General features: G+C 37.0%; 4 protein-coding genes across 7 annotated transcripts in view; all 4 read right to left on the bottom strand.

Moving 5' to 3' along the window:
• The window catches only part of LOC134838904 (ribonucleoside-diphosphate reductase large subunit-like), a 3892-nt gene extending 1956 nt beyond the window's left edge, over positions 1 to 1936 (bottom strand). Inside the window, exons 1-3 of the mRNA XM_063854215.1 lie at positions 1144 to 1936; positions 710 to 847; positions 1 to 466 (exon numbers count right to left, since the gene is read on the bottom strand). The exon at positions 1 to 466 is cut by the window's left edge and continues 1956 nt beyond it. Of these exons, the coding sequence (XP_063710285.1) occupies positions 1 to 466; positions 710 to 847; positions 1144 to 1347 (808 nt within the window). The 5' untranslated portion in view covers positions 1348 to 1936. The remainder of the gene's footprint in view (positions 467 to 709; positions 848 to 1143) is intronic.
• A 310-nt stretch (positions 1937 to 2246) lies between these two features.
• Positions 2247 to 3598, bottom strand: LOC134838905 (malignant T-cell-amplified sequence 2-like). The gene is made up of 3 exons (XM_063854216.1): positions 3335 to 3598; positions 2911 to 3054; positions 2247 to 2586 (listed from the first exon to the last, which is right to left on the bottom strand). Exons 1-3 carry the CDS (start codon positions 3540 to 3542, stop codon positions 2333 to 2335), a joined length of 606 nt encoding a protein of 201 aa, XP_063710286.1. The 5' UTR covers positions 3543 to 3598; the 3' UTR covers positions 2247 to 2332.
• Positions 3599 to 11254: 7656 nt separating this feature from the next.
• On the bottom strand, positions 11255 to 69298 carry LOC134840560 (DNA-directed primase/polymerase protein-like). Of its 2 annotated transcripts, none has more exons than XM_063856465.1 (4): positions 69198 to 69298; positions 55441 to 55581; positions 12839 to 12988; positions 11255 to 12566 (listed from the first exon to the last, which is right to left on the bottom strand). In XM_063856465.1, exons 2-4 carry the CDS (start codon positions 55528 to 55530, stop codon positions 11385 to 11387), a joined length of 1422 nt encoding a protein of 473 aa, XP_063712535.1. In that variant the 5' UTR covers positions 55531 to 55581; positions 69198 to 69298; the 3' UTR covers positions 11255 to 11384. The 2 variants fall into 2 exon arrangements, with proteins under 2 accessions (XP_063712535.1, XP_063712534.1); XM_063856464.1 differs by having other exon boundaries at positions 69194 to 69292.
• Positions 27510 to 44393, bottom strand: LOC134840559 (sodium-dependent neutral amino acid transporter B(0)AT3-like). 3 transcript variants are annotated; one of them, XM_063856463.1, is made up of 8 exons: positions 44054 to 44393; positions 34302 to 35111; positions 33838 to 34060; positions 32678 to 33404; positions 30596 to 31301; positions 29152 to 29319; positions 28528 to 28943; positions 27510 to 28124 (listed from the first exon to the last, which is right to left on the bottom strand). In XM_063856463.1, exons 2-8 carry the CDS (start codon positions 34607 to 34609, stop codon positions 27793 to 27795), a joined length of 2880 nt encoding a protein of 959 aa, XP_063712533.1. In that variant the 5' UTR covers positions 34610 to 35111; positions 44054 to 44393; the 3' UTR covers positions 27510 to 27792. The 3 variants fall into 3 exon arrangements, with proteins under 3 accessions (XP_063712533.1, XP_063712531.1, XP_063712532.1); XM_063856461.1 differs by lacking the exon at positions 44054 to 44393 and adding an exon at positions 43834 to 43946; XM_063856462.1 differs by lacking the exon at positions 44054 to 44393 and adding an exon at positions 43612 to 43698.
• Positions 69299 to 71885: the final 2587 nt, after the last annotated feature.

Here is a 71885-nt window from a genome sequence, read left to right as displayed (position 1 = left end):
ACTTGGAGATCAGTGCGCACTCTTTCAGGGTGTCATAGATCCCTTCAATCGAATCGTCTTTCATTGTCAACAAGAAACAGCTTGACAACTGAGGTCGAGTAGTTCCCGCATTGAACAACGTTGGCGATGCGTGGGTGAACCATTTCTCTGACATAAGATTGTAAGTCTCAATTGCTGCTGGAATGTTTTCGCCGTGGATTCCGACTGCTACACGCATAAGCATGTGTTGGGGTCTCTCCGCCGTCTTTCCGTTGATCTTCAGGAGGTATGACCTCTCGAGGGTCTTAAATCCGAAATAGTTGTAGTTGTAGTCTCGTTTGTAGACGATTGCCGAATTCAGTTTCTCTTCGTTGTCCTTTATGATGCGGTATGTCTCCTCAGATATCATGGGACTGTGCTGGTTGTTCTTCGGGTTGATGTAGGTTCGCAAATCCGTGACCACTTCAGAAAACGTCTTCTTCGTTTCCTGGAAACAAAAAAAAATCTCACTGAGAACATTCGAGACACATTTGCTATCAGCGCCAAGTAAACAAATTATTAGATCTGAGTACTTGGCAAACAATGAACTTTTTAAAACTACTACAGTCAATTCTTGCATTTGCAAAATTTGTCTTTTATAAACATGAATCGCTTGTTTGTTTATGTGAGCTCTTGTTACATTGCAGTTACAATTTGACAGATATGTCCGGCACCCGGCCAGCGCACTCACCTTGTGTAGATTGGAGACGACTATCCTGGCAGCTAGGACTGCGTAGTCCGGGTGTTGTACAGCCATGGTAGCCGCAGTCTCCGCAGCCAGGTTGTCCAGCTCCACCGTCGTCACACCAGGGTAGATTCCCGCGATTACCTACACAAAACCAACATAAAGTTACTATAATCCGTGCAATTTAATTTTCCTTTTTAATGAATCAAAGTTACTTTAATCCTTGCAATTTAATTTTTCTTTTTAATTAATCCAAGTTGAGTGTGCCAGTGTTTCAAAAAACCAAATTTTTCCAGCAATTTCTTTAGAAACCAAACCCGCGATAACGTCAAGATACTATTACTAAGTTAAAAAATCAGTATTATAAATCGCAGTTGCTTCACTTCGGTATTTCAATGTAAAATAATGATTGCAGAAATGTTGTGTGCGATGTGATGTACCTTCATGGTGATGAAAGATGCGTCCACGAAGTCCATGTTGAGGCCATAGCACAGGTGGTTGACTCTGGAGGTGATCTTGTCGAACATGACTCGCTCCTTCCTCCCATTCCTCTTCAGAACATACATCTTGTTGGGAGTGAGGTGCAGACCAGAACTAGAATTCGAGCTACTCATATTCGAAGCTACTTCTGAAAAGAATGGCATGTTCCGCAAACAATATCCGTACTATACTATCTAATCTAAGCAAAAGCGTTCGGTATAATCGTGGCAACTTGTATTCAGATTCGGGTATCTTTTAGCGCTAATTTAGCAAATCCGACAACGCTTTTGATTCAGATTCAAATTTAGCCCAAACTTTGTCCGGTTCTTCAAATGGATTTCAGAACCTGTCTGTATCTATATTCGAAGCTAAGATTGAATTGTAGAATTACGAAGTTATTTGTAGAGTGAATTTAGAAGTATCTAGAAACAGGAATCTCGGAATTCCAACTATCGTACTGATATGTGAGAGAGCAATAAGTTGAATAAAAATACTTTAGCCAACTTGCCTCTCTACAATATCTACAATTAGGACACAATTTGTGCAATGGCCTCGTATTGAACTAAATATTGATTCGCGTCCTATTATTTCTATTTTATGAATTATTTAACTACTTTTATAGTCCACTCGTGGCAATTTAGATCCAATTATAGACAATTCGAATTTGAAATCCGGCGCGCTTTTCGAATTAAAATGGTTCAATGACTGCGGAATTTATTGGACACCAACTTTGAGTCAACAAGAACCAACAGCATTGCGAGAACATTGTTTCTGACATACTAAACAGTAAAAATTATCGAGTTATCATCTGCTATTTGTTAATTTGAAACATTCCAAAAAGATAAAAGAATCCAATCAACGTAAATTCCGAAAGAAATGCGTTCTGTTAAGAGAATTCGGAATAAACCGCAATTTTTCCAAGATGAAAACAAAAAAGTTCCAGTGATCCCACAAAATCTGCAGTTCCTTCGAACAATGAGCTGCGTCACTTAACAATTTTTTCAGCAAAAGGAATTCAATGTATAAATTATTTGCATATTTGCGTCAAACTGACGAAAGGAACTTGAACGGGTAAATTTTTCAAATTAAACGAGGTAAAATCACATCAAATCAAATGCAAAGCAGCGTAACATCATGATAAACGGAAAATTATGACACCAAGACATCTTGTAGATACCACAAGCCATCACACATCACGTTAAGATTCTTGATGCCATGTCCTTTGTTCTGAGTCCGGATCGTCTCCGAGTCTAGGATCATTTTGCCAACTGCCATTGCGTGTTGTTTACCCTCGGCCGTGATGGCCACCACGTCGTGTATTTGAGCTGGGGAGAGAGAACCCCCCTTAGAGGTTAGACCGGGGCACATGACATCAGCACCAGAAAGCACGAAGGGAATCGCACCTGAAACGACAAATTCTTTTCTCTTCAAAAAAACTTGGTACCGTAAAGCCCCGTAGTACCTTCACCTTCAAAAAATGCCGCATAATCAATTCTCGGGAAGTGTCATCATTGACTTGAAGACAGCAAAGCTTTGAACTTCTTAAGGCTAACTCATGTGCGAAAGTATGAACTTTTAATGGGTACAGAAATACTTCTACATCTACAATACCAAAAGGCTTCGGAACCACTCGCTAACATATCTCTACGAGAGATTGCATTAAAACCGTACTTATTGAAAATCATTTTAAAATTAAATCACCAACACGCCCATTCAACTGCACTGACCTTTGTCGACCTGCTGTAGGTTGAGGATGCAGGGGTACTGGTGGAGTAACTTCAGAGTCGGAATCCACCGTCTGTCCACTTTGAACTCCTGCTGTACCTCCTTCGCCACCTTCTCGTCCTTACTTGTGAAGAACGCCGGCTGTCCTAAAGTCATTTAATAAGTCATCACACTTCTCAAAGTCAAACTGTAATAATTTTTCGAACATGTAACATTTGCCCGAGCTTGGCCCAACTATCCATTTACCACAGTGCTTCAGTCAAATGATCATTTCCTTCATTGTCCAATTTAGAGTTTCCTTAATTATCATTTCACCACTTAATTTGATTTTTTCTTAAAACAGACTAGTGTCACCTAATAACAAAAAAATGCCGCACCAATTTATTATCGCAAAAATGAAGAATGTTAACAAAAAATGGCAACTGCCTTTTATGGCCACAATCTGAGCCTTGGCGTCACTGTTCCTCACAGACACGTAGTGCACACTGTCTTCGTTCTTGGGCCAGATGTCGTTGATGTATGGCACTATTCCAGGATACTGGGCCATGACATAGGCCCGGATCCGCTTCCGGTCGGAGCTGTTCAATTTAGTGTCTAGGATAAAGTCTTCTAACGAGTTTTTTTTGAAAGACATTTTCGCAATAATCAAACAAAGCTAATCTGAAAAAAAAACAAGAGCGTCATAAAAATCAAAATTGACAGGCGCTTCGAATAATTTAGAAGTAGACAAAGAGGTTTGCTAAAAAAAATGGAACAGACAAAATTAATTAACAAGAACAGATGACTCAATTCACATTTTTGCATGCAAAAGCTGGCTTTCAGAGAAAAAGTATTCCTCAAAGTCTCCTCAATCAAATTTTAATTATTATTTCTGTCTGTTCCAAACTTTTGCAACTTAATATGTGCGATCAAAGGTCAAATCGTAAGAACAAAATTTCAATTCGAAATCACAGATTAACTCAAGAATGACCAGCCGCTGACGCAAATTATGTAATTATTAGTACTGAAAATGAAGGGACGCCGAGGCAAGGTCAGCCATCGCAGCACGTCTCCACGAACTCAGCAAGTAACATTCTTTAAGTTAAGAAGTTCACCAGTAAGCACGAAGGCAAACCTCTTCTTGCGCAGAGAGAGCTACATAGAGTTCAAAACTATTAAATTGATTAATAAACTAAATTAGCCAGTAAAAAGGATAAGTGACATATCTTAGTTGATAATATTTTGCAACGCTGACAGTCTTATTACATTATTGATACAACACCCTCGCTTATCGCAAGAGTATAAATTTAGCCATCTTACGCTCGAAAAATTGCGACAAATAATTATCTTGATACAAAGAATTGTTTCATGAATTTTATTCAGGCAATTATTGATTTACTTGCATACATAAGATGGATTCAAAAATTGAAAAAAAAATCTTAGAAGTTTTGACGAAAAAAATTCTCCTTACAGCTCTTTGTTTATGATTGACACTTTGTTAAAATAACCTATTTGAGAAAACCTAATTAATATGTAATTTTCGAGACGTAGCATTGTATTAAGTCAACTTATTCTTTCTATAAAGTATAATTACGTTTCCCATTCTGAAAATTTTAACCAGTGTTTAGTGAACGTGAATGACTAGTCTCTTCATTTAAGCTAGCAACTATTGTTTATGTAAAAAAAATTGATGAGCTGAGATAATATTACAGTTTGGCTGATTCCTTTTTGATTTATGCTAGCGAGAAAATTAATTTCATTTGTCTCCGAACATCTGTGTTCATTTAAGTTTTCAGGCTATAATCTGACTAGTCGATTTCAAAAAACTCCATAAAGTTTTAGAAGTCTCTTTTGGTAGGATTTGCCAAATCTAAGCAGAATTTATGAGCGATGGAAGCCTCGAACCAAACACCTCGGAGCCCCAATAATGTTTTAGGAAACAGCGATAGCCAGTTGCTGTGGTTCCAGTTAAAATGTAGTTTTCAAATATGATAAACATCCAACAAACAGTTGGAAAAGAGTCAAATAGTTGCCCTTACACCCCATTTGAAAACACTGGATTAATAGATATATTTTCGTTCAGCTGGAAAATCTAAAAATTCAAACCCACTTTTGAAAATAGAAGCCGATCACCACGTTTTTCATAATCTTTAGAAACTTGCCTTCCATTTAACAAGGGACACGAAGTAAAGTCAAAAATGAATCAAAAGTCAAACCGCAAAAAAACTTTCCTGAACAAAAAAAAACAAACAAAAAACAACAAGATCTATATCAGAGTCTTCACTACGTTCATCGACTCTTAATAAAACGTGTTATGAATTAATTATTTGGTCTAATGAGAAAGACTTGCACTCTTCTTTTAATTTGTACCATAACAGCAAAAAAAATGCAGCCAAGTTGTTTTTTTTTACCCTGAAACAACTCAGTTGAAATTTTAACCGAAATCGAATCACAAGCAAAAACCTTTATTATGATACCACATGCGCTACTGCGGGCATTTTTGAGGTACTTGATTTAAGTTAAAAAACAAACTAAGCAATAGTTCCACCTCATCCCTGCGGGGGGTGGTTGGGACCAGAACTCAACCATAAAATCTTGCACGAAATTTCTCAATTTAAGGAGTGAAAGAAGTCTTTTTCCATTTTATAATCATATCTAGAAAACCGTTACCAACTTGATATAAAAAAAGTCAATTAAACAGCTCTTAACAGTACTCAAGTAGGGGGTTCCTCGTGGATCAGTTCTAGGTCCAACTATAATTTCTAATTTACATCAATCACTTCCCCGAGATTGCAAACATAACAAAGTTGTTATCTTTGCATATTATACTATACATATAAATACGGCAAAGTTACGAAACCTGGATGGATGGCAGTGAATTAGATTACGATAAACCAGGACAAAATCTAAACAATTGTATTCAGTTCAAAGAAGTCAAAACCATGCAACAATTGTTTAGGGAAAGTTTGACAACAGAAACTGATGTTGGATATTTAGGACTTTAAAAAGAAAGCAAATTGAGTTTCACCGAAATAAGAAAAATAGGCGCGCAAAATTAATTTCATTTCTCTACCAAATTAGAAACACGTTGTCGAATAATTCATACATCTATATTTATCAAAAAGAAGCTATACACAGCCTTATTATCAATATGGAATACTGATTTACGGCTGCACCTCAAAGGCAAACCTAGATACACTGCAGAAACAACAAAAAAAACTGAGAAGAGGCGAAAATATAACGTTTATTCATTCTAAGAACTAAACACAAACGAAGTCTTAAAAAACTTAAAAATATCAGAATATACAAGTCTCTTATCTATAAACGTTAAAAAAATGAGTGAGCGAGTAAAACTTCTATTCAATAAGATTGCCAGACTAGACTATAACTAGTCTTGTTCATAATTTTAGAGACCTATATCTGTGCAATAGCGTTTTCTGTGCAGAAGAGTTTTGGTAAAAAATTAGTTCAATTTTTCTGATGAGTAATTATTTGTTTCTCAATGATAAATCATAAAAAAAACGTCGGCCTTTATCATTCCGATCCACATCCACAAAAACGGTTTATGTGAAACTTTAGGGTTCAATTGGAAAAACGACTTAGATTCTGACCTTCCAACTTGCTCTCAAACGACACCTGCAAAAAAGTTTGTGGCATTACGGTGACAATTTGATTTGGCGCTAAAAAATATTACATAAGTAATATATAATTTCTGTAATGATCTCGATTGGTAAACGTCTTTTTTACAGATGCGAAGCTGAGCTCCGCATTATTTGCGATATAATAACAAGAGGATTAAAATAGCATGACGATCTTGTGGGGATGGTTTTGAGCATTCGAAAATATGGAGCCATAGTCTTATCGACCTTTAAATAAAACCGAAAGCTCGCAGGAAACAAAATATTAAGTAAAAAAACTGTCAGCAAATAAAAAGCCGAAAAATCATTTTTGAAAAAAATATTTTTTTTTCAAACACAAATTTGATAAATTATTATGATTAATTCGCATCTGTTTTTTACGAAGGCCTTAGAGGGATATTTATATGTTCACAAATTTCGCGTTAGAGCTCAGTCGGTATAAAATCAACAAAACTAATAGAAAAAAAACATTTGAAAAACTAGCGCATAACTAAATATCGTTGAGCGTTAAAAATAGCTTCCTAAAACATGTGCTGAAACATCGATATTCTGATGACCCTAATTAAATGCAACCGAGAATAATAACTGGGCTTATATATCAGGAGGTTTCGTTTTCATACAAAACGCCGTATCTCGAAAAACCAAATGATTTGAGCAGGAAAAAAATAGATTAATTACCCTAAATTGTTCCCTGGCAGCATCCCACCATAAGGTTAGGAACTTAAAGTCATACCACTTATTTTTAACCCTACGTTTTTTAGAAGAAATATCGAAAAAATCGAGAGAAACGCCATATCTCGGAAATTAAAAAGATTTGAGCAGTAAAGGTTAAAGGCGCTGACAGTGCCCCTCGTTTGTAAGCTGATAGTTAAAGATAGAGTCCCTGGCAGTACCCCCAATTTGTATCCTGGCAGAAATTCCGGAACGTACTCTGAAAGAACCCTACCATTAAGGTTAAGAATTTCAAGATCGGTTAGTTCTTTGAAACAAAAAAGGAAAAATCATAGAAAAATGTCATATCTCGGAAATCAAAATATATTGGGCAGTCACATTTAGAGAAAAGAATTGCAGTTTCTGAGTGTATACCAACAGCACACCAGCATTGGGTTGAAAAACTCAAGTTTCATATTTTGTTTTATACCTAAGTTTTTTTAAACAAAGAAATCATAAAAAAAACTCCATATCACGAAAACAAAAAGTAATTAAGCAGTCATAGTTGGACGCCAAGTTTGCAACTCCTAAATATAACCTGAAAGCACCCCAATTTAGGGTTGAGAATTTCAAGTTAGGTTACTTTATTTAAAACTCTAATTTTTTTTTGAAAAAAGAGAAAATAAAAGCCCGCCATGTCTCGAAAACCAAAATGACTTGAGCAGTCATATTTGAACGCCAACTTTACAACACCTGAGTAAACCTTGTCAGTACTCCAGTATAGGGTTGAGAATTTCATGTTTGAAAACTTGATTTTATAACCAAGTTTTTTTAGAACAAATTGAAAAAATCATAAGAAAAGTCCATATCTCGGAAGCCAAAAGGAATTTAGCAGCCATATTTGAACAGTCAGAAGAATTAAGCGGTCACAAAATCGATTACTTTATTTTAAATCTCAGTTTCTTTAAATAAAACATTGAAAAAATCATAAAAAAATGGCATATCAAGAAAACCAAAAGAATTCAGCTGTCATATTTGGACGCCAGCTTTGCAACTTCTGAGGGTACCCTGAAAGCACCCCACTATAGGGTCGAGAATTTTAAGTTCGGGTACTTTATCTTATATCTAAATTTTTTTTGAAAAAAATTAGGAAACTAAAAAAACGCCATCTCTGGAAAACTAGACGGACTTGAGCAGCCATATTTGGACGCCAGCTTTTCAACTCTTGGTTGAACCCTGTCAGCACCCCACTATAGGGTTGAGAATTTCAAGTGCGGTTACTGCTATATCTCGGAAACCGAAAGGATTTGATCAGTCATATTTAGAGGGCAGATTTGCAAACCCAATAGGTTACTGACAGCATCCCCCCATAGGGTTGAGAATACGAAGGTCGCTAAGTTTTTTATATCTAAGTTTTAAAAAAATATATATAGCTAAGTTTTATATCATACAAAACGCCGTATCTCGAAAAACCAAATGATTTGAGCAGGAAAAAAATAGATTAATTACCCTAAATTGTTCCCTGGCAGCATCCCACCATAAGGTTAGGAACTTAAAGTCATACCACTTATTTTTAAACCTAAGTTTTTTAGAAATATCGAAAAAATCGAGAGAAACGCCATATCTCGGAAATTAAAAAGATTTGAGCAGTAAAGGTAAAAGGCGCTGACAGTGCCCCTCATTTGTAAGCTGATAGTTAAAGATAGAGTCCCTGGCAGTACCCCCAATTTGTATCCTGGCAGAAATTCCGGAACGTACTCTGACAGAACCCTACCATTAAGGTTAAGAATTTCAAGATCGGTTAGTTCTTTGAAACAAAAAAGGAAAAATCATAGAAAAATGTCATATCTCGGAAATCAAAATATATTGGGCAGTCACATTTAGAGAAAAGAATTGCAGTTTCTGAGTGTATACCAACAGCACACCAACATTGGGTTGAAAAACTCAAGTTTCATATTTTTGTTTTATACCTAAGTTTTTTTAAACAAAGAAATCATAAAAAAAACTCCATATCACGAAAACAAAAAGTAATTAAGCAGTCATAGTTGGACGCCAAGTTTGCAACTCCTGAACATAACTTGAAAGCACCCCAATTTAGGGTTGAGAATTTCAAGTTAGGTTACTTTACTTAAAACTCTAATTTTTTTTTTGAAAAATGGGAAAATAAAAGCCCGCCATGTCTCGAAAACCAAAATGACTTGAGCAGTCATATTTGAACGCCAACTTTACAACACCTGAGTAAACCTTGTCAGTACTCCAGTATAGGGTTGAGAATTTCATGTTTGAAAACTTGATTTTATAACCAAGTTTTTTTAGAACAAATTGAACAAATCATAAGAAAAGTCCATATCTCGGAAGCCAAAAGGAATTTAGCAGCCATATTTGAACAGTCAGAAGAATTAAGCGGTCACAAAATCGATTACTTTATTTTAAATCTCAGTTTCTTTAAATAAAACATTGAAAAAATCATTAAAAAATGGCATATCAAGAAAACCAAAAGAATTCAGCTGTCATATTTGGACGCCAGCTTTGCAACTTCTGAGGGTACCCTGAAAGCACCCCACTATAGGGTCGAGAATTTTAAGTTCGGGTACTTTATCTTGTATCTAAATTTTTTTTGAAAAAAAATTAGGAAACTAAAAAAACGCCATCTCTGGAAAACTAGACGGACTTGAGCAGCCATATTTGGACGCCAGCTTTTCAACTCTTGATTGAACCCTGTCAGCACCCCACTATAGGGTTGAGAATTTCAAGTGCGGTTACTGCTATATCTCGGAAACCGAAAGGATTTGATCAGTCATATTTAGAGGGCAGATTTGCAAACCCAATAGGTTACTGACAGCATCCCCCCATAGGGTTGAGAATATGAAGGTCGCTAAGTTTTTTATATCTAAGTTTTAAAAAAATATATATATAGCTAAGTTTTATATCATAAAAAACGCCGTATCTCGAAAACCAAAAGGATTTGGTGGACAGTCATTATTTAACGCCAATTTGCAACCCCCGAGTGTACTCTGACAGCACGCCACTACAGGGCTGAGAAAATAACATAAAAATCAATCAATGATAATGCAAAAATTTGATAATTTTACGTTGCGAATTAAGAAAAATATAGTTTTGAAAAAAAAATTGAAAAAATCATTATAACAAGCATATCTAGAAAACCTTAGAGATTTGAGCAGTCATTTTTGGACAGCAGATTTGCAACTCCTAAGTGAATTCCGAAAGTACACACTATCAGCTTGAGGAAATAACATATTATTCAATCAATGATAAAGCAAAAATTTGATAGTTTTACGATGCGAATATAGAAAAAATGTAGTTTTGGAAAAAAAAAATAAAAAACACCATATCTCGAAACCAATAGGATTTGAACCGTCATAGTTGGACGCCAGATATGCAACCCCTGAATGCAACCCACTATAAGATCGAGAAAAAAATAAATAATTCAGTCAATGGTGATACAAAAATTTGTCGACTCGAGTAAACATTTCAACCTTTTCAATGCTTTGGCCCTTTAACAGACCAGCATAGCGACATCTTAAACACGTGCCAAATGAAATTTTTTAAGCATTACAATATACGATATAGCTTAAACGTGAAAAAAATATTTTGTTAAACATGCAAAAAATAATACGTTCAAAAAGCTTAAATATGTCAACATAATGACTTCTTAAGGACGTCTACATAGGGACTTCTTCAACATGTTTCACGTGAAACGCCAGTTAATTGATTTATAGATAAGCTGACAGAATTAAAGACGAACGACCTCAGTGCCGAAAATCTCTAAAAATTTTCGATAGTAAAAAAAATAACAGGCAACTACTAACTTAAAAACAAGGCAAATACAATAACCATGCTATTTATTAACCATGCAGTTGTACACTGACTATGCAACAGCTATAAAACAAACTGACTACAATTTGACCTTTCTGTGAACCAAGTTAATTATGGGAAAAATGTCTAGTACCCGATTGAAACGCCCTTGCTTATCGCTAGGGTAAATATTATGATTATTATTAATTTTGAATTTCATAACACTAGCGAATTAAATTAAATAAAATAAAAAACTTTCCCTCAGCAGACTGGAAAAAAAAGAATTTCTGGAAAAGGTAAACAATATCTGCAGATGCTGAGGAATTGTACAATTTTCAAATATCAATTTAAACTACAAATAACAAGTTTCATTCATGTTGCTGGTCAGCTCATCACTCCCAATCATCAAGTAGTTCTTTCTCAAACCCCTTCCACGGAATCATTTCGTGAGGGAATAAAAACTCGTTGCCTCTGAATCCGTCGCAATCAGGGTCAAAACACTTCTGGTAGAACACACTGCGATCTAAGTCCACGCAAATATACACTTTGTTACTCTTGTGGAACCTTCCAATTCTTTCGCAGTACCTATATGTATGACCTAATTCATACATGACAAGGCTACTATCCGGGATCGACTTACAAGTTCTGAAAAATATCTCAGATTCAATAACTTCTTGAATCTCCAATAGTTGCAGTCTTTTGTTTAAAGTTTCAATGATAAATGATTCCAATTCTTTGTATAAAAATATGCCATTTTCTCGGTTTTCGATCAACGGTTTCCGGATAGCTTTTCCTTCACTATAACCATTATGTTTTGAACAATTAGACAATTTAAAAGATGAAGTGTCTTCCTTTAAGACTTCACGCGGATCGAAGTCAATATTCGTAATCAAACTGTCCAAAAACGTCCTGTATAACTCTGGATTAATGTCCAAGCTCTCCGCGTAACTGGGTTTAAGCTGTTTGTCGAATTGCAGATCTGAAGGTCTCAAGTTTATTTCATATTTACAGTGCGGAGAGCGATTTAGAAATGCACTTTTACCCAATTTGGTCGATTTGAACATTCGGAAGTTTCTGTTCTTCGTGTAAACTGCATTATCCACAAATAAATCTTCGTTATTACTGTTTTCGTCAATTCGAACGAGCAGATTTTTGATTTCAGATGCAAAATAAATTTTCCCAAATAATTTCAAACTTTTACCATTAGACTCATCGTTACTTGGAGGGTTTTCAGGCTCTACCGAAAGGTAACTTTCATCATTCTTTGCCCTCTTAGAATTTTTCACCGCGAGCTGAATACTGTCGCATAAATGTTTCACAAACACGCCACAGTGTTCGTTATTTTCGAATACCGTTCGGACGAACACTAAATGACACGAAAACTTATTTGCCGTTGTCGAATCCAGATACAAAATATCTCCTGTTTGAGGTCTCTCTCTATTCGAATATTGTAGGCAAGAGCAGACAAGTTCAACGAATAGTTCAACCAACTCGACTCCATTTTTATTTTTGTTCACGTTTTTATCGAACTCGAGGTCAAAGTAGAGCTTGCATAATTTGTTCTCAGATATCACCTAATAATAACAAGGTTTCCTTGAATAATAAAAAAGGTATTTATCAAAAATTGTACAAATAATTTCTTCAACGCCACTTTACTTCAAAACTTCTATAATTTGGAAAGTCACTGGACCCTCGATGAAACCCTTTTCTTCTAGTCAAACCCTTTCACCTTTTTCTAGTGAAAAAGAACAAAAACGGCAAGTTTCAAAACATCCTTTCAATCATTCTTATTGCGAATATTTAAACAACTATTTAAAGTGAACGATTCTACACATGACCACCGTGCCTCATAATGATTCCTTTGGTTTTGTGGAATCTGGAAGTAGTAGAAGAAGAGTTCGCTGGCTGAGCAGGTCACGAATCTGCGCTGACCATTGTGCCCGAACTGACCTCTCTCGTAGGCCACCACTATCGAGTCCCGCTCCGATTTTTGTACCTGACAACAACCAAAAACAGTTCAATTAATTAAAAAAAAAACGAAAAAGTTATTGCGATTAGCATCAATGAAAACTAGAAAGCCTACTTGAAACCAAGTCAAGGCCCCGTGTCATGGCCACTAGCGTTGATACAACGATCCTCAAGAGAATATTCAATAGTTATAAAAACCTAATTGATCGCCGAATAACAGTCACACACTCGCGCCACTCAAAAATTACGGTCAACGTGGATTCGGCATTATTTTTATATTCTTTAAGCTGATATAAGAACGCACTTTATCATGCGCTACGTAATCTCATCTCCTCGGCACTTCAAAATGGTTTCTAAATAAAACGTTATTGTTTGTTTAAATACCAGTACGTATAAAATGGTTGAAAAACTAATAGCTTAGAAGAAAAAGAACAATTTATTTCACCATAAGTTACAAACAACATCAGCATACAACAAATATACATTTACTAGAAATTGAAAACTTATGCTCACGGACATCGAAATTGGCTGTCATAAAATACCAAGGGACGCTTCATTTAAGATAATACTCATCATCGGATAAATATTTTCAAGGGTAGCCCAGAGAATAGATCAATGAATCATTTATACTTTGTAGGAACAAATTATAAATGGTTCTAAAAAATGACTCAAATAGGACTAATTTTTAGTCTGAGTAGCAAAAATTGCAACTAGTTTTTTCAACAATGATACAATTTTTTTGAGGAATTGCAATCTCAACACAAAGTAGTTCTTTAATATAATCCTACACTGGACAACCCAAGAGCTTTCCCAGAGTTAACTTAAATCGGCCGCAAAAGTGCTACACAACGCCATAGCTCCTTCCATAGTTCCTTCGTGACGCGGTCGGAACAGTCACAGAAGGCTGAAGTTTTACCACATATGCACTAGCGGTCTAATAAAAATAGTCTCGCAAAAAAATCTCCCAGTGCCTGGCGGTCGGAGCGCTTCGAGTCGATAACCACCAGGTCGATAACCACATTCGAGTCGATAACCACATTTGAGTTTTTTATGACAAGCTCGCAACACGTATTTGCTTTCGATATTGAATTCAATATTGAGTTTATTAGCTTTACTTTGAGATTTCGCGATCCTTTTCAATTTTTGGAAACTCTATTTTTATTTGCTGGCATTATGTTTCTGTTATTCGGTCCCTGCGTTATGAGAGATAACCCCTCACAAATTGTATATTTCAAAGAAGTCGCGGAAACAAAAATGCATTCTCAAGTCTCCAAAAACTCTTAACGTGAGTACCCGGCTTGAGTGCCAAAATACTAAACGTCCCGAACCTGTCAATTGGTGCAAGAACTGATAAATTGATACAATTTTAAAAGAAGGATTTTCGTTTTTCAAAATTTGAATGATTGTTTGTAAAAATTTCAAATAATTTTCATCTTATTTGAATAACCTTTTAAGCACGATCAATTGGCGTACGAACAGACTAATTGATACAATGTAAGAGGTTTTTCGATTTTCAAAATTTGAATGACTGTTGGTAAAGAACTCAATTAATTTTTATCTTATTTGAATAACCTTATAAGCACGATCGATTGGCGTACGAACTGACAAATTGATACAAGGTAAGAGAAGGTTTTTCGTTTATCAAAACTTGAATGACTCTGTTGGTACAGATTTCATTTGAATTTCATCTTAACTGAATAAACTTAAGAGAACGATCAATTTGCGTACGAACTGACAAATTGATACTAGTCACCAATTGAACCTTGATGTCCCCCACCTTATTGCAAATACCCCCCTCGCCCCGTCTTATTGCAAATATTCCTGACTGAGGTGAGAATACAATGCTTTCAGTTTTTTCTTTTCTTTTTTTTTGGGGGGGGGGGAGTTAGCTATCTCTGAAACAATCAGATTCAAGGTCAATTTTGTTTGTTGTGCGCTGTTTGCTCTGAGAAAATTTGAAACTGTCAGATTCCTAACAATTTTTTTGACGTGAAACGCTGTCTTTTCTGTATTTTTTTTACGATTGATCTCATTTTAATGCAAAATTCATTTTAACTTGATCTCAGTTTCACGCAAAACTTCATTATAATTTGCAAAAATTCAGCCCAAAACATCGCCAAACTTCATCCAAGAGGCTTTCAAACAAGTCAAATCCTGATTACTTCGATCGTTCGAGGATCTTAGCGCAAAGCGGGAGCTGGGATTATCGAGGGCGCTGATATCGAACAATACGGAATTTCTAACAACGATAATAAACGGTTTCAGAAAACTGGCGATTAAGTTAATTTTCAAGACAGGGTTGTTCCCGATGTATTTTCGGTCTTGAGAAAAATCTTGCCTTGTGGCATAATACAATCACTGATTTTGCTCTTTTAAATACAGACCCTCAAAACCAGCAAATTCATCATTGGTTAGGTCTATCTTTGAGAGACAAAGCTGAAAAAAACGTGCCAATGACTCCTTCTACTTGCCAGACAGCCAATTACCAGGAACAAAAAGATGCTAAAAGAGGCAATGAAACCGATAAAATCAATCCCACTTTCGTAATCGAGGAGCGTAATTTGCGTTTCTTTCAGCAAATTAATTTGAATTGAACTGAAAAAGAAACCAAAAGTAGAATTAGGCGCGATTTTTTTTCGCTCATCGAAAGTCGAGGTCACTTTGTTTGAGAAAACAGGATCAATAGGCAATTACTCCAACAGAAATAAAAAAAAATAAAATACATTTTAGAAGCTTAGCTTACATCTTAGATTTAACTGTAAGTCGTTTTCAATTCTTTAAAAGGCGCCATGTTTAACAGCTTACCACTCATAACGTTCCAGAAATCGAATAACGTTCCAGATGTCGGCTTAACTAACTTTATTTCAATTGTACACTCAAACATCAGAAAGCAAACGCGCGCTGTTACTTTTGTCAGCTTTTGCGCGCAACTATTTTTTTGTCTTTAGTTCGTATATTTTCAGCATATATTATTTCCTTGTGGAAAATTAGAAAATAATGAGTGCATTTATATTTCTTATGTATGACTATTTTCCGGTGTCCTTATTGCAATGACCCCGCTGCCTTAATACAAATACCCCCATAAATTCATATTCACCATATTGGTCTGCTAAAACTCCTAGCACCTTATTACCAATTCTATATGATTTTAACAAGGAAACTACATTCGTTTTCTCCGATATTACTTTTTGAATTAGTCATTATTTGAGGCTGATTTGAAAATGAATATAAATCCGCTAATTGTATGCAAAGTTCCATTGCAAAGGCCGCTGATTCTTTTTTTTTCTGTCAAAATGCACGCCTTGATAAAAGATAAAACAAAAACTTAGAAAATCTGGTGTGGCAACTTATTTTTGCTACGCTTCCTTAATTGGGAATTTAGAGACACTTTTTCTGTTTAAATTGAGAGTTGAAAATTGGATCATATTAACCAATTGGACCTTGATGCCTCATTGCAAATACCCCATCTCTCCCTCCTTTTTGCAAATACCCCTTCCCCCGCCTTATTGCAAACATTTGTGACTCAGGTAAGAGTTCAATTTTGTTAACCACTGTTTGCTCCGAGAAAGTTAGAATCTGGCAGATTCCTAAAATGCACTTAGACTCGAGACGGTGTCTTTTCTGTGTACTTTTAACGATTGATCTAATTAATGCAAAATTCATTTTACCTTGATCCCAGTTCTACGCAAATTTCATCGACGAGGCTTTCGAACAAGTCGAATTCCGATTACTTCGAGCGTTCGAGGATCTTATCGCAAAGCAGGAGCTGGGAAAGTCTAACAGCGGTAACGCCCGGTTTCCAGAAAAATGGCGTTTAAGTGAACTTTCGGGACAGGGTTTTTCCCGATGAATTTTGAGAGTTGAGAAAAATTTTGCCAGGTGGCATAGAACAATGATTGGTTTTGTTCTTCTGTATACAGAACCTCAACCTCCGCAAACTCCCCATTGGTTAGGTCTATCTTTGAGAGACAAAACTGACAAAGACTTGCCGATGACTCCTTCCACTCGTCAGAAAGCCAAATACCAGGGACGAATAGATGCCAAAAGAGGCAATGAAAACCGAAAATGTCAATCCCACTTTCGTAATCGAGGAGCGTAATTTGCGTTTCTTTCAGCAAATTAATTTGAATTGAACTGAAAAAGAAACCAAAAGTAGAATTAGGCGCGATTTTTTTTCGCTCATCGAAAGTCGAGGTCACTTTGTTTGAGAAAACAGGATCAATAGGCAATTACTCCAACGGAAATAAAAAAAAATAAAATACATTTTAGAAGCTTAGCTTACATCTTAGATTTAACTGTAAGTCGTTTTCAATTCTTTAAAAGGCGCCATGTTTAACAGCTTACCACTCATAACGTTCCAGAAATCGATCTGTCGGCTTAACTAACTTTATTTCAATTGTACACTCAAACATCAGAAAGCAAACGCGCGCTGTTACTTTTGTCAGCTTTTGCGCGCAACTATTTTTTTGTCTTTAGTTCGTATATTTTCAGCATATATTATTTCCTTGTGGAAAATTAGAAAATAATGAGTGCATTTATATTTCTTATGTATGACTATTTTCCGGTGTCCTTATTGCAATGACCCCGCTGCCTTAATACAAATACCCCCATAAATTCATATTCACCATATTGGTCTGCTAAAACTCCTAGCACCTTATTACCAATTCTATATGATTTTAACAAGGAAACTACATTCGTTTTCTCCGATATTACTTTTTGAATTAGTCATTATTTGAGGCTGATTTGAAAATGAATATAAATCCGCTAATTGTATGCAAAGTTCCATTGCAAAGGCCGCTGATTCTTTTTTTTTCTGTCAAAATGCACGCCTTGATAAAAGATAAAACAAAAACTTAGAAAATCTGGTGTGGCAACTTATTTTTGCTACGCTTCCTTAATTGGGAATTTAGAGACACTTTTTCTGTTTAAATTGAGAGTTGAAAATTGGATCATATTAACCAATTGGACCTTGATGCCTCATTGCAAATACCCCATCTCTCCCTCCTTTTTGCAAATACCCCTTCCCCCGCCTTATTGCAAACATTTGTGACTCAGGTAAGAGTTCAATTTTGTTAACCACTGTTTGCTCCGAGAAAGTTAGAATCTGGCAGATTCCTAAAATGCACTTAGACTCGAGACGGTGTCTTTTCTGTGTACTTTTAACGATTGATCTAATTAATGCAAAATTCATTTTACCTTGATCCCAGTTCTACGCAAATTTCATCGACGAGGCTTTCGAACAAGTCGAATTCCGATTACTTCGAGCGTTCGAGGATCTTATCGCAAAGCAGGAGCTGGGAAAGTCTAACAGCGGTAACGCCCGGTTTCCAGAAAAATGGCGTTTAAGTGAACTTTCGGGACAGGGTTTTTCCCGATGAATTTTGAGAGTTGAGAAAAATTTTGCCAGGTGGCATAGAACAATGATTGGTTTTGTTCTTCTGTATACAGAACCTCAACCTCCGCAAACTCCCCATTGGTTAGGTCTATCTTTGAGAGACAAAACTGACAAAGACTTGCCGATGACTCCTTCCACTCGTCAGAAAGCCAAATACCAGGGACGAATAGATGCCAAAAGAGGCAATGAAAACCGAAAATGTCAATCCCACTTTCGTAATCGAGGAGCGTAATTTGCGTTTCTTTCAGCAAATTAATTTGAATTGAACTGAAAAAGAAACCAAAAGTAGAATTAGGCGCGATTTTTTTTCGCTCATCGAAAGTCGAGGTCACTTTGTTTGAGAAAACAGGATCAATAGGCAATTACTCCAACGGAAATAAAAAAAAAATAAAATACATTTTAGAAGCTTAGCTTACATCTTAGATTTAACTGTAAGTCGTTTTCAATTCTTTAAAAGGCGCCATGTTTAACAGCTTACCACTCATAACGTTCCAGAAATCGATCTGTCGGCTTAACTAACTTTATTTCAATTGTACACTCAAACATCAGAAAGCAAACGCGCGCTGTTACTTTTGTCAGCTTTTGCGCGCAACTATTTTTTTGTCTTTAGTTCGTATATTTTCAGCATATATTATTTCCTTGTGGAAAATTAGAAAATAATGAGTGCATTTATATTTCTTATGTATGACTATTTTCCGGTGTCCTTATTGCAATGACCCCGCTGCCTTAATACAAATACCCCCATAAATTCATATTCACCATATTGGTCTGCTAAAACTCCTAGCACCTTATTACCAATTCTATATGATTTTAACAAGGAAACTACATTCGTTTTCTCCGATATTACTTTTTGAATTAGTCATTATTTGAGGCTGATTTGAAAATGAATATAAATCCGCTAATTGTATGCAAAGTTCCATTGCAAAGGCCGCTGATTCTTTTTTTTTCTGTCAAAATGCACGCCTTGATAAAAGATAAAACAAAAACTTAGAAAATCTGGTGTGGCAACTTATTTTTGCTACGCTTCCTTAATTGGGAATTTAGAGACACTTTTTCTGTTTAAATTGAGAGTTGAAAATTGGATCATATTAACCAATTGGACCTTGATGCCTCATTGCAAATACCCCATCTCTCCCTCCTTTTTGCAAATACCCCTTCCCCCGCCTTATTGCAAACATTCGTGACTCAGGTAAGAGTTCAATTTTGTTAACCACTGTTTGCTCCGAGAAAGTTAGAATCTGGCAGATTCCTAACATGCACTTAGACTCGAGACGGTGTCTTTTCTGTGTACTTTTAACGATTGATCTGTTTAATGCAAAATTCATATTACCTTGATCTCAGTTCTACGCACATTTCATCGACGAGGCTTTCGAACAAGTCGAATTCCGATTACTTCGAGCGTTCGAGGATCTTATCGCAAAGCAGGAGCTGGGAAAGTCTAACAGCGGTAACGCCCGGTTTCCAGAAAAATGGCGTTTAAGTGAACTTTCGGGACAGGGTTTTTCCCGATGAATTTTGAGAGATGAGAAAAATTTTGCCAGGTGGCATAGAACAATGATTGGTTTTGTTCTTCTGTATACAGAACCTCAACACCCGCAAACTCCCCATTGGTTAGGTCTATCTTTGAGAGACAAAACTGACAAAGACTTGCCAATGACTCCTTCCACTCGTCAGAAAGCCAAATGCCAGGGACGAATAGATGCCAAAAGAGGCAATGAAAACCGAAAATGTCGAGTGACCGAATGGAAAACCCTTCCGAGCTTCTCTCCCACCCTTTAATCCGAATCGCCCTTTACATCTTCTTCCACGCCTTCACGAATAGTGGTTGGTAACCCTTGAAAAAAATTTAATTTTGATTTTGCTTCTCAAAATGACTGAGAGTTTTGTTTTTTAAGATGCGAGTTCAATTCGTCTTTCAATTGTGTTTTTAGATATTCCGCGAAAAGTTTTGGACCGATAAACCCACCCAATACAAAAGAAGGCGCTGAACAAGAAATGAGCCAAAAGATGTTGATCATCCAGAAAAGTCAAGCCGCAGGAGTTGAACGGCATGACATCCGCAAATTTGGAAATTCAGGCCAGGAAAATCAAGATGAAGGTGAACGCCAGGAAAATCTCGTGGAAGGAGTTAACGGTCAGGAATTTCACGATGATCGTGGAAGTCATGAAAAACTGCAAGACAAAAACGTTGATAATTTGACGAATCAGTTGGCGACTGATTCAAAAATAGAACCTACTTGACACCGCTTCAATCCCCAGTTTAACTTAGCTTTTAGTTTTCATGTACAACCGATGTTTTTGTTTATTAGCGTTCCTATTGTTGGCTCGATTTTATGACTGAATTTTTTGAATAAAAATAATCAAAATTGAGAAGTCTGCATCAAAAGTGAATCAACTAGAAGTCTTTTAAGTTTTTTTTTGCGCCGTTTACTTTCGTAATAGAGGAGCGTTTTTTGCGTTTCTTTTAGCAAATTAATTTGGATTTTGCTAAAAAAGAAACCAAAATTGGAACCGCGAAAGATAAAGCTCACCACTCGTAACGTTTAAGAACTCAAGGAGAAGAAACCAAACGCACGTCTTTTGTCAGCTTTTTTTTTGTTTTGTGCGTATATTCTGAGCATATATTTTTTTTGTCTTGAATTAGAAAACAACGGGTGCAAAAATATTTCGTATGTATGGCTCTTTTTTTGCGTGTCCTTGTTGCAAATAAACCCTGCCTAATTGAAAATACTCCTCCATAAATTCATATTCACCACACTGATGTGCTAAAACTCCAAGCACCTGTTTAGCCATTCTTTATGATTTTGAAGAGGTAACTAAATTCGTTTTCTCCGATCTTTCTTTTTGAACTATTCGTTATTTAGGGTTAATTTGAATATGAAAACACATCCGCTATTTTTACGCATATTTCGATTTTTACGCATATGCCGCTGATTCTTTTTTCCTGTCAAAATGCACACCTTGAAACAAGAAAAATACAAAAATTTCAAAGATCTGGTCTGGCAACTTATTTTTGTTACGCTTCATTGATTGGGAATTTAGAGACAATTTTCCTTTTTAAATTGAGAGTTGAACATTGAATCAAGTTAACCAATTGAACTTTGAAGCCTTATTGCAAATACAACCTCCCCATCGTATTGCAAATACCCCTACCCCGCCTTATTGTGTTTTTTTCCTTTGGAGGGGTAGCTATTTCTGAAATAATCAGATTCCTGGTCAATTTTGTTGTGCGCTGTTTGCTCTGAGAAAATTTGAAACTGGCAGATTCTTAACATGTAATTTGACTCGAAACACTGTCTTTTTTTCCTTGAAATTTTTAGAATTGATCTGTTCAATGCAAATTCATTTAAACTTCATCTCAGTTTCACGCAAACCTCATTATTAATTGCAGAAACTCTGCCCAAAACATCGCCAAACTTCATCCAAGAGGCTTTCAAACAAATCGAATCATGATTACTTCGATCGTTCGAGGATCTTAGCGCAAAGCGGGAGCTGGGAATATCGAGGGCGCTGATATCGAATGATACGGAATTTCTAACAACGATAATAAACGGTTTCATAAAACTGGCGATTTAGTTAATTTTCGAGACAGGGTTGTTCCCGATGTATTTTCGGTCTTGAGAAAAATCTTGCCTGGTCGCATAAAACAATGACTGATTCTGTTCTTTTAAATACAGACCCTCAACACCAGCGAATTCATCATTGGTTAGGTCTAAATTTGAGGCTGAAAAATACGTGCCAATGACTCTACTTGCGGGACAGCCAATTACCAGGAACAAAAAGATGCTAAAAGAGGCAATGAAACCGAGAATGTCAATCCAGTGGCTTTTCAATCTCTGGACCAAATTCATCCTCATCGGACGATGAAAGAGCTGTGGTGCCGAAAAGACAAGTGGCCGAATGGAAAACCCTCCCGAGCTTCTCTCCCACCCTTTCATCCGAATTGCCCTCTAAATCTTCCACGCCTTCTTCCCTCTCGAATAGTGGTTGGTAACCCTTGAAAAAAAATTCCTTTTGATTTTGGTTCTCAAAATGACTGAGAATTTTGTTTTTTAAGATGCGAGTTCAATTCGTCTTTCAATGGTGTTTTTAGATATTCCGCGAAAAGTTTTGGACCGATAATCCCACCCAATACAAATGAAGGCGCTGGACAAGAAATGAGCCAAGAGATGTTGATCATCCAGAAAAGTCAAGCCGCAGGAGTTTAACGGCTTGACATCCGCAATTTTGAAAATTCAGGCCAGGAAAATCAAGATGAAGGTGAACGCCAGGAAAATCTCGAGGAAGGAGTTAACAGTCAGGAATTTCACGATGATCGTGGAAGTCATGAAAAAATGCAAGACAAAAACGTTGATAATTTGACGAATCAGTTGGTGACTAATTCAAAAACAGAACCTCCCTTGCTAGAGCTTCAATCCCCAGTTTAACTTAGCTTTTAGTTTTCATGTACAATCGATGTTTTTGTTTATAAGCGTTCCTATTGTTGGCTCGATTTTATGACTGACTTTTTTGAATAAAAATAATCAAATTTGAGAAGTCTGCATCAAAAGTGAATCAACTAGAAGTCTTTGAAGATTTTTTGCGCCATGTTTACTTTCGTAATCGAGGAGCGTTTTGTGCGTTTCTTTTGGCAAAATAATTTGGATTTTGCTGAAAAAGAAACCCAAAGTCGAACCGTGAAAGATAAAACTTGGCGAACCGGGAAAGATAAAGCTCACCACTCGTAACGTTTAAGAACTCAACGAGCAGAAACTAAACGCACGTCTTTTGTCAGCTTTTTTTTTGTTTTGTGAGTATATTCTGAGCATACATTTTTTTGTCTTGAATTAGAAAACAACGGGTGCATAAATTTTTCGTATGTATGGCTCTTTTTTGCGCGTACTTGTTGCAAATAAACCGCTGCCTAATTGAACTTGGCAGCCTTATTGCAAATACAACCTCCCCGCCTTATTGCAAATACCCCTTCCCCGCTTTATCGCGTTTTTTTCCTTTGGGGCGGTAGCTATTTCTGAAATGATCAGATTCAAGGTCAATTTTGTTAACCGCAGTTTGCTCCGAGAAAGTTTGAAACTGGCAGATTCCAAACAGGAACTTAGACTCGAGACGGTGTCTTTTCTGTGTACTTTTAACGATTGATCTAATTAATGCAAAATTCATTTTACCTTGATCTCAGTTCTACGCAAATTTCATCGACGAGGCTTTCGAACAAGTCGAATTCCGATTACTTCGAGCGTTCGAGGATCTTATCGCAAAGCAGGAGCTGGGAAAGTCTAACAGCGGTAACGCCCGGTTTCCAGAAAAATGGCGTTTAAGTGAACTTTCGGGACAGGGTTTTTCCCGATGAATTTTGAGAGTTGAGAAAAATTTTGCCAGGTGGCATAGAACAATGATTGGTTTTGTTCTTCTGTATACAGAACCTCAACCTCCGCAAACTCCCCATTGGTTAGGTCTATCTTTGAGAGACAAAACTGACAAAGACTTGCCGATGACTCCTTCCACTCGTCAGAAAGCCAAATACCAGGGACGAATAGATGCCAAAAGAGGCAATGAAAACCGAAAATGTCAATCCCACTTTCGTAATCGAGGAGCGTAATTTGCGTTTCTTTCAGCAAATTAATTTGAATTGAACTGAAAAAGAAACCAAAAGTAGAATTAGGCGCGATTTTTTTTCGCTCATCGAAAGTCGAGGTCACTTTGTTTGAGAAAACAGGATCAATAGGCAATTACTCCAACGGAAATAAAAAAAAAATAAAAGACATTTTAGAAGGTTAGCTTACATCTTAGATTTAACTGTAAGTCGTTTTCAATTCTTTAAACGGCGCCATGTTTAACAGCTTACCACTCATAACGTTCCAGAAATCGATCTGTCGGCTTAACTAACTTTATTTCAATTGTACACTCAAACATCAGAAAGCAAACGCGCGCTGTTACTTTTGTCAGCTTTTGCGCGCAACTATTTTTTTGTCTTTAGTTCGTATATTTTCAGCATATATTATTTCTTTGTGGAAAATTAGAAAATAATGAGTGCATTAATATTTCTTATGTATGACTATTTTCCGGTGTCCTTATTGCAATGACCCCGCTGCCTTAATACAAATACCCCCATAAATTCATATTCACCATATTGGTCTGCTAAAACTCCTAGCACCTTATTACCAATTCTATATGATTTTAACGAGGAAACTACATTCGTTTTCTCCGATATTACTTTTTGAATTAGTCATTATTTGAGGCTGATTTGAAAATGAATATAAATCCGCTAATTGTATGCAAAGTTCCATTGCAAAGGCCGCTGATTCTTTTTTTTCTGTCAAAATGCACGCCTTGATAAAAGATAAACCAAAAACTTTGAAAATCTGGTGTGGTGACTTATTTTTGCTACTCTTCCTTAATTGGGAATTTAGAGACACTTTTTCTGTTTAAATTGAGAGTTGAAAATTGGATCATATTAACCAATTGGACCTTGATGCCTCATTGCAAATACCCCAGCTCTCCCTCCTTTTTGCAAATACCCCTTCCCCCGCCTTATTGCAAACATTAGTGACTCAGGTAAGAGTTCAATTTTGTTAACCACTGTTTGCTCCGAGAAAGTTAGAATCTGGCAGATTCCTAACATGCACTTAGACTCGAGACGGTGTCTTTTCTGTGTACTTTTAACGATTGATCTAATTAATGCAAAATTCATTTTACCTTGATCTCAGTTCTACGCAAATTTCATTCGCGAGGCTTTCGAACACGTCGAATTCCGATTACTTCGAGCGTTCGAGGATCTTATCGCAAAGCAGGAGCTGGGAAGGTCTAACAGCAGTAATGCCCGGTTTCCAGAAAAATGGCGTTTTAGTGAATTTTCGGGACAGGGCTTTTCCCGACGAGTTTTGAGAGTTGAGAAAAATCTTGCCAGGTGGCATAGAACAATGATTGGTTTTGTTCTTCTGTATACAGACCCTCAACACCCGCAAACTCCCCATTGGTTAGGTCTATTTTTGAGAGAGAAAACTGACAAGTACTTGCCGATGGCTCCTTCCACTCGTCAGAAAGCCAAATACAGGGACGAATAGATGCCAAAAGAGGCAATGAAAACCGAAAATGTCAAGCCAGTGGCTTTTCAATCCCTGAACCAAATTCATCCTCATCGTACGATGACAGACCTGTGGTGCCAAAAAGACGAGTGGCCGAATGGAAAATCCTACCGAGCTTCACTCCCACCCTTTCATCCGAATCGCCCTCTACATCTTCTTCCACGCCTTCTTCCCTCTCGAATAGTGGTTGGTAACCCTTAAAAATTAATTTTGATTTTGCTTCTCAAAACGACTGAGAGTTTTGTTTATTAAGATGTGAGTTCAACCAATTTTAAAAGACAACCATACCTCCCTTGTAACCAAGTTCCTAGCCGAAACCCCTCCGTCTAAAGTTATTTGTATCCCTCCCCCAAAGATTGACCCCTCTGAAAAATCTCTCCCACGTCCCACGCGCTGTAAGCTCTCCCAACTCCGGTCTGGGTACAGCCGGCTCCTTAACACTTACCTATCCCGCCTCGACAGCTCCATCTCCCACCTTTGCCCAACCTGTTCCCTTGCCCCCCACACAACATGTCACCTTTTCAACTGCTCCCAAAACCCCTTCCCACTCACCCCAGCAGACCTGTGGCTTCGGCCGGTAGAGGTTGCTAAGTTCCTTGACCTGGAGACAGAAGAGCCCAACCCGACCCGCGTGGGCTAACAACAACAACAGTTCAATTCGTCTTTCAATGGTGTTTTTAGATATTCTGCGAAAAGTTTTGGACCGATAAACCCACCCAATACAAATGAAGGCGCTGAACAAGAAATGAGCCAAGAGATGTTGATCATCCAGAAAAGTCAAACCGCAGGAGTTCAACGGCATGACATCCGCAAATTTGGAAATTCAGGCCAGGAAAATCAAGATGAAGGTGAACGCCAGGAAAATCTCGTGGAAGGAGTTAACAGTCAGGAATTTCACGATGATCGTGGAAGTCATGAAAAAATGCAAGACAAAAACGTTGATAATTTGACGAATCAGTTGGCGACTGATTCAAAAATAGAACCTACTTGACACCGCTTCAATCCCCAGTTTAACTTAGCTTTTAGTTTTCATGTACAACCGATGTTTTTGTTTATTAGCGTTCCTATTGTTGGCTCGATTTTATGACTGACTTTTTTGAATAAAAATAAACAAAATTGAGAAGTCTGCATCAAAAGTGAATCAACTAGAAGTCTTTTAAGTTTTTTTGCGCCACGTTTACTTTCGTAATCGAGGAGCGTTTTTTGCGTTTCTTTTAGCAAATTAATTTGGATTTTGCTGAAAAAGAAACCAAAAGTGGAACCGCGAAAGATAAAGCTCACCACTCGTAACGTTTAAGAACTCAAGGAGCAGAAACCAAACGCACGTCTTTTGTCAGCTTTTTTTTTGTTTTGTGTGTATATTCTGAGCATATATTTTTTTTGTCTTGAATTAGAAAACAACGGGTGCATAAATATTTCGTATGTATGGCTCTTTTTTTGCGGGTTCTTGTAGCAAATAAACCCTGCCTAATTGAAAATACTCCTCCATAAATTCATATTCACCACACTGATGTGCTAAAACTCCAAGCACCTGTTTAGCCATTCTATATGATTTTGAAGAGGTAACTACATTCGTTTTCTCCGATCTTTCTTTTTGAACTATTCGTTATTTAGGGTTAATTTTCTGTTGATTGAAGTAGCTCATATCAACAGAAAATTTCTACCAGGAGTCTTAAATTATTATGGATTGATTGAGATCGAATGCAATTCTAGCTAAGATAACTAAAGCAGCCGACTAAAAAAAAAACAGACAACTGATAACCCGAAAAATAACATCAAAGCACAAAATTTATTGTTTGCAAAAATTTAGATGTCCCGCACAGGCTTGAACCTACAACCTTTGTCATCCCAAATATGACCCAAATCCCAAAACCGCAGGTTCAATTTAATTTTATCTGAATCGAGAATAAGCAATTTAAGTATTTGATAATAGACAAAAATTCGGTTGTGTTATATGCATAAATTAGCCGTACTTTGCTTGGATCACTTTGACTCAATTTCGTCGAAAACCCTCTGACTGTAAAAACTGTCCACCACGTTACAAATTGATAGCTAGAAAGCTGAAAAATGTTGCAATTAAATTCACTAAATTTTACAATAAAATAAATACAGTCCAAAAATACTTGACTAAAAATGCAGCTTAACAAAAAACATAATCAGGTTCTATCTGTCATCATAGTCTAACTCAGCAATAGCCAATATAGAATTAACAGAAACAAAATCTCGAATACATAAACGGTTCGGCTAAGCTACTCCGAAAGCAGTTTTTCAAATCAAAACAAAGAGGTCGAAAGGTGCAGCAAGTCTAAGTCGTCCTAAATAAGTATCTATCCACGTGAATAAACATTTCTTCAGTCGTCAAAAGTTCTTCTCTATGTCAACCACCAATTGACCAGGCTTCGGTTTCATATTCAAGGCCAAATCACTGCTGGAGGAAGAAGTCATGTTGTCGTAATCAACCGACGACCCCTGACGTTCTAATTTCGCGTTCGAGGTCGGAGGTCTAGAAGGAGATGATGACGTATTGGACGAACAGGGGATGGAGCTCTCAGCAATTGGGGGCTGGAATGCGCCTACGAGGGAAGGTCTTTTCACCTTCAATTTGATCGCTTCCTGAGGAGGCTTTTCATTCTTTTGTTTTCCATATAGATTTTCTGTCAGAAATCCGTTCATCTCACTGGTGATCGAACCTAAAATAAAGCGCGCGTGAAATTTTGCGTTCCTTTCTCAGGTTTTTTTTCGCCCATATGTGATTTCATGTTGAAAACAAGCACACATATTTGAATAATTTGATGAGGAGTCAAAACCGTAAATTCACCTTGGTAAGTTGGACAGCCGAGGTATGTTTAATTGATCAATTATAATTTTCGCCCTAGTCAACTATGAATTACCCATATTCAAAAAATACAAATTCCACTGCCAAATCTGCATGTTGCGGTAAATCTTTTGAGTTTCAAAGTTTCTGAATAATTTCCAATAAACTTCACCCGACTAAACTCTAATAAATAACATTAACTTTTTGCAACTCGTGGTTTGAACTAATAAATCGTGAAAAAACTACATACATTTCTTCAACTCATACTTTCGACTTACCAAGTGTGAGTTCGTTCATGCTGTCATAAGCATCCCCATTTGCAGCCCCCGACACCATTTTCAGCTCTCGTCCGAGTGGCGCATCCGCAGTCGACACCTGTCTAGCAGGCGGGTACAGGCTCGAATCCGAAAACCTCTCTTCAGCTGATGGTTTCTTCATCCGCAGAATCCACCTCTCCAGTCTATTCGGAGTATAGAACTCCACGTTGTGCTTATTCCACAGCTTATTCAACACATGTTCGCTCACAAAATCGTCCTCCACAAAGTTGAACTCTATCTTCCAGCATCCCAGCTTTGTTCCGATGAGGATTATGGGGATGGAGAGGGTGGACAGTGCGGCCACTATTCCACACAGGAACTGGGCCCAAAGAGGCAGCATCTCGTGCTTCACTACTTTGCCCAGGTTGTCGTCCCACCTACACACAGCAAAGACATTAAGTTGGAACCATAGATGTTACAAAAATTAACATTTCCATATTTCTAATATTGACATTGTTTCAACTAGAGACCTTTTTTGAAATTTGCTTTCTATTATCGTTTATAAAATAAGAATTAGACATGATTTTGCGCAGATGTTTCGGAATTAAGTTTAAAAAAAAGATTGTATCAGCAATCATCATTCACCTGTCATAAGTCTCTCCCCCCTCGTTGATGACAGAAATGACACTGCCAAGGAACAGGGTGGCCATGAGGGTGGGGGTGATGTATCTCCAACAGAGCAGGAAAAAGAACGAGGGTCTTCTCCCACACATCAGATGGATGTCATCTGCCACTCGCTTGATGCCCCAGTACCTGCAAGTGTGCAAAAATCAAAAATTAGATAGCGAACCTTAATTCAACACAGAGACGAAGCTGCACACCACAAACTATAAAACACAGCCAATCGAAGATTGGAAAAAAGTAATGAACGCAAGTTAACAAAAAAACACTGACTCTTGTTGAAAAAATCTCAACTATCGAATTTCAAAGAAAAACAATAGATGTCCTTTAAGCTCTTTGAATTTCTAGAACGATTCACGACTGGCGCTTTTTTGATAACATTAAACCAATTTCCAAAAAATGGACCAATAGGTAAAGTTTTTATTCCGCTGGAAATGTAAGAAATAAATTCCACTTTCGAAACTAGAAATTGTTCAAAATTTTTTGCGCCATTTCCACATTTGTATTTGGAGTTTTTTTTACGTAACTTTCAGCAGATGAATTTCAATTGAACTCAAAAAGCGCATTCATAAATGCATTAATACTTATCAATGCACATCTGTATTTATTGGAGACTTTTATGACTTTTTCCTGGAAAAAAAAAACAAAAAAATCAGCAAGACCTATATAAGAGTCTTCACTACGTTCATTACTCTTAAACTGGAAATAAAAGACTTTTGTCTTGGGCTGGAATAGAATTTTCGACCTGGAGACTAAGAGCCACGCTAGCTTCGAAAATACTTACACTAGCCACTAATAAAACAGCCACAGAGGCTATTGAAAAACCAGTTCTATGCAGCAAAATTGCCACTTAAACAACTACACATTGCCATCAGACAGTTGGAAAAGAGTCAAGGAACGCAAAAAGAGAAAAAAATGACTTGTGACCTTAAAGGTCTTTGAATTTCATGAGCAATTTATATTCGGCGCTTTGTGATTAAAAAAAACCCAATTTGAGAAAACTGGATCATTAGGAAAAGCTTTTATTCCGCTGGCAAACCTAAAATTAAATTCTACTTCCGAAATAAGAAATCGATCACCTTTTTTCACGCCATTTCCACGTTTGTATTCGGAGAGTGCTATTTACGTAACTTTCAGCAGATGACTTTGAATTGAACTGAAAAAGTGCATATATACCGAAGTGCATTCATAAATGCATTAATATGTATGAATGCACAAAATAAACACAAAAAAATCATCAGGACCTTTATAAGAGTCTTAACTACGTTCATCAGCTCTTAAAAATTCTAGACAATAACTTCCACCTTTTCCAACAGTTATTGTTCAAACTTGCTGCACATCTGAAAGATCCAATAGCGATTTTGCTGAGTTGGATCTTAACAACAAAAAGAATTAGTTAAAAACTAACCAATTGATTGCGAGCAGCTCGAAAAAGGTGATGATGAGCAGTGGTAGAGTGACCGCATACTTGTCAAATATCTGCATGAAGTACTCTCCATTTGTGAGACTGAAAATCTGAGACAGAGAAAGACAGGCCAAGCATGTCGAAATTGAAACCATCTTCGGAGTCACGTTTCCTTTTAGAAAAACGTCGTAGAGCGAAGTCAGGATACCTTGTAGGGTTCCGAACATAGATCCGATTCCAAGAGTGACCAACATAAGGAAAAACAGAGCCGCAAACAGCGGTGAAATAGATCCGAAACTATTCATGGCTTCTGTAAATGCGATAAACGCGATTCCAGTACCTTCAGCCGCGTTGTCCAGGAAGTTATTAAGTACACATTCCTGGGGTGCCTGAGTAGAATTGAGTTGCTCTTTCTGCTGAAGACATTCTTGGTACTGCTTTGTAGCTCGGAATCCAAGAACACAGAACACCACAATGCTGACCATGATTGACGTGGCACAGTTAATGAGTCCAATCAGAATGCAATCTCGGTAACAGTTGTTGTCCAGGGGCATGTAGGACGAGAATGCCATGTAGCCTCCGAATCCGACAGAGAGCGAGAAAACTATCTGTGCCGATGCTTCCAACCAGAGAATGGGATCCCACAGTCTGGACATGTCTGGTGAGAACATCCTCTGAAGTCCATTTTCGAAGCCTTCCAGAGTAAACCCTGAAACAAAATTCTACCACAGTCATGAGATAATGACAAGTCTTAGCTAACAAGCCAGCTATAGTTTGTATGTGAACAAATTACGGCTTAGAAGACATATGCAAACTATTGAATACCACAGTCAAACTTAATGAACCTTGCAAATGACGTCTGCGCGAGCTCAAGCTTATTTCTTCGCCGCAACTATAAAAGAAATTCGATTCGTAACTAATCCAAATTTGAATTGCTCATTCACTCGGCCACAAAAGTTCACAAAGTACTTGCGTTCACACGAACTGGATATAAAATACCTTCGTAGTTTTTTTTATATGTCAGTATTAAAAAAACAAGCGTCACGAAATATAGCCAACAGACAGTAGGAAACTAGTCAATGAACGCAAGTGAAACAGAAAAAGCTATTGACTTGTTTTTTGAAAAAAACCCCAAAAATAACTTCAGCACAAGACTTGTTTTTAATATCATATTTTGGGCATGTAAGGCGTCAAAGCTCTCTAAAATTCTAAAACAATTTATGATTGGCTGTTTTATGATTTTGATAAAGATAACCCAATTTGAGTAAACTGTATCAATAAGTAAAACTTTATATTTTCGAAACTAGAAGCCGATCACGTTTTTCGTGACCTTTACACTTCCACTGTTCGATTGTGGAGTTTGCCTTACTTTTAGCAATAGAAATGCACTGAACTTAAAATAAAATCACAAGTCAAACCGCGAAAAAAATTGAGCCTGAACAAATTTTAAGGCTTTTCTTTATAAAAAAAGTTTTAAAAAATCATCGAGACCTTTATATGTATCTGAACTACGTTCATCGACTTTTATTCGAACATAGCCAACAGAAAATTGGAAAAGAGCCAATAAACACAAGAAAACACAAAAACAACATTGACTTATTTGAAAAACGTTCTTTTTGCGCCAATAGCTGCATGCTAAATGGCACGCATGTAAGTAGACCGGTACCAAATAATTTTATTGAGCTGGGAATCTGATACTTAAATTCCATTTTCGAAATTAGAAGTGGGTCACGTTTTTCGTGACCTTTACACTTCCGCTGTTCGATTAGGGTTTTACCTACAAAAAAAAACTTATCACGACCTATATGAGACTCTTTACGACGTTCATCGTTTACTCTTACACCACTCAACTAAAAAAAAACTAACCGTATTTTAATATAAGGTTGACCATTTCAAAGTGAAATCTAGAAATTTTTTTAGAATTTGGTAAAGGAACAATTCGGGATTAAGGTTTAGATAGTCAGAGCTGATCTATTCGCCTTCGGAGCCCAAGCTTTTGCCTAAATAATGCTGCTGGTGCAGGATGGAGTTTTAAATTAGCATGATAGTGATTAGGTCAATGAATAAGATCGCAGCACTAGTTACCTCTGATGAGAAAGATGGCCATCACGAAATAAGGGAAGAGAGCTGTGAAGTAAGACAGTCTGCCCGACCTTCTGATTCCCTTATTGAGAGACAGGAAAATGATGAGCCATGCAAACACCAAGGTCGCACTGATCTTAATGTTGAATCCCACTCCTTCGTCAATAGCCGGGGAAACATCCAGGGTGTTTCTGTACCAGAAGTACCTCACAGCTCCCCATTGTTCACACTCCGCTAAGGGTCCCTCTTTATCTCGCAAGTCTGAACAATCGTACCAAGGTGCAGGGTATCCGAAAGATTTTAATGAGTAAAACAGGCACCAACTAACGACCACACTGTAATACACTGAATTCACAAACGCCACTATCATACACGCGATTCCGATTCCACACGCAGCTGGGTTTATTGCCGCCCAGACCAGCAGAGGACCTCTCTGCATCCTCTGACCGATTGAGACTTCCAGGACAAACATTGGCAAACCGACAAAGCAGAAACTCAGACAGTATGCAATTAGGAAAGCACCCCCACCATACTTCTGTGCCAGCCACGGAAATCTCCAAACATTTCCTAGTCCAATGGCAAATGCAACACATGATAGGAGATATTGAGCTTTGTTGTTCCACTTTTCCCTGTTCAAAATATCATCGTCTTGACCTCCACTTTTACTGCTGCTCTTCTTTTTCGGATAGCGATTATTGATTTTGAGCAGAGAAGCTGGTTTCTTGATAGCCTAAAACAAAAAGAAACAGTGAATATCAGAAAAAACTTTAATTGTGTGATTGAAGCCTTCCAATCTTATTCTATGTTGAGCATATTTCTGGGGAAACTTGCCCAGACACATCGGGTGCGATAGTTTCAACTTATTTTCTCTGAAACATAGTTTTGCTATTATGATAACATCCTGTTTTATGTTGCTATCTATTGAATAACAGTAGTATTGATGATTTAATGTCTTACAAAATGCAAACTATTCCACCCGTATTCTTTGCATTTCTGATAACAGCTCCTATCAATCAAAGCAAACAAATCAGCTTCAGCATGATGAATGCAATATGATTTTCATCATAAATTTGTCAAATTCAAAAGATAATTCGTGTGGCGTTTCACTGCTTCATTGAAGAGGGGAGGAGGGGCTGGGGGTATTGGCGGGAGTCAATACGTACTTCGTATTGCCTGTTTTGATTCTTCTGCACCGTGACAGTATTGGTGCAGCGACTCTTGTAGTAGCTTTCCTTGTGCTCGTAAACTATAGTTCTTCCTTTTAGTCTCCCCACATAGTAGAACTCATGGGGTTTGGATTTAGCCAGATCTTGGGACTGGATAGCTGCGTCTTCGATAACACACAGCATTTGGTCTCCGAGGCCACCATACACCACCCAGAAGTCACTGAAACAAATCAAATAATTTAATTTAGCTAAGAGGAAATCAACTTCAGTCTTTCAGTGCCTGACAAACGTCAAATCTTGTAGCACACTAAGAATAATTTGTTTAAAGATTTTTATCTTAAGACGGATTGCCAAGCGCTCATCATGGAATGGCATATTTTCATTTCAAACATGACTGAATTCGAAGAATAATATCAGACGTTTTTCACAGAAACTATACACTGAAAATGGACTGAAATCACCTTCTTTTTTGGGACGGATTGTGTATGATGGAATTGATGAGGACAAGAGTGGCTGGGAACTCGACCTCTGCCCCCTCCTCCAACTGCGAGTAGTCTAGAAAGGGCGTGAACTGAATGAGTCTCTTCTTGTCCGCCAGCATGTTGAACTTAATGCGCCCACTAACATTCCCTATTTTGATCACGTCCGATGCACCCAACACATCCACACCCACAACACTCGCGCCTCGTTGTCCATTCCCCAAATCATAGCCGTTTAGCTTCGTAAAGTTGGGAACAGTCGAGAAGCTGGTTGCTGACGTTTCGGTCATTCTTTGATATTTGTCCGCAATTCCGAGTCCAACTCGAACTTGACCAGGTTTCAAGTGGATTCAGCCGAGTATACAATTTGTTTATTATCGAGCTCAAATTTGCAATAAGATTTTCTAGCAGTTTGAATCAGATTCAACCGGGGAATCTTAAGTATCTAGACGCAGTATTTAATGACAAAAATTCAGAGTAAATTTGCTAACAGGTGATAGATAAGGTGATATGGAATTTGATTTAATCAGGCAAAATTGAATTTGGGAGCCAGTTGCGAGATTCAGCTTAAATGTATGAAAGGGCGAGGTTTGTTGATTGATCGGACTTATGAATCGATTAAGTCTCTACAGTCTAAGGTATCAGTCAAGATAGAAGTAATCACAAATAATAATAGTAATTCTGTGATTTGAAAGCTCAGCAATCAATGGTATCTGATGGTAAAATTGAGCCAACGTACAATTGCATTTTGTAGTCATGTTTACGTCTTTTTAAACACTCAACACAGTGCCTCTGAAACGCAATACACATAATATGATACCGAATGACACACAAATTAATGCCTCAATCGACATGTTCAAATGCATATATTTGTGATCCGGATAACTTATTTGGATTGTTTGCGCAGCATGATGATGCACCAAAACAAATAAAATTGATACAGGAGCCAAAAATCAAACGACCTCAAATCCAGTGAGTGATTAAAATAATTTTTAGAGATCGTCTTATCAGATTCTTAACATTCTACGGACCATGCGAGCAACACACCCCCAACCCCCCCCCCCCCCCCCCCAATTGATTTAGATGAGAAAGTTCACTTTGTTTTTAGCAAATTGAACGATGCGAATTTTCAACCAATCAGATAGCAGTATTTTTGAAAGAAATACAAATAAATTAAGTTGAGTAACTACAGTGCTGATTTAAATTATCCGGACGGGGCGGGGGGTGTTCAACAGTGCCGAAACAAAAAATGTGTTCAACAGTGCCGAAAATTGTGGATATTTGAAAATTTTGAATTCTATTTGCTAGTAGTTGAAAAGTTGGTTTGAAAACTGTTTTGTTTTAGAGCGAAAACGAGAAAATTTGACACTTTGCTGAGTTAATTCATTGTTCAAAAATGTATGACGCCGAACTTAGGCAACTTTTGTTTGTTTAACAAGCGGCATCCATTAAAATGGCGATTATTGACTTTTCAACTTCCGTCGATTTGATTTAACTTACTTGTCAGTGATTTGGGACCAGTAAAAACAGTTTTCAAAAAATCTTTCGGCACTGTTGAACAACATTGTCTTTTTGCGCACTGTTGTTCTGTCCCTATCCGGACAAAACGAACATTTGAATTTTCAAACGTGTTTTTCTCAAATTAAGTTGAGATTAGACAAAAAAAAACAGAACAAAAATTGCTTAAAATTTCACCAGAATTTTCCTCGAAATTCTTAACCAAACTTTTACCCCACACATGGGTCATTTTGGTTGTTTTAAAAATCAAGAATTACGCTGAAACTACCAAGTTAATTGATGAGAAAAATATATCAAAAGAAACCTCTTACACAGCACAACAAAATTTTAGAAGTGTAAAACTTTCGACAATTCGCGTGAAGCGTTTGAAATTTGTTTTCAGCCAAAGAGTTTAATTTTTTAAAGTAAAATGACCTTTTCTGCCTAACGATTTTCCAGAAAAATAAAATTTCCAAAAATCTGTATAGGAAAATATATTTTTGGTTGATAGCCACAAAAGATCATTGCTACTATATAAAAATCAAAACATTTGCTGAAAACAAATTCTAAAAGTTGTACGCAAATTTTTGGATGTTTTAACCTTCTAGAACTTTGCTGGGCTGTGTAAGATGCTTCTTTTGATATAACTTTCTCATAAACTAACTCGGTAGTTTCAGCGTATTTCTTGATTATTAAAAACCAAAATGACCCATTTGTGGGTTAAAAGTTTGATTAAAATTTTCGAGGAAAAAATAGCACCATATTAATTCTAAGCATTTTTTGTTTTGTTCACTTTTTGTCGAATCTCATACCAATTTTGAGAAAACCGTTTTGTACGATTTTAAGAGAGATTATATCTCCACTTACGCGTAAATAGCGCAAAATGATAATTGTCACAAATTTGCCATCTATGAGCTCCCACAACTTCACGAAAAATGATCATAGGTGAATCATCTTTTTAATTTTGAGCTCGAGACAACACTATCTTTCGGAAGATACAAAAAATTCAGTCAAAATGGCTAGTTACCCAGCAAATTGTTAAATTCGTCTTTTATTTGGTTGAGGGAGGGGGAAAGTACACTCAGGGGCGGACGCCCCCCCTCAGGGATTCGAACCCCTGCCAACCCAAAGGGTCCCCCCTTTAGTACTTTTTAAGAAATCCATTTTTGGCCGACCGACCCTCATACTTTTCTTAAGGCGCCTTCGGCGCCAATATATACTAATTTTGAGGGGGAGCGCGCGCCAAAAAAAACGCGTTTTTTTGTCAAAATTTTCCAAAAAGTGCCCAAAAACGGCTTTTTTGACCTGTTTTTTTTTCGAAAATTGCCTGCGGCGCAGAAAATTTGGCCAAAACAGGTTCTTTTTACTGCTTTGGGAGAGCTCGGAAAATCAATCTGATCGACCTAAAAAAAAAGGTCGTAAAAATTTTCGAAAGTTTTTTGAAAATCCGCCCCCCACTCGAGAAAATCCTAGATCCGCCCCTGAGTACACTTGGTCGATGTTGGAGAGAACGTTCACATGAGCCCATTCTAGCATGTGAACGACGTTTGTTCAACATAAGCGATCCGATAAGAGCTTATTTAAATTATCCGGACACAATAATCAAAATTTGAAATTTCAAACGCGTTTTTCTCAACATGGGCCGAACATACCTAGATAGAGCAAGTAAAGACTCCCCACCTTACTATTTAAAAGGAAGCCAAACTCTTGACTCTAATTGGCTGAAAATACCAACGTAGAACCAAATTAACATACTCTGAAGCACTTTGGGAAAGTTAACTTAGTCCGACTGTTTCATTGGTTTCTTACAATACCTATTTTGCGGATTGATGTTAAGTGGCTGTTTTGCCTGGACACGAGGTGTAACAAAGATTCTTAAAACTTGCAATACAGAGAAACAGTAAATATAAATAAACAAGAAAATTTTACCAATTTCTTAGAAAACTGAAATATATATAAAAAAAAACAAGTAAGAACAATCAGCCCCTAACAAAGTAAACTCGGCCAAAACTTACAAAAGAGCAAGGCGAGACAACCTATAAATACAAATTGGAAAGAAATCAAAAGCTATCGCTATTGAACGAATGCTCAGCTTTACCATCGCCCGCAATTTTTCCCTGAAAGCAAACACCATAAATCAAGGAAAGCACTATGAATAAGCATAGCCAGCTGACAGTTGGAAAAGTATACTACGCAAGAAAGCAGAAAAAAAACGGACTTGATATTTGAAAAAAAAACTTTATTTTTCAAATTTTAAAAGAAAAAAATAGGGCTTTTTACTTATTCCGCCCAAAAATCAATGTTTCAACATCTCTAGCCAATCAAATTGGAGCAAAATAGTTTCAGCTTAAGATGTTGAAATATTGATTTTTTGCTACAGAAAACAGCTACCGGAAAAAATTGCTTAACATCTACTCAAAATTTGGCCTTGTAGAAATCGGCTAAATTAAAACGATCGCATTTGTATTAACCAAACGAATCAGTGCTAGCATTGTTTTGTATTTATATATTGAAAACAACAAAATCGCAAAACTTGTGCGGAATAAGTAAAAAGAACCAAAAATCATGCCCTTGAAGCCCTTTGAATTTCACGAACAATTTATATGGTGCATTTTTGACTAAAATAGCCTAAGTTGAGAAAACTGAATCAATAGTTGAAGTTTTTTATTTTGCAGGGAAATCTGACAATTAAACTCCATGTTCGAAATTATAGTCGATCACGTTTTCCGTGAACTTTTTACTGTTCGATAGTGGACTTTGTCTTCCTTTTAACAAAAGAAATGAACTAAACTGGAAAAAAAACGAGAGCCGACTGCTATTCAATGAAAACCTTTTTTGCCAATACTTCTATTTATTTCATTTTTTTCTTCATTTTATCCCAACTCCCCCCTCCCGCTATTTAAAAAACATCGACATATTTTAGAGTCTGCTAAAGGATTAATAAAAGCAAATTGCTGACCTCAATTCTTTTTGAAACAATTTAACTGGCAGCTTACGCTAAAATAGCATGAAATTTATCGCGCGTAATTATCCCAAACTGGTCACATTGGCTATTTTGAAAATTCCTCAACTTTACGATAATGATCACATTTTAAATATCTTTTTAATTTAAGCTCAGCACAATAAAACTATTCGAATAATTAAAAAAGTCAAAAATAGCTATTTAAAATTTCGAAAACGGAGAAAAAAACACCACGAGCACAAATGTGCTGTCATTTTCTTCGAAAGTCGGAACAAAGGTCAAACTGTGAAAATCTTTTTCCTTTAACAGATTTTCATTAACAAACAGCAACGCTTAGACATTAAACACAGAGGAATTTTAAGTTGATAAGATTTAAACATGGCAAGATAGTGATGCTCGCTTTTGAAAAATACAAGAGATATATGGATGAAAAACTTTTAAAAAATCATCGAAATTTGAAGAAAAAAAATGGTAGTGCCGTATGATCAATCTCATTTTGCAGCCCTACATAGGATTCCAGAAACACGATGCTATATTGTGAGCAATAAAAGAGCACTTGAACATTGTATAAGCTCAGCGAAAGGCGATATAACGATGAAAACATTAAAAACATTGCGAGATAAGTCACTGCTTCAATATGCAAAAATCTATTGATAGATCTACTGTTCAACATGCAAAAGCATTACGTTGTAAAATCCTAAAGATGGCGAGATAATGAAACTCGCATTTAAATACAAAATAGACGAAAGATTGAAGCATTTCAAGTGAGAAATGATCCATCAATTTTATTGTAACAGAAATACCCAAAAAGCTCAAACCAGGATTTGAATCAAAAAAGTTTTACAAAAAAATTAACATTCTTACACAAAAAAAGCAAAGCAGAGCTTCACGTCACTTGCGATTAAACACAAGCGCTGCATTTCAAGGAGCGATGAAAAAATAAGGAGGAAAAAATATACTTTTCAAAAAGCAGTCAAAAAACACAACCACCAGTATTTACTTGATTTGAGAAAGTAAATTTTAAAACTCTTGAGATCTTGCAACACAAAACTACTGAGGTTTTCAAACAAAAAAAAACGATTTATAGCCTATGAAGCGACACAAAATTAGGTAACTAAGCCAATAAAACAAGCCGAAAACGTTTAGACCCGATAAAGCTTTTCAGCAAAAAAAAACAGAGACAGACAGGTGGAAAAAAGTCAATGAATGCAAATTAACAGAATAAAAAAACCCACGTGTTTATTGAAAAACCTTATCTTTGAAAAAATAGATGCCCTCAAAGCTCTTTGCATTTCAAGAACAATTTAAAACTGATCTTTTTGACACTTTGATCAAATTAACCCACTTTGAGAAAACTGGATCGATAAGTAGCCTTTTTATTTCGCTTGGAAATTTGAAAATTAAAATCCATTTTCGAAGCTAGAAGCCAATCACGTTTTTCGTGACCTTTACACTTCTGCGGTTCGATAGTCGAGTTTGCCTCCATTTTATTTTAAAAATTGAACTGAACTTAAAAAGAAATAAAAGTCAAACCGGGAAAAAATAAATTTGAGCCGTTTTCCTGAAAAAAAACCAACAACGTTCATCGACTCTAAAAATTAAAACCAAAGAAAATTTCAGGGCTAATAACTTTACCACTTACAGGAGTAAATCAAAAAACACTTACACCTAGAAGGAAAATTACTAGCAACACAAGAAACCTCCCCGATGTGGCAATTACGTCGACAAAAATATTGTAGACAAGCGAAAGTCCGACATTTGAACTTTTTCCTTAAAGCGTTTTTTCCTTTTTCATATAAAAAACAAGGACCGGCCGGGACTCCCTACCCAGACAAGGATACAAGGAGGGCAACTGCCTTACCTTTAGCCCAAGTGAGAACGAACCTGAAAGTTGTTTAGTTTCAATAATAAAGCAAGTAATAAAAGCAAGTAAGAATTCTAAAGGTTGTTAACGGGAAAGTCTAGTTACCTATTAAAGTAATAACAATCGCCTCCTGTGTCTCACCTGAACTCCAAGCTGCCACATCAATCAATGTAATTATAGAAGCGCAAACCAAAACGTAGTCAGAGACAAAGAAAGGACAAATTATTCAGCAATTTTTTCAATTCCAGAAACAGGAAATAGACAAGTCATTTCAAGTTCACTATATAAAATGCCGATACATACGAACGCACACAAACGCGACAATAACTTAAAAAGTGAGCTGCACTTTCCGTGAAGCCTCCGCATATGATACTACAGATAAATAACCCAAAGCATTCATGTCCTTAACCTCGCTATTTTTCGACACCCATAACTAAAAGCACAAGCATGAAACCCATAACTAAAAGCACAAGAAAATTTATCTCAACAAATAATATGTTGGTGTAGAGTCCTTGGGAAAAATAACTTATAAAAAATATCAAAAAGAATCAAAGAATATTGAATTCTGAAACTGAGCCAATCAGAATTCAGCTAGTACTATCACCAAGCATAGGCACAGCCGCCAGAGTTGGAAAAGAGTCAATGAACGCATGTAAATAGGAAAAAAACTGACTTTTTTGAAATCTCAACTTACAAATTTCGAAAAAAAGATGACCTTAAAGCTCTTTAAATTTCTAGAACAAAACATGATTGACTCTTTTTTGATAAAACTTAACCATTTTGAGAACTAGTCTTCAAACACTAGCCACTAATAAAAAGAGATACAACCCATAGCCACTAATAATACAACAGATACAACGCACGCTATTAAACTACCAGTGGTAAAAAGCTAGGAAATTAACTGGGAACGTAACACAAGTTTAAACTAACCGAAGCTTCGCACCACTTGCGATAAAACACACATAGCATGACCAACTCACCAACAAAAAAAATGAAAACCGCAGACAAAAAATTCGCATGCGAATTAAGACCATGTTAAATAGGCAATTAATAAAAACTTAAAGGGCTTAAAACAGTCGACAATTCATGACAATTCATTAAGTTGAAAAATTGTTTTAGAAAAACTTAAAAATCAAAAAGATGTTGTGCGTCCCCTTCCCCCTCAATGATGGTATATTTGCGGAATACACGACGCTAATTTCTATTTTAAGCATTTAGTACGATCCACATCTTCAAACGACCCACAACTACACCAATAAGCCGATAAAATATAAGCCAAAAATAACTTGACCCAATTAAGTCTTGAACGAAAAAAAGGAAGCTATACGAAGTCAAGTTTAGTAAAATTCCAAATTGCAGGGATAAATCATAACACCTACAATTAAGAATGGTAACAACAAAAAACAACTATGATGTGGCAACTAAGCCGACCAAAGATGACAGTTGGAAAAGTGTATGGAACGCAAGGCAACAGACAAAAACTGACTTGTTTTTTGAAAAAAACTTCAACTCTCGAACTTTAAAGAAAAAATATATGGCCATTGAAAAATATATGCTCTCTGAATTTCAAGCACAATTTACGATTGGTGCTTTTTTGATTAAAAAACTAATCCAATTTGAGAAAACTGGTGCAATAAGTAAACTTTTAATTCCGCTAGGAAATCCGAACATTTAAACTCACTTTCGAAACTAGAAGTGGATCACGTTTTTCGTGACCTTTACACTTTCGGTGCTTCAAACTGGAGTTTACCTTCCTTTTAACAAGGAAAACAAACTGAACTTTCAAATAAGTCTTAAGTCACGCGAAAAATCAAAAATAAAAAAGACCTGTATAAGAGTCTTCACTACGTTCAATACTCTACACAAAATGCCGAGTTTTTTTCAAAACGGATTATTTCCCGTGTGATTTGTCGTCCCAGGACTCTTGAAAAGTGGGTCAGGACTCGTGAGAAAGGTTTTGAGAAATAAGATATGAGAAAAAGTTTTGAGTGCCCTTCCCCTCTAGAAATTTAGATACAAGCTGTGTTGCTTATAAGACGAATAAAAGCCTTTATTAGATAAGCACGCTCAAATTTGCCTGCTGGGTAAAGCGAAGCTGACGTAAGTACAATTTCAGAAAGCCTGTGAAAAAAACTATTTACGGGAAAAATCTAGTACCCAGTTGCAAGACTACGGGTAGATGTAGGAGTAAGAAAACGGTTAAAAAAAACTAAGGAAGTCGGAAAAACGACTAATTGTTTTTTAAAAAGTTTCATAGAAAATGCTTTACTTTTGTACATACAAAAACTTTTAATCGATTCACAAAGAAGATCAAAAGCTTTCCTGCAATAACAGAGTTTTACAGCTCTTTGAAGTTCAAGACTCGTTATTGATTGACGTTTCTTTTTGATTTAACGAAACCAAGATTTTTTCTTGAAAAAACCAAACACGATTTTAAAATGAAAAATCAATTCGTCTATTAACGGGTACCGTCAAACATCTGATATGTCAAACATCCTAAAAGCCAAAAATTGTTGCAAACATCCGAGAGGGAGCCTTACTAGGGTTTCTAAAGTAGGGCAAGGATCCGATTTCTACCGTTCGTTTTAAAGCTGCTATAGTGACCGAATTAATAGTGACCACCGCAGTCGCGCCAACGTGTTGCGAGTTTCCCAACTAGAGCCCTTTATCACCGCAAAGCGGCGACGCACACGTAGAGCGTCACCGGTTACCTTTCACCGAGAAATGGCTTAATTAGAATCGTCGAATTGAATTCTTTATTCTGCTGAAATTCGAAGGTAAAATTATTACATAATTATTATATAAGTTCGGATGTTTGACATATCGGATATGCCCTAGACCCTTTATTAACACCTCGAAAGACAATATACTGCAAAGACTAGAAGATCATATAAACACTGGCAATAACTTCAAACAACTTCATAAATCTGGGGCAAGAATGGATAATGAAAAATCAGAAAATAAGAAACCTTTATGATTCTATTACTATTATTTAATCCGGCTTCCTGACTTTCCGATTGAATTTAAAGAACATTGCCGCAAATGATCCCTTTCTAAATTTGATTTATTTGTCCAAATGCATTTGACAGCTTCCTAGATCGCCTTTTTCCATTCTGGTTTGAAAATCGATCAGGGCACCTTGCAAAGCTCAAAGAAATTTCCGTTAATTTAGAAGCAATTGCAAGACTCACCTCAAGACAAGGGGTTAAAAGACTCTGGTGAAAAAATCACACTCTGGCAGCCGATTGATACAAGAGCTAATAAATAAGCAATCAGCTAAATAGCTATCGAATATCAAATATCCGCAGTGTTAAATTACAAGAAAGAAAGGCTATATAACGGATTTGGCCCCTGGTAGCTACGAACTAATTCAATTCAAACGTGACGTGAACCGAATTTTTACATACTTACCATGATTGCAACTACGGAAATTCCCAGCAAATTAACCAGCATTGACGAAGGCTTTATAAAACATTCCGACTATTAGAAAATATAAAATGAACCAGTCTCGCAGAATAATTACATCAGAAAAAGCACGTGGTGTCGGAATCAAAATGATTTTGAATACTTATTTAAGACATTTGATACAACTACAGTCGTATAAAAAGGAGTTCCCTGCCGTGAAAGTGTTGAATTAAATATCTTGGGAAATTGTTGAAGTAAAGCCACTCAACAAAGCGTGCGTTCCTTCAGCTAAAAGTAACAAAATAGAATTGTATTGTAAGGAAAGAAAATGTGCGTTAGTTTGATCAGAACACGTTTAGACAAACGACAAACAATAATATTGATGATTATATTATAGGCAGTTGGCAATGTTTTTTTTAAATCAAATTTGATAATTGACGCACGGAATTTTGATTTGAAAAGATTTTAAAAAAATCAACTCCAAACGAACGCTTATTTAGCATATGTTCATTAATTTCCCAAGCCACTATTTTATTCGGTTTCCACAATATTTTTTCTGCATCGATTAAATTTTTTTCACCAACAAAGACAAAGTAGACAGATATTAAGCTTTAGGTCCTCACAAGTACTCAGCCCCCCTCCCCCCCCCCCCCCCCCCACAAAAAAAATGAATTACATTAAACTTTCAGTTAATCTACGGGAATCAAAACTGTGCAAAAACTAAGTTTTAACGAACGGAAGGCTACACTGAAAACTAACCAGAGGTTGATAAAGGGTTCAATCACTATCCCAGTCGCAGATTACCATATGTAGTATAGAAACACTATTTTTCTTTTGAAAAAATTTAGAAATCAAGCTGCGGATTTCAATATCATTCAGTTTCAAATGAGCACGAACCAAAAAAGAAGGAAATCAAACTGAAATGAAATCTCAGCTTCCAAATTTTGTATAAAAAAGAAAGCTCTTTTCACAGTAGATTAACACCTATATGCTGTGAAAAACAAAAAACAGCAATTTGAAATGCAAAAAAAAGCAAGAATGGTTCCATTTTCCGCATATAAACAGCGTGGAAATGAAATCGAGGATTGCAAAGGAAATTCTGTTCCAATTAGTGATACTAGTTCATAAGAAGAACGTGCTCAGTGCAGTGCCCAAAGATTGGTACCAAAAAATGAATGTTTGACTACCCAAATGAAAGCAGATATGGTTCGCATCAAAATGAATTGAATTAAAAAAAGCAAATATCATGTAAAGAGCACAAAAAATGCGAGAGCTATCAAAAGTGTATCAATCATATAACCGTAGCAAATCTCAATAAAACCTGACTCAAAGGTAACATTTAAACAACGAAGACTCATCAGCTGTATATGTACTTACATATTTCAAGTTGAAATTGAATATTTTAACCTGGGATTGCTTGCTAACCTTTGTTTTTGCTTCAGATTCATAATAGAAGGAGCTTTAAAAGCAGCCCAAGAGCTAATTTAAAAAAAATTGGTGACGGTGCACGTAGCACATAAAGTCACGGCCATGTTCGTTATTGTATAAAATAAATCGAAAACACTTTCAAAAACAATTGTGGTTCTTTTAAAGTTTCATTTAAGAGGAGAGGTGAGAGAGATAGACGATAAAGGTAGCATTTTAAAGCAGCACTTAAGGAAAAGTACAAAAAATTTAAAGTTTTTGAAGTTTTTTCCGAGAAAGGGCTAGAAACACAAGCTCCAGGGCTAAAACTATCCTGCGGTAGCTAAGCTTGGCTAGCCAAAAATTATCAAGTTTTTTTAGGTGCAAAACAACTAAACCGATCTAAAAAAGACGAAACCATTCAAGCCAAAGAAACTTTGAAAGCAAAAAAATATATATACAAAATCATAGACTTACAAAATAGAGTAAACTTAAAAAATACAGTAGAAAAACCGAAGTGAAATTCAGCTCTTGGAAACAATTGTTTATAGAGAAAAATCCATGCAACATGAACAATATTATCAGACTAACTGTGGTCCGTCCGAAAATTGAACTTTAAAAAAACGTTTAATTGGAGAAGAAAATCGGCTCTTGAACGAAATGAACCCAGGACGTTTATTGTGGCAAGCATGGGCTTTACCTCCAGACTACGTTAAGTTATTGAAATTGAATTTTAAAAAAAGGTAATCTCTCATATGCGAAGTCCGTACCGTCTCAAACAGTTGAGTTACCTCTAGGTCAGATGCGCCGGATGATTGATTGAATTGAATATAAAATAAAGCAAGTAAAATATGTGTACAATTTTCACGTGCGAATTCTGTGAATGAAGTTGTTTACGGATAAAAAGTCTAGCACCCGGCTCAAATACCCTTGCTAAACGAAAGATTTAAAGGAACGAATAACGATAGAACTGGCTTCAATATGGAATATAAAAAAATCACCAAGATAAAACTGCTTTAATTTTTACTTGTACAACCAATGTAGTCAAACGCTGGCGCGCACAACAGCGTGACTTTTTTTCAAATCAGCGAACTTTCTTTTTAAAAATATTTAAAAAATTATTGTTCCGCTAAATAAATTTTCAACGGAAGAAAAAGTTTCAATTAATAAAGGCCAAAGATCATAACCTCAAACAAAAACAAACTAAAATGCCTTGAAGCTTTGACTCGCTTGACCTTCAATTCGATTTGTTAAGCGGTCGGCAAAATTTTGCCATATTATTGGCAGTCGGTTGAATTTTTGTAGGATTTTCCACACTCCTATTTAAAACCATCATAGAGGTAACTGTCTATCGAGCGGGAACTCAGCCGGCAAAAGTTGGGTCAAATACCGTTGAGCCGAAAAACAAAAAGTTATCGCTCAAATTCTGAAATTCTTACATTTTTACGCCGACCCTACCCCAGAAAATCACAAACGGACAAAAAAAACGTTCCCTCATACGGTACGCCGAAATAATTTAGGCCAAACAAAGTTGAGGCCTAATATAAGAAAAGCGAAGCAAGGAATTTGAAAAACAAGGAATTAAAAAATACTTTTTTTAATTCCTTGACGGGCAGTGATTTTACAAATTACAGCAATTAATCAAAAACAGGCCAATATAAATCACTTACATGCAAGAAAATGATAGGCAAATATGATAGGCCAATATAAATCATTTACATGCAAGAAAAGCCGTATTGTGGCATATCGGCCAAAAAAACATAGCGAACAGTAGGCCGACAATTTTTTGATAGGCCGACAAATCAAATAAGCCGACAAATAGAAAAAAAAACAGGTCCTTACTAGATTCGAAATTTATCCCTTCGCCGTCCCAGGTGCAGTCGTTAACTCAAGACCAAGAGCACTGGAGAAGCTAAGAACTCTGAGGCAATCAAATGATTTAACTGATTTTTTCAACAGCTGTTGACCTGAAAGAAGTACATCCAATTTTTTAACGCTTGTTGATCGCAAGCCTAAAAATATCAGAAGTCAAGCAACGAACAAACACAAAAACCGAGTATCTAATTTTCTGGAAAAAAACGGATGAACTCAATAGCGACAAATCATTTCTATGATTAACAATTAATGATTTGAACTCTCCCTTCCTACCCTTCCCCTCCCATATCAGTTACCCAGTACACAACGGTTTGTGTTTTCGTCGACTTCAAAATTCATTTTCTGATCCTTCGCCAATCGAGACGAATGCTTCAACGATTTTACTATCTGGTATTATGGTCATCGGGAATTTCAAATTTTTGCTTGGATATTTCAAACGATTGCTCTAATTAGAACGGGAGTTCAAACTTTACCCGCTGAAACCAAATTTGTACCCAGAGGCTAAGCGAAGCAAAAATTTGAAAATACAAAAAATTCAATCACAAGAAAACAGACGCGAAACACAACCACTAGCAATAATCAAGCGTTTAGTATTTACCGAGCGTCGACTAAGCTAACAACACGTAGTTAGCCGCCAATCAATCCAAAAACAAAACTGCCGAACAAAATTGTCAATAAAAATCAACTAATTTTTTTTTGCAAAACGAAAAATTCAATATCAGAAAAACTGACAAGAAACACATGAACTAGCATTAAGCAAGCTTTTAGTATTTTTGAGGGTCCAAAAAGACAACACGTGGTTAGACGCCAACGGATTCGGGCCAACAAATCAAAGGAAAAAGGTGTCATAAAAAATTATTATTTTTTAAAACACGCAAAAAACGCAGTCGGTAGCGTTAAACAAGCTTCTAGTGTTTTTCAAGCGCTCACTAAGTCGATAACCCGTGGTAATGTGCCAACTAATCCGAAAACAAATATGTCATAACATATTGTTGTCATAAAAAAGTTGAGCATTTAAAAAAGTTCACCTTTTAACTTTTAGTCTACAAGCCGAGCTGATTTATTTAAAACAAGAATGATAATTTTTTATCTTAATACGGATGCAAAATAAGATCACTAGATCGATAAAAGAAGAGCCGAAATCATTCAAGCCGAATAAAATTTCTAAGCGAAAAAAAAACGGAAAATATACCAGATTAGTAATTATAAAAACTATAGTTAATCAAGGCCACTTGAGACTACAAAAGAAGCTGTTTACAGAACAAACAAATTGTGAGGAGGCAACTAAGCCGACAGAACATAAGTCAACAAACTATGATCTGACTGATCAAATTTTCCAAGAAAAAATTCAATTTCAGCCAAAAATATAAGGCCCGGCCGGGACTCGAACTCCTGACATTCGATTTCAAATGCAACTGCATTATCTGCAGACCAATGGGGTCTGGAAGTTGCTAAGGTTAGATAAAAAGCAGCATCAATTTCAATTACGAACACGTAACAAAAGTTGTTTACGTGAAAAAGTTTAATTACCGACTACAAGACACTTGCTCTCGCAGGTGTATGGATTACAGATAAAATCAAAATTAAAAAAAAACGCTTTCAATTACAAAAACAATACATACACACAGACGCGAAATTGCACTTTGCATACGCAAGCAAAAATATGCCCGACAACGCTACTGGGAAAAACTGAATGAGTAAAACTTTGAGCCTACAAAAATTAAGTGACCCACGCCAATTATGAGTCAACATAATTACTAAGTGATGCAAGCCAATTATCCACCCTTCCCCTTCCATATCGGTTACCCAGTACACAATGGTTTGTGTTTTCGGCGACTTCAAAATTCATTTTCTGATCCTTCGCCAATCGAGACGAATGCTTCAACGATTTTACTATCTGGTATTATGGTCATCGGGAATTTCAAATTTTTGCTTGGATATTTCAAACGATTGCTCTAATTAGAACGGGAGTTCAAACTTTACCCACTGAAACCAAATTTGTACCCAGAGGCTAAGCGAAGCAAAAATTTGAAAATACAAAAAATTCAATCACAAGAAAACAGACGCGAAACACAACCACTAGCAATAATCAAGCGTTTAGTATTTACCGAGCGTCGACTAAGCTAACAACACGTAGTTAGCCGCCAATCAATCCAAAAACAAAACTGCCGAACAAAATTGTCAATAAAAATCAACTAATTTTTTTTTGCAAAACGAAAAATTCAATATCAGAAAAACTGACAAGAAACACATGAACTAGCATTAAGCAAGCTTTTAGTATTTTTGAGGGTCCAAAAAGACAACACGTGGTTAGACGCCAACGGATTCGGGCCAACAAATCAAAGGAAAAAGGTGTCATAAAAAATTATTATTTTTTAAAACACGCAAAAAACGCAGTCGGTAGCGTTAAACAAGCTTCTAGTGTTTTTCAAGCGCTCACTAAGTCGATAACCCGTGGTAATGTGCCAACTAATCCGAAAACAAAAATGTCATAACATATTGTTGTCATAAAAAAGTTGAGCATTTAAAAAAGTTCACCTTTTAACTTTTAGTCTACAAGCCGAGCTGATTTATTTAAAATAAGAATGATAATTTTTTTATCTTAATACGGATGCAAAATAAGATCACTAGATCGATAAAAGAAGAGCCGAAATCATTCAAGCCGAATAAAATTTCTAAGCGAAAAAAAAACGGAAAATATACCAGTATAGTAATTATAAAAACTATAGTTAATCAAGGCCACTTGAGACTACAAAAGAAGCTGTTTACAGAACAAACAAATTGTGAGGAGGCAACTAAGCCGACAGAACATAAGTCAACAAACTATAATCTGACTGATCAAATTTTCCAAGAAAAAATTCAATTTCAGCCAAAAATATAAGGCCCGGCCGGGACTCGAACTCCTGACATTCGATTTCAAATGCAACTGCATTATCTGCAGACCAATGGGGTCTGGAAGTTGCTAAGGTTAGATAAAAAGCAGCATCAATTTCAATTACGAACACGTAACAAAAGTTGTTTACGTGAAAAAGTTTAATTACCGACTACAAGACACTTGCTCTCGCAGGTGTATGGATTACAGATAAAATCAAAATTAAAAAAAAACGCTTTCAATTACAAAAACAATACATACACACAGACGCGAAATTGCACTTTGCATACGCAAGCAAAAATATGCCCGACAACGCTACTGGGAAAAACTGAATGAGTAAAACTTTGAGCCTACAAAAATTAAGTGACCCACGCCAATTATGAGTCAACATAATTACTAAGTGATGCAAGCCAATTATCCACCCTTCCCCTTCCATATCGGTTACCCAGTACACAATGGTTTGTGTTTTCGGCGACTTCAAAATTCATTTTCTGATCCTTCGCCAATCGAGACGAATGCTTCAACGATTTTACTATCTGGTATTATGGTCATCGGGAATTTCAAATTTTTGCTTGGATATTTCAAACGATTGCTCTAATTAGAACGGGAGTTCAAACTTTACCCACTGAAACCAAATTTGTACCCAGAGGCTAAGCGAAGCAAAAATTTGAAAATACAAAAAATTCAATCACAAGAAAACAGACGCGAAACACAACCACTAGCAATAATCAAGCGTTTAGTATTTACCGAGCGTCGACTAAGCTAACAACACGTAGTTAGCCGCCAATCAATCCAAAAACAAAACTGCCGAACAAAATTGTCAATAAAAATCAACTAATTTTTTTTTGCAAAACGAAAAATTCAATATCAGAAAAACTGACAAGAAACACATGAACTAGCATTAAGCAAGCTTTTAGTATTTTTGAGGGTCCAAAAAGACAACACGTGGTTAGACGCCAACGGATTCGGGCCAACAAATCAAAGGAAAAAGGTGTCATAAAAAATTATTATTTTTTAAAACACGCAAAAAACGCAGTCGGTAGCGTTAAACAAGCTTCTAGTGTTTTTCAAGCGCTCACTAAGTCGATAACCCGTGGTAATGTGCCAACTAATCCGAAAACAAAAATGTCATAACATATTGTTGTCATAAAAAAGTTGAGCATTTAAAAAAGTTCACCTTTTAACTTTTAGTCTACAAGCCGAGCTGATTTATTTAAAACAAGAATGATAATTTTTTTATCTTAATACGGATGCAAAATAAGATCACTAGATCGATAAAAGAAGAGCCGAAATCATTCAAGCCGAATAAAATTTCTAAGCGAAAAAAAAACGGAAAATATACCAGTATAGTAATTATAAAAACTATAGTTAATCAAGGCCACTTGAGACTACAAAAGAAGCTGTTTACAGAACAAACAAATTGTGAGGAGGCAACTAAGCCGACAGAACATAAGTCAACAAACTATAATCTGACTGATCAAATTTTCCAAGAAAAAATTCAATTTCAGCCAAAAATATAAGGCCCGGCCGGGACTCGAACTCCTGACATTCGATTTCAAATGCAACTGCATTATCTGCAGACCAATGGGGTCTGGAAGTTGCTAAGGTTAGATAAAAAAGCAGCATCAATTTCAATTACGAACACGTAACAAAAGTTGTTTACGTGAAAAAGTTTAATTACCGACTACAAGACACTTGCTCTCGCAGGTGTATGGATTACAGATTAAATCAAAATTAAAAAAAACGCTTTCAATTACAAAAACAATACATACACACAGACGCGAAATTGCACTTTGCATACGCAAGCAAAAATATGCCCGACAACGCTACTGGGAAAAACTGAATGAGTAAAACTTTGAGCCTAGAAAAATTAAGTGACCCACGCCAATAATGAGTCAACATAATTACTAAGTGATGCAAGCCAATTATCCCCCCTTCCCCTTCCATATCGGTTACCCAGTACACAATGGTTTGTGTTTTCGTCAATTTCAAAATTCATTTTCTGATCCTTCGCCAATCGAGACGAATGCTTCAACAATTTTACTATCTGGTATTGAGGTAATCAGGAATTTCAAATTTTTGCTTGCATATTTCAAACGATTGCTCTAATTAGAACGGGAGTTCAAACTTTACCCGCTGAAACCAAATTTGTACCCAGAGGCTAAGCGAAGCAAAAATTTGAAAATACAAAAAATTCAATCACAGGAAAACAGACGCGAAACACAACCATTAGCAATAATCAAGCTTTTAGTATTTACCGAGCGTCGACTAAGCCAACAACACGTAGTTAGCCGCCAATCAATCCTAAAACAAAACTGCCGAACAAAATTGTCAATAAAAATCAACTAATTTTTTTTTGCAAAACGAAAAACTCAATATCAGAAAAACTGACAAGAAACACATGAACTAGCATTAAGCAAGCTTTTAGTATTTTTGAGGGTCCAAAAAGACACAACACGTGGTTAGACGCCAACGGATCCGAGAAAAAAACAAATCAAAGGAAAAAGGTGTCATAAAAAATTATTATTTTTTTAAAACACGCAAAAATCAATCTCTGAAAAACAGACGAGAAACGCAGTCGCTAGCATTAAACAAGCTTTTAGTGTTTTTCAAGCGCTCACTAAGTCAACAACCGGTGGTAATGTGCCAACTAATCCGAAAACAAAAATGTCATAACATATTGTTGTCATAAAAAAGTTGACCATTTAAAAAAGTTCACCTTTTAACTTTTAGTCTACAAGCCGAGCTGATTTATTTAAAACAAGAATGATAATTTTTTATCTTAATACGGATGCAAAATAAGATCACTAGATCGATAAAAGAAGAGCCGAAATCATTCAAGCCGAATAAAATTTCTAAGCGAAAAAAAAACGGAAAATATACCAGTATAGTAATTATAAAAACTATAGTTAATCAAGGCCACTTGAGACTACAAAAGAAGCTGTTTACAGAACAAACAAATTGTGAGGAGGCAACTAAGCCGACAGAACATAAGTCAACAAACTATGATCTGACTGATCAAATTTTCCAAGAAAAAATTCAATTTCAGCCAAAAATATAAGGCCCGGCCGGGACTCGAACTCCTGACATTCGATTTCAAATGCAACTGCATTATCTGCAGACCATTGGGGTCTGGAAGTTGCTAAGGTTAGATAAAAAAGAAGCATCAATTTCAATTACGAACGCGTAACAAAAGTTGTTTACGGGAAAAAGTTTAATTACCGACTACAAGACACTTGCTCTCGCAGGTGTATGGATTACAGATAAAATCAAAATAAAAAAAACACTTTCAATTACAAAAACAAAACATACACACAGACGCGAAATTGCACGTTGCATACGCAAGCAAAAATATGACCGACAACGCTACTGGGAAAAACTGAATGAGTAAAACTTTGAGCCTACAAAATTTCTAAAGTGACCCACGCCAATTATGAGTCTACATAATTACTAAGTGATGCAAGCCAATTATCCACCCTTCCCCTTCCATATCGGTTACCCAGTACACAATGGTTTGTGTTTTCGGCGACTTCAAAATTCATTTTCTGATCCTTCGCCAATCGAGACGAATGCTTCAACGTTTACTATCTGGTATTGAGGTCATCAGGAATTTCAAATTTTTGCTTGGATATTTCAAACGATTGCTCTAATTAGAGCGGGAGTTCAAACTTTACCCGCTGAAACCAAATTTGTACCCAGAGGCTAGGCGAGGCAAAAATTTGAAAATACAAAAAATTCAATCACAGGAAAACAGACGAGAAACACAACCACTAGCAATAATCAAGCTTTTAGTATTTACCGAGCGTCGACTAAGCCAACAACACGTAGTTAGCCGCCAATCAATCCAAAAACAAAACTGCCGAACAAAATTGTCAAAAAAATCAACTTGTTTTTTTTTGCAAAAATGAAAAATTCAATATCAGAAAAACTGACAAGAAACACATTAACTAGCATTAAGCAAGCTTTTAGTATTTTTGAGGGTCCAATAAAACACAACACGTGGTTAGACGCCAACGGATCCGGGAAAAAAACAAATCAAAGGAAAAGTGTGTCATAAAAAATTATTATTTTTTGAAAACACGCAAAAATCAATCTCTGAAAAACAGACGAGAAACGCAGTCGGTAGCATTAAACAAGCTTTTAGTGTTTTTCAAGCGCTCACTAAGTCGACAACCCGTGGTAATGTGCCAATTAATCCGAAAACAAAAATGTGATAACATATTGTTGTCATAAAAAAGTTGAGCAATTGAAAAAGTTCACCTTTTAACTTTTAGTCTACAAGCCGAGCTGATTTATTTAAAACATGAATGATAATTTTTTATCTTAATACCGATGCAAAATAAGATCATTAGACACATTTTAACTAGTATACGAAAAAGTTCATTAAAAACATCCGACCCTGCCAAGTTTCGAACCCTCTTATTTTCTTGCTGGTCTCCTTCCCTACTTCTACGCTACAAATCCATGATCTTTGAAGCTAAAGTATTATTTATAATATAATATTCTGTGTTAATATCCTTATCATTGGCTGTACTTAATAGCTGGATCAAAGTGAACACTTTCAAAATGAACACATTTTATCGCAACAATTGCATCGCAACAATATTTGCGACTTAGGTTGAAAAAAAGACAGTTCATACTATAACACCAGCTATGCTTGTGTAAACACAAGAAAAGTAAAACACAGATGTGACTAAGCCGCAACTAAGCCGACAAACCATAAGCAGACAAACTGATAACAATTAACAAGAGCTATTTTACCGGAATTCAAATGATTTTAACTGTAGTACAGTTATTTGGCAATGAGATTCTTCTAGGGACTTATATTGCCAACTGATTCTAATTTATTGTAGGTTAAGATATGGCAGAAAATTTAAGCTCTCAAATTTCCAAACAATACACAAACAGACCGTTTTCCTCAAAAAATTATTGCTTGCACCGAAGACCATTTTTGCTAAACAGTGTTTCTAACAAATTCAAAAAAAAAAATGTCGGCTTGAAAAGGTTGAAACAATAAGCCAACCCCCTCATACCTCAAAAAAAAACCCGCCCACTGGTTCTATGGAAATATTCAACATACACGATTTCAAAATGAAAAACTGAATCTAAAACGACTCCCCTATAGCCTACAGAAAGTTTGAGAAAATTAGATTCATTAAATGGAACTCGACTCGATTCCCCTTAAAGTAGCCGCAATTACAACTGAACTAAAATTGAAGGGTGTAGTAGCGTAATTAATTACTGTTTGAATGGCCTCTCTCTGTCTGTCGTGGGTCTTCCAGCGGGGGGAGGGTGCCCAGCCACTCAATCGCGGCTCGTACCTCCTCACCATTGATGGCTTCTGCTGCGGAGTTCTCTGCAATTCGTCGCATCTGTTCACCACCTAAAGTAGTTTCAATAGTAACTAGCAAGCGTGTCTCCAATTGTCGATCGGCTCGCAAAATGTTGGTTGTTGTACTGCTCAAACAATTCAAGTTTTTCTAAGCAAGCTATTACAGCTAAAATTATATAGAAATATTTAAAGTTTTATTATGTAGCGAATCAGTCCACGAAAATTGAAATTTTTTCGTAATAAGCTAGTCAAGCGATGGAATTTGAAACCTTTAAAGTTATTTTTTCGAACTGATACGTTTTCCGAGATTTTACGTTTTCCTACGCAAACTGTTCGAGCAATGAAATTTTAAAAGTTTTAAAGTTACTTCATTCGAGCAATGAAGCCATTCGAGCAATGAATATATCAAGTTGGTTGTTAGACCAATTCGTTCCACAAAAAAAGTTTCTTGGGCAGCTAATCGCTCAATAACTTGGAAATATTCTAATTTGCTTTCAAGACAGAATGGTTTTGCGAAAACTTGAACATTGACTATGCAAGCTGCTCAAGCGAGGAAACTTTGAATTATTTCAAGTTGCTTCATGAAGCGAATCGCTTCAAGAAAAAAAAAGTTTTTCTTAGGCAAGATATTCAAGCTATGAATTATTTCGAACTATTTCAAAGACCGAGTCTGTTCCGAACATGGTAAAGTTTTCCTAAGCAAGCTGTTCCAGCTTTAAATTAGTATTTAAAAGCTTTAAAAGTGATTTTGCAGACCATATCGCGAAAATTTTAGGGTTTTTTAAAGCAAGCTGTGAAACTTAAAGGGAATCAGTTCAAAACTATTAAGTTTTTCTCAGCTGAGCTAATCAATCTAACAAAACTTTGAATTATTTAACTTGTTTCATGAAGCGAAACGGTTCACGAAAATAATTAAGTTTTTTTTCAAGCCAAGATATTCAAGCTATAAAATATTTCAAGTTGCTTCATGGACCGCGAATGGGTTCGCGAAAAAGCTTTTCGAAGCAAGCTATTCAATTCATGAAAGTTTAAAATGATTCAAGTTATTTTTTAGTGAATCAGTTCGAGAAAAGTTCATGTTTTTCTAAGCAAGATATTCCCGCTCTGAAGCTTCGTAATATTTCAAGTACTTCTTAGACAGAAAATCGGTTCGCCAAAAGTTAATTTTTCTAGGCATGGTGGTTGCTGTTTTTAGAAACAAATCCGTAAACACAAAATTTTGGACAAAAAAGGGCGGGTGCTGTTTAGCCCTGCAGTTGAATTGAGTTCATCGCTTTTATAGAGTACCGGAAATTTTCAAAACGATTCTGGAATATTCCAGACTTAAGAAGATTCGATGGTTGCTCTGAACGATCTTTAAACGTTCTGGTCTACGCCTTCTGAAACGTTGAGCTCGGTGGGATTTCTTAGCCATTGCGCCAAGCCTTATGACTACAAAAACATGATATTCGATTAAAAAATGGATAGAAGATAGATAGATTAGAGTGTGGGTTGGCATGCAATAAGCAAATTGGACAAGAACACCCTTTTTGAACAAACTTAGGTCCGTTTTTGAATAAGGAGCCACTTTAGACGAGAAATTTTTCTGATATGGCTTAAAATTTCCCTCTTCATCTTCAAGCTTCACTTGAATTCAAAAGCCGGATCATTCAATGGCATGCTTTCAGTTTGCCACAGCCTTAAACTGCTTTGCTTGTTCTGCAGAGTTCATTAGTTTGATTGTCTAACCTAAAGCCTGATAAATGATGTCCCTATTTAAAAGAACGAAAGAAAGAATTTATTTCTCCAAGTCTTGTAACAAATTCAAAAAAATTTAAATGACAAGCAAATAATTTAGCACTGGAGAGGATAGCCAGAAGGTATATGAAAAGCCCACTGATAAGCTACCCTTAAGCAAAAATACAGTGAACTTAAATATCAAACATCATAAAAATTTGAACAAAAATAAACTCTTCAGTGAAAATCTATTTATCGAACATAAACGATTCGATAAATAAGTTACAGCTGCTGATACTGCCATGATATATAGTATATTTGAGACCTAGCTACTAACAGAAAACACACAGGAAAATACACACCAAGAAGAACCGAAAACCAAAAGAAGAAACAGACGACATTTTTTTTCCTTTTCTCAATTCTCTGTTAACTTTTTGAAACCAGCATTGTCTAGAAACTCTAAGGATTTTGACGGCCAGATTTTCAATCAGACAGCTCTAACTTTAACATCATAGTGCGAAATCATTTCAAGAAACTATATGGAAATTTAATTAAAAATGAATCATAATAACTAAGTAAAACTGAAAAAATTAAAAATTTGAAAAATTGCGATTTCTCAAAAACGAGAAGGTTTGAGACAGTCAAATTTTTAGCATGAAATGACAGCCGAGAAGGTAAATATACGACAAGGTAAATTATAATATACCGTATCCGGCGGATGGATAATACGGATATATTGTCGTTTAGTGTAATGCGAGCTGTTCAATTGGTAATTTTACTTAGCGCTACTGGCTATCAATTGTACTTAGATTGGATTCATTATTTTAGATGTGTCTCGAGCGGTTAAGACCTATCTTGCTTTAAAGGATGCTGGTTCCGATTCCTAGCTTCTGATATCTCGCAAGCCGATCGGCGAAAGTAAGAGCATGATTAGAATATTTTATTATTCAGTTGATTTGTCTCCAATTGATTTCTAGCTCGATATAAGATTCCAATGATTGGTATTAATTACCATCAATGTTTACATAGTTAAATAAATATATGATGCAGCTCTATTTTATCATCAAGGTGATTATGTAATCTATTCGGTTCAAATGATTAATTAGAATGAATGACATCATGAAGGGATGTCACACAACCTCACAAGAAGAAGTCTTCCCGGGTGGTCGAAGTGTTTCATTAGATACATTTACAATAATTCACATAATAATTTAAGACTACTTTTGATAAAAAAAAATATACGTTTATCAAAAAGATATGTATCTATCGAAGGTTATATCACAATAATCACAATAAGTTAGAAGATCTCATAGTACTAGGAGCACAGGTTATTACTTCAATTTATAAAATGAGAGGAAACAAAATTCAATTTAAAGGGAAGATAATTGTTAAGCCACCTTGAGTCGGGGTTTGGGAGTTAAAGTGATATATGATAAGGATAGATTAATGATATCATGATGTATTCAGTTGTCTGAACTACATTTGCACGGCAAGTACTGTCGCGTGGAGTAGCTGACTAGTTTTGGTCGTCGTTTCATTTCACATTTTGGTATCGCTGTCTTCGTTCGTTCGTTGCATGACATTCGTGTTGCTCTGTCGATGCTGAGGTCGGTGTTTGAGATAAGATGAGGCTGTTAAGTTCTTCTCGTATCCTCAATAATTGCGAATGTGTTTTCAACAACTTAACAATGATTTGTTTTATTGAAATATTCACTTTGTTTTTGAAGCTTTTCAACTAGAAACGCAATTTGTACTCTGTTATACATGCTTATATATTGATGCTTCGTCTTCTATTCGTTTTTTGTTTTTGTTACCACAGAAGTCTTTTTGTCTTCTTCGTATGGGTGTTTTGTGCCTTTGTTGGCCTTACTCCCTGAATGAAGGTGATCGACTTTTTTATTTGAAAAATTCAAAATAACACGTTTCAACGATGTTTTTGCATTGGTCGCGATCATCGTATTTTGTGCAGTGTCTGGCTTTTTGTGTTTTCAATTAGTTTCTTCTACTGTAGCTGCACTTCCCTCCTATAGGCTATTCAGGCAATTTGCTGGTTCGCCTGAGCAAAATTTGGCATCAGTTAGAATTAAAATTGATGAATTTCAGTTTTTCATCAAATTTGTTGATATTTATGATGTTCTAATTAGCTTTTAAAGTTCGCGTGTTGTTTTTCAGCATTGCTTGTAACCTTTCAGGGTTGTCCTAAGAATTCCGTTGGATCTTTGCTGGCTCATTTGAGTGTTTTCTTTCCGCATTTCCGCAAAGATATCCCTCGAAAGTTATTTTTCTTGTTTTTCCTATACTAATACATGGGAATGTTGAGAATTGATGTATGGCACCAAATTTTGGTCTGCTAGTGGACCAACTTCGTGCCTGTTCGTCATTGGTGATTTGAAAATCAATGAGCCCAAAAATTTTGAATTTCCTTCGACTCGTTGATGGGGGGCGAAAAACTTTTTTATTCGTAATGCTTTAACATGGGCAACAGGTGGATTTTTCGAGATCTCTCGAAGTTTTTTTCTCCTAGTGGACCAGCTTCCAACAGGCTCCTTATTAGGGTTCTGGAGATCAATCGCACCAAAATTTTCAAAATTCGTCTACATGTTTGGTGGGGGTCCCGAAATTTTTTTATTCGTTATGTTAATACGTGGGAGGTTGAGGTGTTGTTTAATATCTCGAGTTCTATTCATTTCCTCCTCCGCCGGGCTTCTGGAGCCTCCTCATTGGTGATCCTGGGATCATTGGTAGTGAAATTTTCAAAATCAATTCAAAAGTTTGATGGGGGACGCGAAAATTTTTTATTCCCCATCTTAATACATGGCCGGAGTGGGTGATTTTTGAGATCTCGGCTTTTAAATATTTCCTCCTCCGCCGGGCTTCTGCAACCTCCTCATTGGTGGTCCTGGGATCATTGGTAGTGAAATTTTCAAAATCCATTCAGAAGTTTGATGGGGGACGTGAGAATTTTTTATTCCCCATCTTAATACATGGCCGGAGAGATCTAGGCTTTTAAACATTTCCTCCTCCGCCGGGCTTCTGGAGCCTCCTCATTGGTGGTCCTGGGATCATTGGTAGTGAAATTTTCAAAATCCATTCAGAAGTTTGATGGGGGACGTGAGAATTTTTTATTCCCCATCTTAATACATGGCCGGAGAGGGTGATTTTTGAGATCTCGGCTTTTAAACATTTCCTCCTCCGCCGGGCTTCTGGAGCCTCCTCATTGGTGGTCCTGGGATCATTTGTAGTGAAATTTTCAAAATCCATTCAGAAGTTTGATGGGGGAAGTGAGAATTTTTTATTCCCAATCTTAATACATGGCCGGATAGGGTGATTTTTGAGATCTCGGCTTTTAAACATTTCCTCCTCCGCCGGGCTTCTGGAGCCTCCTCATTGGTGGTCCTGGGATCATTGGTAGTGAAATTTTCAAAATCCATTCAGAAGTTTGATGGGGGACGTGAGAATTTTTTATTCCCCATCTTAATACATGGCCGGAGAGGGTGATTTTTGAGATCTCGGCTTTTAAACATTTCCTCCTCCACCGGGCTTCTGGAGCCTCCTCATTGGTGGTCCTGGGATCATTTGTAGTGAAATTTTCAAAATCCATTCAGAAGTTTGATGGGGGACGTGAGAATGTTTTTTATTCCCCATCTTAATACATGGCCGGAGAGGGTGATTTTTGAGATCTCGGCTTTTAAACATTTCCTCCTCCGCCGGGCTTCTGGCGCCTCCTCATTGGTAGTCCTGGGATCATTGGTAGTGAAATTTTCAAAATCCATTCAGAAGTTTGATGGGGGACGTGAGAATTTTTTATTCCCCATCTTAATACATGGCCGGAGAGGGTGATTTTTGAGATCTCGGCTTTTAAACATTTCCTCCTCCGCCGGGCTTCTGGAGCCTCCTCATTGGTGGTCCTGGGATCATTTGTAGTGAAATTTTCAAAATCCATTCAGAAGTTTGATGGGGGACGTGAGAATTTTTTATTCCCCATCTTAATACATGGCCGGAGAGGGTGATTTTTGAGATCTCGGCTTTTAAACATTTCCTCCTCCGCCGGGCTTCTGACACGTTTCCACTAGTCTTCCAACGATCTTGAGGGGGGATTGGTGGTGTTTAGACATATATGAAGACTTTGATGTCACTTTTTCGGAAAACGTCGAAAATTATGTTAAAAACTGAATAATCTTGCAGTTTATCCAGTCCACATCCTATCTTGGGAAGTGCAATTTGTTTTATCCCTTGCTCGATTAGCTGTTTCTTCATGCAGCGGAGGCTGCGTGTGAGGTCATAGTAAGACGGTTTTTTGAAATATTGCGATTTTGTCACTAAGTTGAAGATTGATTTGTTCTGAGAAGGAATGTGCATTGAAACTGAGGCCCCAACTTGTGGTGTTTCAATCGACTTCAACGTGGGCTGTAGTGCTGGGTAGGCGTCGCGAATTTGCTGTGCTATTCCTTTGCTCATCCGAAAGTCACTAGAGACACAATGAGCGATGGAGCCAGGGAAATGTAAAACATCACCTTCTCCAACAAAGATATTTGGCTCATAGATTGCATTTACCGAATCTTTGCTACTGTCTGGTCCATCTTTTCGTTTAGTCAATTGTTTCGCTCGCTTCACGCTGTCCTTAATAATATTCCTTTTCGCCTCTCGGAGGAAAGTCCTCATTCGCCTCCTCCGCTTTCTTTCGTATATTTGCTTTATTGTCATTCTGCGTTGATCGTGGACTGAATGTAACTGGAGCCACTTCGTGTCCGTCAACGGTTCGGAGTGCAAACCTTCGCGGTTGTTTTGGGCGGCTGGGTATTGGATGATATCGAACATCATTACTGAACCGAAGTTAAGCGTGAATTCGGTCTCCAGCTTTGGCTGCTGCTTTTCTTCGAGCAACTGGCTGTGGTTCGCGAAACAATTCGTCGATGTTGTATCCCTCGGGATCAGAGTCGTTGTTGGGTAATCTTTCATGGACCTGCTCATTAATGACACCCAGTGGTGGCGCAGCTGGTAGTTCAAATGGTGGTAACTCCGGCACATGTATTGCTCCTGGGATTGGAGGTGGATCCGGCGGTGGTGGTATTACTGGTACTGGGACCAGTAGTGATGCCACTACTGGTGCTGCTGGAATTGGCACTGGTGCGGGTGCTGCTGCAACTGCTGGCGCTCCAAAGAGTACTGACAGTCTGATTCTAGCTGGTGCGGCTGGTTGATCGTTTTCGTCACTATTATCAGGTTGGATCTCATCTAAGAGTTTCGGCAAGTTTTCGTCGAAAAGTCCTGGTTCGCTTCGGTATTTCCCGAGTGAGGGATCCGTTTGGAACTTCGTTGGATCTATTGGATCGACATCTGGCTGATGCTGTGGATCCACTGGTCTAAGACGAATTCGGTGCACACATTGAGTGTAGTTAGTTCCAACTTTCCGAATTATATAGTTCGAATTTGTTAACACTTTCTCAACTCTGTACAAGGGTATCCAGACTTGCATTGATTTGCTTCCAAAGTCTGATTGAGTAGTCAACAGAGGATTTAGTAGTAGACAAAATGATTCAACTTTGAGGGGCTGCGCAAGCGCCTTTTGATCGTAATAACCTCGATACTTGTGGTACGAAGAAATCAAGTTCTTTTTTGTTTCTTTGAACTTTTCTAGCATCGCATCTTGCATTGCCGTGACGAAGTCTGATTCTGCTGTTACTGCTTCCATTGCTTTCGTCGAAAAGCGAAGATCAAGTGGTTTTGTCGGTTCTCTTCCATGAAAAATTGAGCTTGGGCAGCATCCAATTGATGAAGAGTATGACGTATTGTGAATAAATGTTGCCAATGGGACATATTTGTGCCAGTCTGACCATTGTTCATTAGTATTCAGCTTCAGGATCCTTTTTAGAGGTCCATGAGATCGCTCTACAAGACCAATTGATTGTGGATGTTTCAGCGTTGCATGGCTGATTTGGACTTCTAATAGAGTTGTCAATTCATGCATTAGCTCCAACGTGAATGTCGTTCCGAGATCTGCGATTATCTTTTTCGGTATGTAGCTGTGCATGAAAAATATTTTCGTGAGTTCTCTTGCAACTGTATCAGCGCTAGCGTTCGTCAATGGTGCTGCAAACAAGTACTTGGAGTAAGACATCGATTCCAGTTAAAACAAATTTGTACACTGGGGACTTCATTGGTCCAACAATATCGATTTGCATCATGTCTCCTGGAAAGCATTGCAACGAAGAGATTGGCTGCAATGAAGGAATTTGATATTTTGCAGATGCTCTTTTGAGTTGCAGACATGTTAAGCAATTTTTGATTGTGTTAGTTAAGAATTCGGTGAATCCTGGAAGGTAGAATCGTTTTCTGAACTCTTCTGTGGTTCTTGTCATTCCCAGATGTCCACCAGTTCGAGAGTTGTGAAGTCGATACACAACTTCATTCCAAAGATGTTTTGGTAGGCAGTATTGCTTATGTTTTACTTGTCCCGTGTCATCGTAGAAGTTTCGATACAGTACTTCGTCGTCAATTATCAGTCTATTGAATTGTTTGGCATATTTCTTCTTGCGGCTGTTTTTGTACGTCAGATTGGGAATTTGTTCATTGCGTTTACAATCCTTAACCTCTACTATATCAGGGTCTTTTTTTTGTTCATTTTTCAAGTCGAGTATTTCGTAACTCATATTCAGGTCATGAAAAACGTCAGCTAGATCAGGGTATTGAACTGCTACTATGATTGGTCTTGATAATTGAACAAACGTTTGTGGTATTAGAGTGTCTTGATCGTCGTGAACATTCAGCTCACGCAAACATGTTTCATAAAAACCCAATTTTAATAATTGCGATTTTAAGGCTTCATCAATTTGTTCAGTTTGCATTTCAGAAAAAGCATCGTTCACGGTCTGTACTAAGTTTAATGAAGCATCTGGTGCTTTCGCTGTTGTGTCGATCTGTATTTCTCGTGCTGGTATTTTGTCCGTCAATTTCAGTGACAGCGAAGCTGATGGGTCAGTTTGCATTCGAGACAAAAAATCTGCTGCATAATTCGCTTTTCCAGGTATATGCGCGATAATGATGTTGAATGCCATGACGCGGTCCAAGAAATTCCAAATTGAAGGTCGTATTGTCTTCGCTTGGAAAAGTTGTGTTAAGCTTCGATTGTCGGTCAAGATTATCACTGGTTTTGATGATCCCCAGATGAAGTGAGAAAAATGATCGAGGGCAAAGTATAGTGCTAAGAACTCTTTATAGTAGATGGAGAACTTCAGTTGTGCAGTGTTGAAGAGTCGTGAACCAAATGACACTGGTGCATATGTTTTCATTTCACCTTTGTTGTCAGTTTTCACATAGTCTTCAACCATTAGGACGAAACCTGTTCCATGATAGCTTGCATCACAGAGTATTACGTATTGTAATCCTGGTTTTGGTAAGCGGAGTGTTATGTCCGTTGCCTGAATTAGATCATGTTTTAGAACTTCGAGAATTTTCTGATGCTCCTCATTTGTTTGAAATGCTATATCTTTTCTGAGTAGGTGATAAAATGGTATCAGTTTTTCACCTAGGCTTGACATATAATTCCGGAAGTATTGAACAAATCCGATTAGTCGTTTAACCTGTTTTACAGTTTGCGGCATTTTAATTTTTTTAAGGAACGTCGAAATTTTCTCTTGTTCAGGTGATATTCCTGCTGGTGTAATTATATTACCGAGAAATTTCATTCGTTGTGTTCCTATTTCGCATTTATTCGGTGATAACTTTAATCCTGACTTCCGTACACCTTCAAAGATTTTTGAAAGAGTCGGTATTAGTTCATCAAAATTGTTCACTGCGCTTCCTATGTCATCCATGAACTGTGTACATAAGTCGGCTGCTAAGCATGGATCAAGATAGTGACGTATGAATGAACTGAAACCCGTTACTGATTTGCTTAGACCTTGAGCTAGGCATTTGTATGCATAAGTTCGTGAACCGAAATTAAATGCCAGAAGTTGGACTGAAAGGTCATCTGCCATTTGCACACAGTGGTATGCTTGCGAACAATCAAGTTTGGTAAACAAGCTCTTTCCTGCGAAGTGGTTTGATGCATCGGTCATGTTTGAGATCGGAAAGTTGCTGTTGATATAGTCATTCTTTAGTTAATGATTTATCCTTCTGAGGTCAATCAACATCCGCAATTTACCAGATGGCTTTCGATGTGCAAACAATGGATTGCTATATTTTGAATGTGACAATGTTGTTATAAGTCCATAATAGTGCATTAGGGCAAGTTCACTGTCAATTCTTGTCGCAAATGTATCGGCGTAGGTGGGCCTTGTGTGTACAAAGGTCGTGTGTGTTCCTGTTTCAGTTTGATTTTGAGATCGGAATTGTAACCAACATCATATCTATGTTTGGCGAAGATAACCGAAAATTCAACAAGCAAATCTTCTACTTTTGACCTTTGCTTTTGTGTCAACACCGAATTCTCCCACTTAAAATTCTTGAATGTCAATCGATCTTGAAAGTTTATTTTCGGTTCAATTTTTTCGAGACCTTGAAAATGAAGAATTTGGTCGTAAATGTCACGTTGAATTTGTGGAAGTAATTCAGGGTTTGGACATGTTTCAGGTGTAGGAAACCAAAACTTTTCATACTCGGGTTGACGTTGCTGTTGAGACTGCTGATTAACACAGTTTTGCTGAATTAGTTCGTTAATGCCCATTTCAATATCGTCTGGATTATTCATTTTTGCAAAAGCAAGCATTTCTGCATTTATTGGTATGAGATTTTCGGCTTCTTTTAGGGTCAGAATTGAAAATTTTCCAATTTCAGTTTTGAAAGGCAATGTCACGTGGTGATCAGTGATGTTAAATGCAGTGATGTACAGCAGGTTATTTTTCAGAACTTCACTAATTGAGGAAGTGAATGCAATTTCGCAATTTTCTTCAAATTCTTTCGATGGGATTACGATTCCGGTTGTTTTTGCCATGTCCTGGCATGCGTCCTTTAAATGACATTCTACAAGAATTGTTTGATGCGGAGCTATTGTTTGACGTTTGGTTAGAGCGAGAGAGAATTTTTTCACTCGATTAATTCTTCTAGGTTCGTTTGGAGGTTTTATCTCGTTAATTTGCAGAGTCGGGTCTGGGAAATGAAGTAAATTATACTTGGCACAGATATGAATGTGGTGTTTTTTATAGAACGGATTTCCTAGAACTATTGAGTTGGCCGCGTGTAGAACGAGAAAATATTCTACAAATGTCATATCTGCCAATCTAAATTCTATTGTTACTTCTGTTTCAATTGGCACGACTTGTCCTCCTGTCATTCGTACTCTCTTAAGTTTCGATTCAGTTATTTTAAGAGGACGGTATAGAGATTTTTCATCTTTTAAGTCGTCGAATGTCTGTTTTGAAATGACATTTGCGCAGGCTCCTGTATCAACCAGGGCTCTTCTTTGTAATCCCGATGAGAATCGTAACTTTGTGTACGTCAAAACTGTTCCTTCCGCTGGAATTCTTGCGTAAAGGTTGATTATCTCATCGGGTTGAATTAATTGTTTTGATGATTTAGATGATTGAGATGATTTGGGGGGCTGACTCGGTGGCTTTATTAGTTTTTTGACTCATTTGGAAACATGAGCGTTGCATCTTGTCCTTGTGGTTTTTGTCTCCGCCAGCATTGACTTGCTGTGTGATAAAACTTTCCACAGATGTCGCAGCGTTTTGCTGGTGGTCGAACCCCTGGTGCAAAAGGTCCACCAGGAAATTGAGTTTCAGCTTGCGCTGTCTGGTTTCCAGTGAAGTGTTGTTGTTGTTGCAGGTAGTTCGCGTTTGGCTGTACCTGTGCTGGTTGGATTTGCACTATCGGTTGATTTTGCTGCATATTTTGGTACTGTTGGTATAGGTACCATGGAGGATATTGCTGAGGTGCAATTGGTCCCATATTTTGGAAATTAGGCTGATTATTGCTAAATCCAAATTGATTTTGCCAATTATTTCTGCTTTTGCCTTTCCTGCCACTTTGTTGCTGTCCAGGCAAATTATTTTGATTTTGATTACCACTAAACTGACCATTTTGGTTGGTGTTGTTCTTGTTTTGTTGAAAAGGCGGATTCGATTGTTTCTTTGACTGCTCAGCTATTTGTGATCTCATCTCGTTGATCTGCTTCTCAATTTGTTCCTGATTTGTGGACGATTTTGTGAGAGCACTGATTAAATTTTCTGAGACTCTGTCATTTACTTCATTAAATCCGTCTTCCGGGTAATCTTCTTTTCGGCATACTTCTCGAATCATGATTTGCTTCTTTGTCAAATTACACAATTCTTGGACAGTAGTTGCTTGTGGTTGCTCCATGAATTTTGATCGCAGCCAGTTTGGCATTCCTTTTATGAACAATCGTCTAATTTGTTCATTACGATTATCATTTACTGCATCTATTCTTTCTTGTCTTTGTGCAGTTTCTCGATGAAATCTCGCCGTGTCTGCTACTAATGGTGCTCCGTTTAATGCAACATCGATTGGGTCGACAGCTGGCAAATCTGGCGTTGGATACGCTCGTTGCGCTTTATTCGTCAAGTTCACCAAGAAGTTCTCGGGTGAATCGGTTTTGGAGTCGTACCGGAGCTGTTCTAACTTCAGTACGTGGACTTCCTGGAGCTGCGGATTGCAAAAGTGATCCCTTAGAGCGGTGAGGCTGTTCTCCACGTTCGCTCTGATTGCTGCTGGCAGCGTCTGGTAAAACCGTAGTGCCGCTTCTCGTAGATGTAGTTGTAAGAAGTTCGCTTGTTGGCCAGGGTCGATTCCCGCTACTCCGATTTATCCTCGGAACAATTGCTCAAACTGCTGAAAGTCATCGGTTTCTGTTCCTCCGCAAGGTTCGACCAAAATTTTCGCGTGTGCCATCTTATTACAGTTGAAAGAATATCAAGTTTATGAAACAGTTGATGATAAAGCACAGCACTTAGTCGATTTAAGGGGAACACAAGAAAATTTTGCTAGACTTTCGCAATTTTGGATTATTTATACTTTATGCAGCTTTTGCTATTCTGTTTTTGGTTATTATTGCCATCAGGTTTGCTAATATTTCTGTTACTTCACTTTTTTGTGGTTGGGGAACTTATTAGTTACAATATCAATTTACTGCAATTGTGGGTTTTGAGTTTATCTGTTTTACTAACTGTTTTGGCGTTGAAAACCTTTCATCTACTTTCTGTTCTGCCTTGTCAGGAGCTCACTTGACATACCATCTGACTGGAGCCAAAAGTAGAGAAGTTGTAGGACACAATCCACATATCTGCTTCTGTAGATTGAGGAAGTTGTCAACCCAGAGATGTTGAAAAGTTTTGAGTGTCTTCTTTTCCTTTCTTTATCTGTTAGTTGTTTAATAAATGTTGCTCTGCCGCCAACATCTGAGCATTGCTGTGCTGATCAAGCTGTTTTTCGCTGTTCTGCGTCAGCAAAGTTGTTGTCACTTTCTGCTCGAATTATGATGTTTGGAATTGCCGATGTCTGTTTTGTATCCAGAAGTAGAAATTCCCGCGAAAGTCTCCATATAATATACCGTATCCGGCGGATGGATAATACGGATATATTGTCGTTTAGTGTAATGCGAGCTGTTCAATTGGTAATTTTATTTAGCGCTACTGGCTATCAATTGTACTTAGATTGGATTCATTATTTTAGATATGTCTCGAGCGGTTAAGACCTATCTTGCTTTAAAGGATGCTGGTTCCGATTCCTAGCTTCTGATATCTCGCAAGCCGATCGGCGAAAGTAAGAGCATGGTTAGAATATTTTATTCAGTTGATTTGTCTCCAATTGATTTCTAGCTCGATAAAAGATTCCAATGATTGGTATTTATTACCATCAATGTTTACATAGTTAAATAAATATATGATGCAGCTCTATTTTATCATCTAGGTGAATTATGTAATCTATTCGGTTCAAATGATTAATTAGAATAAATGACATCATGAAGTGATGTCACATAAATACTTACGGACTTGAGAAATGTTTCGAACTTCTGTGATTTTCGAGCCCTCTTGCGGTCAAGATAATTGTTTTCTATGGGGGCCATAGTCCTCCGCCTTTGTGAAACCATTGACTTGCTGTGTGATAAAACTTTCCACAGATGTCGCAGCGTTTTGCTGGTGGTCGAACCCCTGGTGCAAAAGGTCCACCAGGAAATTGAGTTTCAGCTTGCGCTGTCTGGTTTCCAGTGAAGTGTTGTTGTTGTTGCAGGTAGTTCGCGTTTGGCTGTACCTGTGCTGGTTGGATTTGCACTATCGGTTGATTTTGCTGCATATTTTGGTACTGTTGGTATAGGTACCATGGAGGATATTGCTGAGGTGCAATTGGTCCCATATTTTGGAAATTAGGCTGATTATTGCTAAATCCAAATTGATTTTGCCAATTATTTCTGCTTTTGCCTTTCCTGCCACTTTGTTGCTGTCCAGGCAAATTATTTTGATTTTGATTACCACTAAACTGACCATTTTGGTTGGTGTTGTTCTTGTTTTGTTGAAAAGGCGGATTCGATTGTTTCTTTGACTGCTCAGCTATTTGTGATCTCATCTCGTTGATCTGCTTCTCAATTTGTTCCTGATTTGTGGACGATTTTGTGAGAGCACTGATTAAATTTTCTGAGACTCTGTCATTTACTTCATTAAATCCGTCTTCCGGGTAATCTTCTTTTCGGCATACTTCTCGAATCATGATTTGCTTCTTTGTCAAATTACACAATTCTTGGACAGTAGTTGCTTGTGGTTGCTCCATGAATTTTGATCGCAGCCAGTTTGGCATTCCTTTTATGAACAATCGTCTAATTTGTTCATTACGATTATCATTTACTGCATCTATTCTTTCTTGTCTTTGTGCAGTTTCTCGATGAAATCTCGCCGTGTCTGCTACTAATGGTGCTCCGTTTAATGCAACATCGATTGGGTCGACAGCTGGCAAATCTGGCGTTGGATACGCTCGTTGCGCTTTATTCGTCAAGTTCACCAAGAAGTTCTCGGGTGAATCGGTTTTGGAGTCGTACCGGAGCTGTTCTAACTTCAGTACGTGGACTTCCTGGAGCTGCGGATTGCAAAAGTGATCCCTTAGAGCGGTGAGGCTGTTCTCCACGTTCGCTCTGATTGCTGCTGGCAGCGTCTGGTAAAACCGTAGTGCCGCTTCTCGTAGATGTAGTTGTAAGAAGTTCGCTTGTTGGCCAGGGTCGATTCCCGCTACTCCGATTTATCCTCGGAACAATTGCTCAAACTGCTGAAAGTCATCGGTTTCTGTTCCTCCGTAAGGTTCGACCAAAATTTTCGCGTGTGCCATCTTATTACAGTTGAAAGAATATCAAGTTTATGAAACAGTTGATGACAAAGCACAGCACTTAGTCGATTTAAGGGGAACACAAGAAAATTTTGCTAGACTTTCGCAATTTTGGATTATTTATACTTTATGCAGCTTTTGCTATTCTGTTTTTGGTTATTATTGCCATCAGGTTTGCTAATATTTCTGTTACTTCACTTTTTTGTGGTTGGGGAACTTATTAGTTACAATATCAATTTACTGCAATTGTGGGTTTTGAGTTTATCTGTTTTACTAACTGTTTTGGCGTTGAAAACCTTTCATCTACTTTCTGTTCTGCCTTGTCAGGAGCTCACTTGACATACCATCTGACTGGAGCCAAAAGTAGAGAAGTTGTAGGACACAATCCACATATCTGCTTCTGTAGATTGAGGAAGTTGTCAACCCAGAGATGTTGAAAAGTTTTGAGTGTCTTCTTTTCCTTTCTTTATCTGTTAGTTGTTTAATAAATGTTGCTCTGCCGCCAACATCTGAGCATTGCTGTGCTGATCAAGCTGTTTTTCGCTGTTCTGCGTCAGCAAAGTTGTTGTCACTTTCTGCTCGAATTATGATGTTTGGAATTGCCGATGTCTGTTTTGTATCCAGAAGTAGAAATTCCCGCGAAAGTCACCATATAATATACCGTATCCGGCGGATGGATAATACGGATATATTGTCGTTTAGTGTAATGCGAGCTGTTCAATTGGTAATTTTATTTAGCGCTACTGGCTATCAATTGTACTTAGATTGGATTCATTATTTTAGATATGTCTCGAGCGGTTAAGACCTATCTTGCTTTAAAGGATGCTGGTTCCGATTCCTAGCTTCTGATATCTCGCAAGCCGATCGGCGAAAGTAAGAGCATGGTTAGAATATTTTATTCAGTTGATTTGTCTCCAATTGATTTCTAGCTCGATAAAAGATTCCAATGATTGGTATTTATTACCATCAATGTTTACATAGTTAAATAAATATATGATGCAGCTCTATTTTATCATCTAGGTGAATTATGTAATCTATTCGGTTCAAATGATTAATTAGAATAAATGACATCATGAAGTGATGTCACATAAATACTTACGGACTTGAGAAATGTTTCGAACTTCTGTGATTTTCGAGCCCTCTTGCGGTCAAGATAATTGTTTTCTATGGGGGCCATAGTCCTCCGCCTTTGTGAAACCATTGAAATCGAATACTCTCTTTCATCATCTTTCTGCTCTCCTGATCCTCCAGAAAAAACCTGTCGACTCATTAACTTCATTTAATTAGATTCGTCTAATCGTTTGTTTGAATAAGCATAAGCATACAACCTGAAATATCATTTCATTATTCGCGGAGTGGCAGTATAATCG

Source organism: Symsagittifera roscoffensis, chromosome 2 (genome assembly GCF_963678635.1).
Source record: "Symsagittifera roscoffensis chromosome 2, txSymRosc1.1, whole genome shotgun sequence".
Taxonomy (NCBI): Eukaryota; Metazoa; Xenacoelomorpha; order Acoela; family Convolutidae; genus Symsagittifera; species Symsagittifera roscoffensis.
This window is presented reverse-complemented; position numbering and strand designations above follow the sequence as displayed.

Bases quoted from the DNA above. Each gene is read 5' to 3' on its own strand.
- LOC134838905 (XM_063854216.1), bottom strand. From the start codon at position 3,542: ATGTCTTTCAAAAAAAACTCGTTAGAAGACTTTATCCTAGACACTAAA. The intron at 3,055-3,334 runs GCAGTTGCCATT...AAATGACTTTAG, and splicing joins TCAGATTGTGGCCATAAAAG to GACAGCCGGCGTTCTTCACA. The intron at 2,587-2,910 runs GTCAGTGCAGTT...TTGTCGTTTCAG, and splicing joins CCTACAGCAGGTCGACAAAG to GTGCGATTCCCTTCGTGCTT.
- LOC134840559 (XM_063856463.1), bottom strand. From the start codon at position 34,609: ATGACCGAAACGTCAGCAACCAGCTTCTCGACTGTTCCCAACTTTACG. The intron at 31,302-32,677 runs GTAACTAGTGCT...ATTTTGTTTCAG, and splicing joins GGCCATCTTTCTCATCAGAG to GGTTTACTCTGGAAGGCTTC. The intron at 29,320-30,595 runs GTTAGTTTTTAA...GCACACTTGCAG, and splicing joins GAGCTGCTCGCAATCAATTG to GTACTGGGGCATCAAGCGAG.
- LOC134840560 (XM_063856464.1), bottom strand. From the start codon at position 69,271: ATGGCCCCCATAGAAAACAATTATCTTGACCGCAAGAGGGCTCGAAAA. The intron at 12,989-55,440 runs GTAATTAATTAC...GGTTGTTGTCAG, and splicing joins AGAGAGAGGCCATTCAAACA to GTACAAAAATCGGAGCGGGA. The intron at 12,567-12,838 runs GCACGGTGGTCA...TGTTATTATTAG, and splicing joins ACCAAAGGAATCATTATGAG to GTGATATCTGAGAACAAATT.